Genomic DNA, 67,644 nt, shown 5'->3' with positions numbered 1-67,644 from the left:
ATTTTATTAATCAACAATTAATCAAAATCAATCAATTAATTGATTGATTGGTTCATTTAACCGTCGGTTTGATTCATTGGTTTTTTAGTTTTTATAATAATATTATAAAAATATATATAATAAAAAATTATAAATATATATAATATTATATTTTAAATAATATATAATATATTATAAATATATATTTATATATAATGCATATCTATTAATTTATAATATATATAATACATATGTATAATACATAAATATATAAAAAATATATAGAAATATATGTATATTAATCGATTTGATTAATCATCGATTTTTTATATTGATTAGCCAAAACCGAATCGGTACCTTCGATATTTTTTTGTTCACCCCTAGCCGTGAACCACCCATGCGTCACGGACCAATCGCCCAAATAACGTTGTGATTGGATTGGATCAATGTATATCATCTAATTGGAATATTGTATGAGGTCTACTAATAGCGGATCTGGGTGTCCACGGGTTTGGATCCGGTTTTATAGCTTCTCTTGAGAAGAGCAATACCAAGTAGGCAGGTTGGACACACTTGACTAGAAGTGATAACCAGTCAAGTATTATGGGACGATATAATCCATTGTTTAATTGGTCCAGTCAAGTATTATGGGACTATATGATCCATTGTTTAATTGGTCCTACCGTAGAAAATGAATCGGGTCACTCCCCGATAGATTTGCATATCGGGTCAGGTCCAGTTTAGGTGTTCAACCCCAATTCTAGGGGTGAACAAACGATTTATTTGGTTAAAAATCAAACTGAATAAATTAAAATTTTAAATAGAAAATTGAATCAAAATCGAAATATTGAAAAAATAAAATCGAAATTTTTTATTTGTTTTTGATTATTTTGATTAAAACCGAATTTTAACACTATATATATTAAAAAGTATATATTATACAACACATATAATAAATTATATATTGAAATATATAATATAATATATATTATATGTTAATATATATATATAATAAAGTTCAGTTAATTCGGCTTTTTTGATTAACCCAATTCCCAAACTTGACAACTGAAATTTTATAAAACAAAAAAGAAAAACCAAAAAAAACAAAACAAAATTTTTCCATTTTAAACGAATAATGCTCGTTCCTACCCAATCCAACCCGATCATGACATTGGATTTGGACTATGGGTGGTGGTGATCATTTCATATCCTGAAAAGCAAAAACCCTGCAAACACTTTACAGGGAGATTTTGCTTTTAAGAGATATGGGCTGGACCATTTCTAACCCGCCTTGGACTGTAAATTTCCAAGCAGCCTGGGTTTTGTGTTCATAGCAATTCAGGCCCAGAAATTTGGAGGATGGGCTTCGGCCCAACATTTCTGGCCCGACCTGATTTGAAAACATGTGCCAAAACCTGGCCCAGACCTAGACTTGTCTTTGAGGTCCAGTGTCTGGACCCAGGCTACTGCCCTTATATTGCAAAGGGATCTTTTCCTCATAGAGCGCGCCTCATACTGATTTCACAGCCCCATCCCACCTTGTATTGGGTACATTTTTCTATAAATAATAAATATAAATACGGGAAATGTGCCTAATGTGCGGCCAAAACATGCTGTGAAATCAATATAAGGCATGCTATATGAGGAACAGATCCGGACTCCTTATAATAGGTGTTAAACCTAACCCATGGCTACCTCTAACTACGGGTGCAATTCAGACCAGGTTGATTCAGGTTGAGGTGCGGGGCATTGGTGGCACTTCAATCTAGTCCGAGCCTCAATCCAATGAACCCAGCCCAACCTTAGAAATTAGAATATGTAACTCGGAAACAGGCCAAATGTCCTGTATAATTGGGTCGAGTCAGGAAGGTCACAAAAATCTTATTATTATTTAATTTCATAAAATTATTTATTCATGACCCGTCAAAATTAAAAATATATAAAAATTTAGGGGTTTATTTTACTAAATCTCTTGACAGTAAAATATATTCCTTGTGCAAGGTGTGTGATGAAGAGGGTGCATTTTACTAAGGAATATATTTATTTTACTAAAAGTGATGAAGAGGATATATTTCAAAGTTATTTATTCATAAGAGTAGTTTATTTTACTAAATCTCTTCACAGTAAACTAAAGGGAAAATTGCAAATTAGTATCATATACTTTGAGTCTAGTCTTACTTTGGTCCATAGACTTCAAAACGTGCCAATCCAGTACCTAAACTTAAAATGTGTCAACTTAATACCTACCATTAATAAATTGTTAAGTGACATATGAAAAGACACAAATGTACTTCGGGTGTAATGGTGAACATTGTTTTATTTTAAAGGGTAATTTTGACATCTTTAAAATTTTAAGTCATACATGATGTAATGTGATACTAAATTGACATATTTTAAAGGGTAACTAACAATTGGTTAACAGTAGATACTAAATTGACATATTTTAAAGTTTGGGGACCAAAATAAGACTAGACCTAAAGTACAGGATACTAATATGCAATTTTCCTTAAAGTAAACTATAATCAAGAGACAATAATAATTTATAAAAATTAAGAATAAAATTTAGTAAAACAAAAAGAGAGTAGAAGACATCTTAAAATATTTCATTACATGCAAATAGATACAATTTCAAACCTACCACAACTAAAATTAAATATACCATAGACATATATCAACTTTATAATTTATGGTTGGAAGAAGGGCGAGGGCTATTGCTCGGTTATAGAGAGTAGAGAATTCCTAGGATAATTGAAAATGCCAAACTTCTTTATCCCTAGCTCCTGGAGCTAGGAATTTTTATTTGGGAGAAGAGAAGGTGGGAGGGGATACTATAAACATTTTTTTAAGTGGCATTCCATTAGGATGAAGATACCTCTTATTCACTCCAGAATTGCTATTCATAAATTATTCCCACGTTTATACCCACAGAGTACCATCGCTATGCGATACGCAACTGTAATGTCTCGTGGGATAGGGATGTGGGGAACAACTTGTGCGCAGCAAATCCGAGCCCCCTCTTATTACCACAACATATATAAAAGTTATTTTCAAAACTTTGCATAAGTTCATCCATGCCATGCCCAGGGTCTCATTTTTCATGTTCTTTTGTTCCCAAACTCTTTATAGGACTGCATGTATGACATCCTTCCAATAATTCTTACGTTATTCTTCTATCATGCATCCTCTATAATATTGGAGTAGCATGTCCGTTAAAGGAAGGAATATTGGAATTGAAATTTTTTTGAATCAGAATGATCTATTTTCAGTCTGTTTGGTTCAGACAAAAGCGGGAATGAGAATTAGAATCAGAAGGAAGGAGATTCTATTCTCAAGGAAAGGGCAGGAAATGGCCATTCCCTCAAAAGGGGGAATGCCATCCCAATAGGAATAAGAGTGAGATTCCAATTCTGTCTAACTAAACAGCTAGAATCAGAATAGCCCACATTCCGATTCCGGATTCCAAACCCATATTCCTGCAAACCAAATGGAGCCTAATTGAACACATTCTTGCATTGGCATCAATAGAATGAAGACTAGAACATGCCTACGATTTGAAAGACCAGAGGTAAGTGGATGACCCAAACTATAGTCCTAAAAAAAGCTCAGCTTTTACTCAATCTCTCTCCAAGTCAGTCTTACAATGTGCAATAATAATGTTAGCACATCTCCTTAATGATGCTCCTCATAGTCAACTTATAGAATTTTCAAATTCAAGGCATTACATGTATGGAAACTCATTCTAGGTTGACCTCAACAAGTCTTTAAATGTGATATAGTGAAAACTTGAGGATTCCTATCAGGCTACCACTCCAAGTTAGATCCAATTCTAATGCGGATCCTTCTCCACCCAGATCCAACCTACTTTCATGTTCAAATATCCTTTTATGAATAGTTATGAATGCTTCCTAGTTGTCTAAGGCTCAGTCATAGCCAATGACAAAGGATTTTAATTTTATGGTGCATTGGGGTATATCGGTCAATACGTATCATATTATGGCATCTCTGATGTGCTCCTATACTTGATGTTTCGGGGTCCCACCCATTTCAGGGGGTTGATGGGCCTTAAACCAACCCCGTGAACCAAATTTTAAGAAAGAAAAACTAATAAAAATAAAACCGACCCCCTGACCATTTGTAACTATTTTGTCTTTCATTTTCTTTCAAATTTTCAAAATATGTTTGAAAGCACTTTTAAGAAAGTAATTTTATGAAAGCATTTTTACAAAAACACTTTTATAAATAAGAATGTACTTTTATGAAAGCATTTTTACAAAAGAACTTTCTAAAAGTGCTTTTGTAAAAGTACTTCCGTAAAAGTGCTTTTATAAAAGTATTTGCATAAAAGTGCTTTCCTAAAAGTACTTTCATAAGTGCTTTTGTAAAAGTACTTTCGTAAAAGTTTTCATAAAAGTACTTTCATAAAAGTGTTTTCGTAAAAGTGCTTTCATAAAATTATTTTCGTAAAAGTATTTTCATAAAAGTACTTTTGTAAAAGTGCTTTCATAAAAGTGCTTTCATAAAAGTACTTTTATAAAAGTGATTTTATAAAAGCACTATCATAAGCATGCATTCACAAAAGTGCTTTCATAAAAGTACTTTCATGAAAGTGCTTTCGTAAAAGTGCTTTTGTAAAAGTTATCAAAACACTTAAAGTGCTTTCTGTAAAAGTACTTTCACAAAAGTACTTTTATAAAAGTGTTTTTGTATAAATGCTTTCATAAAAGTATGTTCTTAAAAGTGTTTTCGTAAAAGTGCTTTCATAAAAATACTTTTATAAAATTCAATTAGGGATAATTTTATAAGTGGTATTTTAAAATTCAAAAAGAGATAATTTTGGAAGAACAAAATTGAATAAATGCTTATTGTATAAGCACTTAAAAAACCAGAAATTTGGGCTTAAAAAATAAACCCTTATTTTTAAAATAAGCACTTATTTGTGGCTTATTTCCCAAATACCAATAAGTTCTTAATGGCCCAAGTAAGCACTTATTTTAAATAAGAACTTATTTTTAATGACTCCCAAACATGGCCTAAATGTACTTGTCCGGGTAACACTTCCCAGGTAAATGCATTTACTTAGGTAAATAACTTGCTACCAAACGAAAGTGGTAACTAATTAGGTGGTGTTTATCAAAATTTGTGAGTTTTTTTATTAATAAAAGCCTTTTTGGTATCATTAGGGATGTAAATGAATCAAACTCGAATCGAATCAGGCAATATCCAAAGTAGAAATAAACAAATTAATTATTTTAGGTAATTAATAAATATATAAGATAAATATTTTATTTATATAAAGTATATGAATTATTTATATAATTTAAATATTATAAATATATATAACCTATATAAAATGTGTAATCATTTTATGTATTATGCATAAAAATTAAATAATTGGTTGAATTTGGATATTTATCAAATTGAATCAAGTTATATACAAATTCGATTCAGCTACTTAAATAATATGAATAGGATATCCAAATTCAACCGATTATGACATTCAAACTATTCAAACTTGATTCAATTACATCAAATCTTAAATTTGCAATCGCATTTTAGAATGCCATTAACACCCCTAGGTATCATGCCTTTGTGGCATCATAGATTTTTCTTTTTTTTTTTTTTTTGAAAACTATACAACTGTGAGTATAGAAAAAATAATATAAAATATTAAAACTATGTTCATTTATACTGCAAATTTCATTTACACCGATATAAATGCATTGGAGTATAAAACTAATAACTTCTAATTTACTTTTGCTTCAGTGTTGATGATCTTGTCTTATTTCTTTGTAAAAAGTAATGTGGGAAGTAAAATTGTGTAGGTCCCAACTTATATATAATAGAGAAGGTGGGAGGACAATTATTTGTTTGGAAGTGAGGCATGAAACAAGATGAAGCTGTCTCCAGTTATATGATTCAGATCAATGTTTTCAAAATTGGACCGGACAATCAGCTAGAAAAAATGGGAACCGATCATTTAATCAATTTTGTTTTATCTCAAAATCATTATTCGGCCAAAAACCGTTGATTTGGTCAGCAAATCATTGACTCAAGTGGTTGAATCGTCAAACCGTTCGACCTAAAAACAGTTTTTGGTTGTTTATTGGGTTTTTTTATTTTTATTATTATTATTTTTTTTTTGTCAAAGAGGTCATCCATTTGGATCAGACGGTCAAACACCATTCAACCTGGAAACTGGACCCAGAACAGTTCCCTGTCCGGTCCGGTTTTAAAAGCATTCAGATGGTCCAATGATATGGTGGAAAACTATTACACAAGATGCCAAAGCTCTGAAAAGAAGAGACCATTTGCCCCAAAACACAGGTTATTTGATTGGGTTGTGAAATCAATAATAACACTCCACACCACACCTTTATAAAATAAAGGGAGAATGACTGCTCATCCCAAGTCAGAATTCTTAGTACCACAGTACAGGTGGGATGAATCCTGGCCGTAGATTGATGCCAAATTCATGGGTATGATGTGATTTATGAGGGGCTACTAATAGACTATGGGGGCAGTAATTCTAGAATTCTACAATGGGCTGCAATGTATTTACAGCCTTGCATAGTTATTGCATTGAGTTAGAGATCAGCTTCAGTCAATGCAAGGCCCAAACAGTCTTTACAGCCTTCCATAGAAACATCTCCACACTTCTGTACTTTATTTCATAAGGAGATATTCCCAATGCAAGACTATAATGCGTGTTCGAACAAGCTTTGCACTAACGGAATCCAAATCTAAATTGCATAAACATATCTGATTACTTACATGTGCACAATCAATCTAGCGTTCATATCCATTTATTTTTGTTGACATTTGACAAGCTTCATCAACAAATTTGTTTCAACAAAAAAAATGAGTTGAGCGCATAATAACACATGCATAATTCTAATTTTTTCATTCTTCCCCGCACTAACATAAAAAGTTTTATTAGTTTTATTTGTGAAGTTTTCCTCTAGTCTTCGTATCAGGAGCCTCGCCATGATCGAGCAGCAGCGTTCACAACCCCCTCCGAAGTATCCACGGCCACCGCAACAACCAAATCGGCAGTAGTCCCCTCCGAACCCGCCACTGCCCGGGTACCCACTACCTGGGTAGTCTCCATATCCTCCACGTCCCGGATATGGATATCCACCGTACCTGCCTCTCCGGTATCCACCAAACCCTCCACCTCTCGGGTATCCACCGTAGTCCCCGCCCGGGTATCCACCAAACTCTCCACGTCCTGGGTATCCACCATACCCACCAGCCGGGTATCCACTAAATCCTCCACCGTATTCTCCATATTTGGCATCACTGATTCCATAAGTCTTTGCTGCCTTCTCTGCAAGTGGAAAAAAGATCATGTCATGCAATGTCAAAGTGTTAAACATACTCATACACAGATCAATGGGTTTAGATCCATCACTCCATTTATGTCCCATATTTGATGGATTATTGTAAAATCTTGGGCTGACAAATGTGGTATTAAGGGTTTATTCGTATCTATTCCTGTCAAGGAGCCACTGCTTGGCATGATGGCAAAATATTAGGGTGACAAGTGCAAAAATGTCAGTTGGAATTTAAAAATGGTCATTTTGTGCAAAAATAAATAAGTAAATAAAAATGTCTAAGGCCCTTCCAAGATTTTTACATATTCAAGACCAACTACTGGAAAGTCCCTACTTCTTCAAACTATATATAGCCCTTTATCCTGGATCTGTTTGCTTAAATAGATTGGGTTTGAATGTGATTCAGTTGCATCCACATCTGCATCTGATTTGTATCACGTTGGATTTTGGATCAGATTTGGATTTAATCTACAATCATCTTGTATTTAAAATGATAAAAATTAAAAAAATTAGAAATATTTTTAATTAATATGTGTATAATAAATATATATAAATATAATGTATTAAATTTATCAATTATAAATTTTATATTATTATATATAATATATAATTATATTATACATATATATAAAATAATATTTTTATCAGATTCAGATTTTAACCAAATAACCCCATTCAATCCAATTATTAATTGGATGCAATTTCTAAAATCCAGATCAGATTCGGAGTCTATTGACAGACCTATTTGCCATTGCCAATATTTATGATTTTGTTCTTTGAAACAAATATACAATTGCCATACTACAAAAAACAATGTATGTGTGTTTGGTTCAGAGGTTTCTAGAATTTTTTCACTAAAATGGCCCTCTCTTTGAAATATGACATGATTTTATTCTAAGGACAGAAAATGTAATTTAAATACATTTAATGCATTCAATTCCCTTTCATTAAATATCATTTTTAAAGTATTAACTATTAAATCCCATAAGATTCTCTCTTATTGAATGATATATTTAAAGCATTTTTGTTTTTTCTCATCACTAAATTCAACTAATTAAATCCATACATAATAATTCTAATGGTATAAAAACTTATATTTTTTAAATCATCTCAAAAACAAAATAGTATTTTCATCTAGGTGGTGGTAAGAAATTAAAACATTTTGATCAAATGGGTCAACCCATGATGCCACAATTAAACAATAAAATTCAAAAAATAAATAAAATATAAAAGATAATGAAATTAAATAAGTTTTGGAGTATAGTTATTATTATATATTCATCACATTAAACAAGAAAATGTATGATAAATAAGAAATGTTTTATTAATTATGAAAATTGAGTATAAAATTTAAAACCAATTAGAAATGAAACCATTATCCCACTCTCTCTCATTAAGTTTCATACTAAGGTATTGATTCTCATTCTCTCATTAAACCCTATATTTAATTTATATTTGTTTCTAATCATTAAATTCTATTAATTAAATCCACAACATTAATTACTTTATAAAAATAAATATTTTGAGAAATAATATAAAAAACCAGTTCTTCTCTCCTCAGTTCAACTATTTAGGTGAAATGGGTTAGTCAATGATGCCATAATTAAATAATAAAAATTAAAAAATAGATAAAATGTAAAAATACAGAAAAATAAAAAAAATCACATATCTCTAATGTTATATATTTATTATGCTAATGAAAAATAAGTATGATGAATAAGAAGTATATTTATTAGTGGAAGAAAAGATAAAATTTAAAATTGACCAAGAAGCAAAACAATTTTCCCGCTCAAGAGGTCAATGGTTCAACCATCTATAGCAATTGGACCAATCAATCCATGATTTCATAATAAAATAGTAATAGTTTTAAAACAAAAAAAAAATTATAAACTTTGGACAATGATCCAATATCATATATTTGTTGTAATACATAAAACTTATTTTTATTAATGATAAAAACAGAATACAAAATTTAAAATCGACTACAAATGAAATGGTTTTTTTGTTTGGGTGGTGGGTAGTTGGTTTATAAACATGTAAGTCAAATAGGCCAATCCGTGATATTATAATTAAATAATTAATTAATTAAAACTTATAAACAACAACAACAACTAATTAAAATTTCTTATCCACTATGATAAACAACAACGACAACAATTTTAAATATGTAAGCCAAATAGGCCAACCCGTGACGTACCAGATTTTGGTTCTATGATCACCTTATCAGACCTCTTAGCTGCCACCGTCGACGAGATGAGAAGAAAAACCAGTAAAAGACTCAAAGGCAGGCAAATCTTTGAACCCATTTTCTTTGCGTAAGAAGCTAGTGGAACCAGTTGAAAAGGAGGGAAAAGAAGAAACCAGCTAAAGATGAAGAGACTAATACTGGTGCCATCTTATCCCTATTTACAGGGGCGGAGCCGGGGACTCAGGGGAGCCATGGCCCCACCTATGGTTCAGAATTTTTTACTTAGAAATAAAACTTTTCATGTAAATTAACCCCCTCCCAAACTCTCCACCCCAATGGTTGGTCCCCCTATGGACCCATCCATACTTATTCCCCCATCCCCCATTTCACTTCAGGTTTTGGCCCTATTCATAAAAAATTCTGACTCCACCCCTGCCTATTTATGAACAAATTCAATGCTGTCATTAACTGCAGTAATTAACTTGTCTTGTGTGATGTGATGGTCATCTGGTCTTGTATTGCATCACCAACAGGCTACACTGGCCCTACATCTGCTGCATGCACTTGATGTTAGAGTAAAACGGGGATGTACTGGCTTACTTCATTGCTTCCTTAAAAGATAGTAAAGCTGTGTTTGGTTGCTGTATAAATTTATTTGCATTAGTACAAATGCATGGGAGAGTAAATGTAAGAAATGTAAATTTTAGTATAATTTTGCTTTTAATTTTACTTTATTCTGTTTCATGTCTTAATTCACTTTATTTGTGCTGCAATTAAACAAAATAAGCTAAATTTTAAAACAAAAATATATCAAAATTTATACTCAAATCATTTGCACTACCATTTTTGCATCAATACAAATTCATTTGCATTGGAATCAAACACAGCCAATGAATAACATAAAGACTACAGTTTTCTCTTCTATAGTCTTCTGTTGTCAGCTGCCCCCATGGAAACTTGAAGACATGAGAAGAACCATTAATGGTATCCCCTGTGGAGAGAGAGGACAATAATGGTGACTACGAGACAAATCCGGCAGGGTGTAATCGTCTGTTGTCTCTGAATTAGATATAATATATCATTTATTGACGACTCCGGATCTGCTACTGGCACCCTACCCACAAAACGTTAAGTCTCCACGTGTAATTCACGGGAGATGTCTTTTGATGTCCGACTGTAGTGTCTTGTGGGTACAGTAGAATGGAGATGGGATTCAGACATTCAGTCCTCACAAAGGGTGCACTCAAGCCGATTTCTTGCAACCGTGCATGGTGTGAGCATCAAAGCCGAACTGGTGGAGTGACACTTAGCCCCTAAATTTTCATTTGCAACAAAAGTTGCAGCCTGAACTTTTGAGATACCAGCACTTTGCCCCTGCAACATAAACGGGCTTGACAGTAAAGATGAAATTACTAAAATGTTTATTCCATGTTTGATGGATTAAGAAAAGAAAATATCAAATCAGGCATGTTAAAAAATGGTATCTCTTTTTTTTTTTGGCAATTTTTAGTGTTTTTTGTATTTTTCCTGTTTTCCTTTTCTATATTTTCCTCTATTACCTTGTTGTATTTTATGTTTTCTGTTATTTTATTGTATTTTTTCTTTTGTTGCACTTTCTATTTTTTTATAATTACTACTTTTCCAATACTTTCCATTTTTTCATTGTATTTTATCAATTTTTTTATAAAATGATCTCAAAAAATAATATAAGGGCAATTTAGGGTTTTACAAATATTAAACATGTATATGACAGTCACATGGGAATCTTTTATGAAGTCAACTAATGAAGTGCTAATAGAAGGGAAAGGTGTTAGAATATAAAAATTCAATGTGAACTTTTGTCACAAATGAAAGTGGAGGGAGTTAAAGGTGATATTTGATGACACCGAATGGTCTCACGTGTCTAACCTCTAACCTCTGATTAGAGGAAAAAAGTGTCTGAATGCAATTAGGCATTGTCTCATATCTAACCGATTTCAAACACATTTCAGAGGGGATAAAATATTATTTATTTAAATAAATAATAATAACATTACTACTATTATTAACTTTATTTTTATTATTTTTTCACATTATGAAACAGTCCATTTATAGGGATAAAATAGTAAATTTCAAATTTTCAGATATTGGAGGGAAACATTAGATTTCTAATTGTTACTATCTTCAAAGTACATAGTGACACTGTGGCAGTGCGTAAGTTATCCTCAACTTTATTTCGAGCAACACCAATAGGGGTAATATGAGATATACGTGGCAAGTTAATTACAGTGACTAGGCACAAGTCATGGAATAATGGGGCATTTCGAATAACACCATCCTTACACGAGACCAAATCAGCCCCCCACAAGATTGTTCCCACAACACACATTCTTGTCATGTATTGAGAACATCTCTCGATAATAATCTCATAAATGATGATATCATCATGGGAAGATACTCTTAATACACAGTGAAGATGTGTTGTGGGATGCTATGAGGGGCTGATTTGAATTCTCCCTACACTGCTGGCGAAGGGATGAGGCAATGTCTAAAAGTCTCGTCAAGGGATTGATTGGTATCTTTGACATGTAGCTGAAATTCCTTCAGTCCATGGGAAAATAGTGAACCTAATTTCAATTACCCCCTCATTAGTAGCCACATGGCAAGATCACATGACAGGATTTCAAAGCTGTACCATCTAGAGCTAGCTTCATAAATAACCAATTAGGTCAGTTGATAAGTTCTCTAGCTGTTTTTAGGGGAGACCTGGAAATTCGAATAAGATATCGTTGCTACCAGGGGACAGGGACCACCCTCGTTGTGTAGCCCATGAAGCAACAAACCAAGTTATTGAGGGTATCAACACTAGTGATGTCAGGTTTGTTCAAGTGGGGTTAGGGTTTTGACTCTCTAATTTAAATTAAATTTAGGTATATGGCTAAACCCATCAGATCATGATACTCCTATACACATATAGAGTATTCTTGTAGTAACTACAAGAATAATATTTCTTTTCATATTATTTTTGGTTTTTTTTTTTCTTTCACCATAAATTAAGTGACACTTTGGAACCTATAAAACCAAATTCCAACTGTTATTAAAAATACAATTAAAAGGATGTGGGTGGATGGGTTTGGGTTGGTATTGGGTAGAAACCTATTGGATAGTGACAGGTTTGAAAGTTATATGTTCTTAAGTCAGGTGAGGTAATATTTGGGTGAGGACATTGGAAGGTTTAGGTTCTCAAGGAACCATTCAACCTAAAGGTTTATCATCACCATCCCATACGCCTATCATCAGTTTTTTCCCTTCATCCTGAAAGCAAAAAATCTGATCCTTTAATTTGGGCTGGGTTGCCATCAGTTTAAATTGTTCTTGGTCTTTATTTGTACAATATTATTGTTCTTTTGATAAAGAGAGGCCAAAGTCATCCTTAAACAGGTTTCAATCGAGTGAGGTTCAAGTTAGCCAACCCATGGCAAACGCAATCCTTATGGCTTACTTTGGAAGAACATCAAATCCAAATATGTGGAATGCAAAACCTTGTATTATTTTCTATGTATTTATGCTCTTTCCAAATTGAGCCTATAAATATATTACTTGTAGGCGAGTCAGATGCATTTTGTATCCAGTATCTCATTCAGTCAGTATGGTTTTATAAGTTTGACCAATTGAACCAATAAAAATTTATCTTATTATTATTGAAAATCAGCTAAAATTATATCAATTTGGATCGATTTTTGATTTGATTAATCAATTAAATTTAAAAATTAAACTTAAATTTAAAAATAAATACACAGTATTATTAAAAATAAATAAATTTACAATATAAAATATTAAGAATTTTCTCAATTTCTCATACTAAATAAATTATAAAATAGATTAACATATATTGACCAAACCAAAACTTAACCTAAACCGATCGAAAATTAATAGATAAACCAAAACCAATCGAAAATATTATAATGAATCAACAATCTTTGTTTTTAATACTTATTTAATACTTAGTAATCTTATGATTAGATATGTTTTTTATGCAATACATATTTTTTTTGTTGCATAATATATATTTATTTAGTTGACACAAGTTTGGCAACATAAGCTAAACCCTTTAGTTGAAAAAAAAAATCTCCATTCACATTGGAAAAGCAGTGCTCTAAGAAATAGTGTTCATAAAAAAGTGTTGACATTGAAAAATGAAAAAAATAGTGCTTTAATTCACATTTTGAAAATCAAATAAATATGGCTTAGAACAACATGAAACTAGATAATAGGTGTAAAAACGTTTCTTAAAGAATCGATACCAAACAGACAGAAACGCTTGCAAACAGCAAAACACAGTTTTGCTTCCAATCCACACACTACAGCATCGATGCCAAACATATATTAAACCAGCATTAGCATTGTTAAATTGCATGCACTAAAACAGTACTTTCTATAATATTACTTTTTCTAGCTATATATATAGCGTTTATTATTCACCAAAGATGAGGAAATACAGCTCTAAGTTATAAGTTACAACTAAGGCTGTTTGCCTTGAACCTCTGAATCAGGAGCTTGGCCAAGGTAGGAGCAGCAGCGTTTGCAACCTCCATGGTAACCACGGCCACCGCAACAACCGAATCGGCAATGCCCTCCTTCATAACCACCACCATGGCCTGGGTCTGGATAACCACCACCAGGGCGCCCTCCATGGCCAGGTGGGTAGCCTCTATATCCTCCCTGACCCGGATAGCCTCGATAGCCACCACCACCACCAGGGTGTCCTCCATATCCTCCATGCCCAGGGTAAGGGTATCCTCCACCTGGGTATCCACCGTTCTTGTCCATTGCCTTCTCTGTGTATGCGTAAGAGGATAATATTATGTAAGATCAAAGTGCACAAAAATATATAATAGATGTTTACCAGAGTTATTTATCCACTGGTGAACATCCATCAGTCATCAATGCCGGCCGTTCAAGTAATATCCCATTAACCAGATGGTCTGCTAAGATGGATTGTACAAGTTAATTGATATGGTCTTTTGCTTCCTTGATGATCGAAATAAAATGAAGAGATTAAGAGAGAAAGAAAATCAAAAAAAGAAAAGGAAAGAAAGAAACTCACGTGTTTTCTCTTCATTGGAAGTCTCAACCAAGTCCCTAGTTACTGCCTCCACAGAGAAGAGAAGAACAAGTGCAAGACCAAAAAGCAGGATAACCTTAAAACCCATTTTCCTTGACGGAAAACCACTGCAACACACTCGCAGAAGTAGAAGAAGGATGAGATTACTGGTTTCATCTCATGCCAATTTATAAATAAACCCAAAGCAGCAGAGAGACAGAGAGCATTAATAGCGGGTGTATGTGTAAACTGACGGTGTAACTGGGTCTGAATATTGTGCATCTTTATCCTTTTCACCTATTTAATTATGTTCAAAAAATAAAACCCATGTCGGTAGAGCTTACGAATTAATAAATGATATCAGATGCTCTGATTATATTGTAGGAATTTGATTAATTTAAACATAGTTATAACTTCTATCTCTAAGTCTTTTATGAGCTTGTGGTCATATCATGGTTTTCAAACCGGATCGGATTGGATGGTTGGACCGAAAAAATTAGAAATCGGTCAGATCATTGGTTTTGTTTTTTCTCAAAATTGAATTTTTTTTTTAACTGTTGATTTATTTAGAAAACTGTTTTACTTGGCTGATTAATCTTTCGAACTGTTTCAATGGTTTTGATCATTTTTAATTTTTTTATCAAAACAGGATCTGACCCGATAACTAGACTCCTAACCAATTCAGTATCTGGATCGGTTTTAAAAACCATGGATCATATTCAAATTAAGTGAAATTCAATTTAAGTCTGTTTGGTTCACAAGAATAGTGGTTTGGAATCATAATCGAATCACGTTTTGATTTTTGCTATAATGGTATTTTACCATTTGGGGGGAATGGTAGTCCTCCCCTTCTCTTGAAAATGAGCCATTCCAGATGATTCCAATTTCCCTTCTGATTCGCATTTGAATCAAATAGGTGGAGGGAATGGACCCTTCCGATGCTAATTCTAATTCCGAAGAATACCCATTTCAGATAGGTGGAGGGAATGGACCGTTCTGATTCTTATTCAAATTCTGAATAATTAGTTTCCATTTCAATTCTGATTATCTGATTCTAACTGCAAATCAAACGGACCCTTAAAAGCTCTTTCCATGTTACACACACGACATATTATGCATGTGCAAGTATGAAAATTGATACACATGTAACCGGGCATACACTTGTCTTAGACGGGATGAAATTAAGTGCAGGTAGGAGAAAATATGTTGGAACGAAGCGCATGCAGGAGTTTCAAACTGCCAAATGTGAGATTTACGAGACATCTATACAGGTGGCAAAGTTAAGGGTTAACAGCTGGCTTCTTCAGTCTGGTTAATTTGGACAACCAATTCAGCCCCTATATGCTACATCGACAGCTAGCTATAGCCTGTAGTGATGCAATTGAGACTGCCATATATGATAGCTCGGTTGCACGTAAAATGAAGGAACACGAAGGATATTTTCGGAAGACGATCGATTTTAAACAGGAAAAGAGATTATATTCCTACTCTTCGTGGCGTTTAATTTATTACGTGACTGTTTCAAGACAGTATATAGAGGACCAGCGTCTTGAAAATCAGATCAGGGGGTTGGATATGGTTGAACTTAGACCAGACTAGCATAACGAGTAGTAAAAAGTTCACGGAATCAGATGGTCCAACCCCAAAAGTTCAATGTATTCGCCCATGGGATAATTGATCATGGTCCAAGGATGGCCACAACCCAGAAAAAGTAGTGTGATGCTTCTGCTATTGGACGCTGTTCAGCGTGAGAAAAGAGCCAGCGAATCGGACCAGAAGCAAATTTACTTTATTTTTTGTTCCTACATTGCAATTTTTATTCCTACAAATAAGCAAATTTACTTATTTGTTGAGGTGCAATTTCATTTATATCGATGTGAAAGTGTAGGATTGCAAATTCTGGTTTATTTTTCTTTCAGTTTTTACCTTAATTTGTTTGTTTGTAACAGTATTTTCAAAATCGGATCAGATCAGACCGAAAAAATTGTGAATTAGTCATCTGATCATTTTCGTTTCACTCTAAAACTGTCTTTTGGTCAAAATTCGTTGATTTGATCAGCAAATCGCTAATCCGGGTGGTTAAACTATTGAACTGTTGACTCAGACAATGGTTTTTTATTTTTTATTTTTTGTCAAAATGGCCGTCTATTCAAACCAGATAGTCGGACTGTTTGACCCAAGAACCAGAGCCCAGAACGATTTTCTATCGGATCCAATTTTAAAAACCTTAATTTATAATGTAGATGAAGTAAAATAAAACCTGAAGCAAAGAAAGATAAATCCAAAATGAAATTATACTAGAATTTGCGTTCTTCTCATATATACTCGTGCATTTGTACTAATGTGAATGTAATTACACTAGCACTGGGCCAATAAAAAGAAAGGGTAGCAGCACCAAAAATCTTAATTAGAACAAGATTCGCATCCTGGCATTGGGTCTACCATCCACGCCAATGGTTTCTCTCTCCACACTAATGTGCTTCACAACTCTTTCAAAAATTTGACATTTTTTTAAATAAAAACCATGAAACAAATACATTTAGTGCCTCTTGGAAAGTGAAACATGGAGTATCTGTTCAATTTTTGTCAAAATCTTGTTCATTTTTTGAACTCCTGAGTTCCGCTACCTCCTCAAAAACGTTATCAATTTCCTCATCATCAACTATTCCATTAATTAGTACATATATCCAATATAAGGCACTTTATAGGGGTGCAAGTAGGGAAAATTATTTCTAACCCAGCCCAGCTTACAAATTTTTTGTTTTGGGCTTAGGTTTTGTATTCAGGCCCAGGCCCAGCATGGGTCTGCAAATTTCAGGTTAAGCCAGAGACAACATTCGGCCCAGCCCATGATCACCCTTATGTGCAAGTCAATACTCAAGTGGAAGATTTTACACTGCATTGGCCAATCACCCTTATGTTTGGTTTGAAGGAAAAAGTAGAGAAAAGAAGGAAAAAGTAAGGTAACTTTTACAAATCTTGTATGGGTTTCCTTACCTTTTCCTTCAAACCAAACATGGCCTAATTGAAAGGGGGACTATTAAACTTACCCCAAACTGGCTCAGTTTCCTTCTTAGTTCAAAAACTTGAATTTACTAATTTAGTCATTGCCCCCGGGGCATATGGAGCATCTTCTAACACAAATCAATGCATCACGGGCACCTTCTAGTATGAGTTCGGATCTCCACCATACAGCTGTAGTGTCATGTGGGTAGCCGTGGATAGAATTCTTGTGGGCAGGAGATTTAAATTGTTCTAGTATATATATACATAGATAAATATGTTTTCACATAAACCGCCGGCATCTGAATAGGATTGAAGCAACTAAACACGTCCAGACCTTTTCAATATTCTTTTTTGTTTCTCCTAACCGACCCTATCAATATTCAGGATTAAAATACAGACCTAGGCTCCATATATAATGGAATTGGATAAATTTATGAATGTCAGGCTGACCGAGACCATTGGCTGACTAGGAATGGCAACGGATGGATTCGGGGCAAGGATCATACTCTATGTCCAACCCCAACTTTGAAACAAATCCCTATCTCTGACCCTCATTCCTGTTAGGGATAAAAGTTATCCTTCATCTCTGATCCCTAATGGAGATGGATTCCTTGTGGGGACTCAAATCCCTAAAATTTTTAATTAAAAGTATTTCTGAAAAAAACATATTTATTTAAAATAAAGAAAAATGATAAAATATAAATACAATTTTAAATATATTTTGATATATAATATAAATAATATCATATTTATAATATAGTATATCATCGTGACCATCCATGCCTTATCCCTACCATATGGGGTTGATTACATGAATCTTGTTTTGCTAATCTCTCTAGTGTCTATTTCTACCCATGTCCTTTTTGTTCTACCCCTATCTCTTTTAGCCCCTTTCTACTTGTAACAACTTACTTCTTCTAACTAGAGTTATAAGTGGTCTTTTATGCATGTAACTAAATCATCTTTGTCTGTTTTTTCTCATTTTATCACTTATTGGAGCTATTTCTAAGTTTGTACGAATAACTTCATTTATAATCCTATCCCTTCTAGTTTTTCCACTCATCCATCTTAGCATTTGCATTTCTATCGCTCATTTTCTAATGGGTAAATTTTTTAAACTCTCCTTATGGTTTAGCTAATTGACTAAGTGTACCCTTACTGTTTAAAAATTGACTAACACTACCCTCACTATTTCTAACAATTGACTAATACTTCCCTTACTATTAGCGCTCGTTACTAGGAAGATTGAAAAGATGATTTTACCCTTTATTCTTTTTCAAATTTTCAAAATAAAACAAAGAAAAGGGGAAAGAATAACATCCCTTAGAGACTTTAGAGACTTGGTCATGGGAGATGAAGTTGAGTCTGAGGAAGATGACGAGATCCATTCTCTGAGGATGATGACAAAGGGGGTGAATTTGAATTTGATGTGGTTGTGGAAACCCGCAAACTGAGCTCTCCAATAGAAAAACCAACAAAAGCAGCTTCACAACATCTACAACGTTTACAGATCCACTAGAGGCAGCATGGTGGAGAACAATGCTCTTATCCGGGCCACAGTAATGATTTATATCAACCTTGGACAGAGCAAGGATTAGCTTGAAGAAATCAATACTACCATAAGTTGCAGCAACCATCGAAGGAGTCCTATGCTCAAGGACTATCTACTTCGAGCCCTTATGGCGGACATACCAAAGACCAATCTCATTGATAGAAGAGGCATCACTCTCCAACGAACACTTGAAGCCTTCAACATCATTGTTAGTCGCGAGCTCAAGTAAACTCTAGAAAGAATCTTCGGTTTCTACAGGTGATTCATGCTTTTCATGGGGGTTTTTCTTTCTTCATAGGATGAAGGAGAAGACAACAAGAACGAGGTGGACTTTAACCGCTCTGATCCACCACACATACTTTGATTGCTTGGAAATCCAACGATTTCTAGATTCTGAAGACACAGACAAGCTAAGCCACGATTAAGCACTACATTAACTTCACAGATCTCTCTTTTGTTCCAATAAAAACAGTGCTCACATTGTCACTACCATTTGAATGTGATCAACTCACTGTAGGAACAGAACTCCCACTACTATGGATAATACCATTGATTGGAAGAGCGAAAGCAGATTGCTGAAAATGGATTTAAAATCTGTGACTTCCGAATCTTCAAATCTGAGCAAAAAAACTCCAAAAGCAAGAACCTTTATGGGGTTCGATTGGAAGTTAATGAAAATCCCCCTCTGCAAAACCCTTGTTTGCATTTGGAAAAAATTGGATGACTCCGATTGGATTCTTCTTCAAACTTTACCAATCACAACCTTTTCCTCTTGATGTTGCAGATGCTCATCAAACCAAGAGTGCCATTGTTAACCCTAGAAGGAGAAGAGTTGGGTTTTGGACGAAGCGGTCCTCATGGAAGATGACTGGGCTTGGCAGCTTAACACGGCTTACTTTCTGCGACTAAACACTAAAAGTGTTATGAGCTTATGAATACCACCGCCCTACAACAAGGTTTCTGACGGCGAGAGGAAAGAAGCTGCCAGTGGCGGTCTAACCAAAGTGGCAAACAATAGAGAAAGAGGGAGGGAGAGGACTGAATCCATTAGGAAAAATAAGGGGAGAGAGAAAGAGGGGGAGGGAGGTGGAGGGTAAAATTGGATTTTAAAAAAATATATATCATGTGCAAATGAGTTTTGATGGAATACTAGCAGATCTTAACAGTAAGGGTAGAATTAGTCAATTGTCAAAAATAGTAGGGATAGTGTTAGTCAATTTCCAAACAGTAAGGGTACACTTAGTCAATTAACTAAACCATAAGGGTAGTTTAAGAAATTTACCATTTTCTAAACATGTTTCATGACTATCTAACATTGCTCCGTACAATATAACTGGCCTTGCAACTACTTTATAAAATTCTCCTTTTAATTTTAGTAGTATTCTATTTTTCCAAACTTGCTCTAATTCTTTGGGTAACATCCTCCTCAACCTCTCCCTTATTATGAATTATTGAAACAAGGTAACAAAAATTGTCACATTGAGTTATCTCTTGGTTTCAAATATTAATTATATCCTGATTTACACTCCTATTATTACTAAATTTATATGCCATATACTCTTTTAATCCTACTTATTTTAAAACCTCTTGTTTATAGACCATTTATCCATAAGCTTAATTTGACATTATAATATTATATATTAATTAATTGCCATTCCTACCCCTATCAAGACAATCTCCACCCTCGACCCCATTATAGGGGGTGGGTCGGGGAGGCCAAATACCTGGCGAGGATGAGAAAATTTGTCATCCTTATGGCATACCCACATTTATCTCATCCTTATGCAACCACAGCTCAAAAAAAAAAAAAAAAGCCAGCTACTGCACCCCACCTGAAATATTTGAAATTTTTAGTCAATGCTAGGCCAGGTGAATGAACTCATTGAGTGAAACAAGAATTGCATGGCCTATTTGAACTTATCTGATGTACGGGCCGGGTTGAACTGACAACATTGATTATCATCACCCATAGGCTTAAAACATAGATGTTTTCAGTTGTCCAAATAAATTTCCGGCCAATGAAAGATATATACTATAATGAGAGGTTCCTATCAGTCTTCTACGTTTTTTTGTTCTTTTATTCAAAGCATTAATTGAAAGGAAAAAAGTTGAGAAGCCATAGAACTAAGATTTTATAATTTATTGCAAGAGACAACATTCTCCATGTCATTTGCACATACAGACGAATATATGAAGTGTGGGAACCATGTTGTATGTCAACCCAAGACCATGAGTTTACACTACTTATTCACAGTGGCCCTTATCATGCATGAGCAGAGAGGATTGACACAATGACACACTAATACCCCCATCTATACATGCTATATTTCTTGCCTTTTATTCATTCGTATTAATTTCTTCATGCTAGTAATATATATTATATACACTGCGGCCTCAGTTGATCATCAGTTCAGTTGTGAGGTTTGTTCTTTTCAGTCACTGTGTCCGCAGCTTCTCCGGCGTAGGAGCAGCATCGTTGGCAACCTCCTCCTCCTCCATAGTAACCACCGCCACTACAACAACCGTATTGACAATAGCCCCCTCCGTAGCCACCACCTGGATACCCGCCGTAGCCACCGCCTGGATTCCGTCCATATCCTCCACCAGGGTACCCACCATAACCACCACCCGGGTACCCACCATAACCTCCATATTTGGCGTTCTTAAACTCTCCTATCTGCGTTGCCTTCTCTGCATGTGTGAGAGGGGAGGAGATAATAGTAAGAATAAGAAACTTTACAATTTTACACTCTGATTATTCAACAGATTTTGAGCTGAGAACACAATTTCTACTACAGCAATCAATCAATTAAAGTACTGTTTCATCAATTAATCCGTCTTACCTCTTACCTGGGTCACAAGGTAATTAATTTTTCCGATTTTTAACCTGTACCTGTGTGTTTATACAACATGAAGTTTCTGGGTGCAAGTAAATAACAGTACAGTTGGTATCAGTGTGTGAGAAAGAGAGAGAGAGAGAGAGAGAGAGAGAGAGAGAGAGAGAGAGCTCCCTTTATCGAAGTGGATGGTGACTCGGTAGGCATATAAACTGGGTAATCCCAAATGAGATACGGAGTCCCACTATCTGCTCTCACCACCTTTTTGAAGAATTATTAATATTACTAGGAAAAGAGAATTGAATTACAGCCCCTATGGAAGCAAAGGCGAGTATACATAATCGATAAAAATACAAAAAAGTTGGAAAGAGAGAGATTAATTACGTGATTTCTCCTCCATCTTGGTATCAGTTAAGTCCCTAGCTGCCATCACTGAAGAGAGGAGAAGAACAAATGCAACAGCCAAGGGTAAGAAGGCCTTCAAACCCATGATTCTATTGGGAAATCACTCAAAACAAACTTAGTGAAGCAAGGATGAGAACTGAGAAGTGAGCGCACTAGGGGTGTCTTATATCCCTATATATAGATAAACAACTTGAAAGAGTGAGAACGAACGATTAACCACAAATTGTGTCTCGCAAATGACCCACTATGTAGTTGGTTGTTGGGTCGATCTCTAGGCCTTTCTTTGACTTGATGTAATCTTATCTTTCCATTTACTGTTGCAGCTACATTTCAAATTTTCAATTAAAGCCATGTCGGTTCCAAGCTTCTCGATATCAGACACGTTGCAAATTGTGGCCCACTAGGTTAGGAGTTTGGACAAAGGTCAGGGCTACCCCAATGAGCATATATATTCATGATCAGTAGGTATGAACTGGAACCTGCCTACTAAGGATGTATATACTATTTCAGTATTTTGGCCTTATTTGTGTCTAAATATGGCTGAAAATTCCTGACCCGGCCGGCATGCTTAATTGTCAATTGTCAACCCGCTCCAGATTGGTGACTTTTATCGGGCTGACCTGATCCAAGCTGATTATGAGAATGGGATTATGCAGGTTGGGATAGGGTTACTTATTCTAAGGATGGACTAATTAGACTCTTTGGGGTTGTGGGGCAGGTTGGATGAAAGTTAAGATTGAGGTACTCTCGTACCTTGGGTTGGGTTTGGTTTGACATGAAGGTTTAGTTTGAAAAGAGTATAAATACATACAAATTAATACAAAGTATAAGGTTTTGAGTTTTACATATTTGTATTTATATTCTTTTCAAACTGAGTCGAATGCCAATTTACATTTTTAGGGGCCTTTAATGTTTTGTTTCAGTTTTCAAAATAAAGAAAACATATACAATCAAGAACATGTTTTTTTTATATTTTTGTTTTAAAAAAATAATCTATTTTCAAATCAGATGGTTTGGATTTGTTTTTGAAACCGGTAATAAAAAAAAAAACAATTCACATTACAGAACACCTCTTAATGTACTGATATCCATGGCCTACGTGGAACCCTAGTATATTGGATCAATTATCATGCACCACGTTAGCCTAATACATGGGAGCCATGATTGACACAGTATTATGAGAAGAACCAAAGGCAACACAAACTCTAGTTATACGTAGAAATCAATGTTTTGGACCAGACACTAGATTGAATAGGGACTGGTTCAGTTCAGTTTGTTTCTACTCTAGTGTAACCCTATATATATCAAAACCAGTTTTAGAAAGCATATAATTTTTCTTCGAAAAGAAGAAGACCTTTGGAGGTAGTGAACTAAGCTAGAAGGTCCTTGAGATCCACTTCAGCCCTAAGACGTTGGTTTCTAACTAGAAAAAAGAAACACTTTAACTTCTAAGGGATTAGGCCTTGCCAAATACTTGCCATAAATGTATTGAACCAAATGAAACAAGCAAAGGCTAAGGCAATAAAGCTTTTCAATTATAAGTAAACTTCTCCAAACACACAAATGCATATGATGATAATGAGGCCTTGAAATAGCAAAGCATTAAGAAAGTAAAATGCATTCAACACTTGAAAATTACTAAATTCAGAACTTTATACAGTTTTATCCAATTGAGCAATCCAATTTGATGGTTCTCTCTGGATTTTGACATGGTTTAATTCCCTGGCCAAACCAAGTTCCTTCTCTCTTTCTAGACCCTGTTTACTACTCTGAAATTTTCTCTCGTCTATATATATCTCAAGGATCTTACCTTATTACTAAGGCTTACACTAATTCTTAGAAAAAATAATGCTTTTTCTCTTTTTAGGTTACATTTGATTAGACTTAAAATATACTACAAAATGGTAATTGTAAGATTCACTAAAGCTGTGTTTGGTTTGAAGGAAAAAGTAGGGAAATATATACAAGCTTAAGTGAAGCTGTTAGAGAATAAAAGCCTATTCAGGGGCCTCACTTGATAGTTTAAGCTTTTAGGTTGAACAGTTATTTGAGATGGTATTAGAGAATGTTTGAATAAGTGGTCTAGTGCTCAATTCTTGTCATGCCCATTATGATTAATTAAATTAATTAAATTTCAACACAAGGTAGGGTAGGCCTATGCCTGTCTATGCTTTAAGCTTATTAAGTGAGGTCTTTGAATAGGGTTTTATTCTCTAATTAATAACAATGGGAGTGGCAAAGATTAAACACCAGACCAATTGATCGAACATGAAAGGAGTAAAATGGCTTGCCCCTTTGATGAAGATGAATCATTTTACCTACAGTACTCTTGCATGAGATTGTAGGTTTCAGTTGAGTTGAGTTCTACAAGGTAATGGTGTCTTTAAATCATTTAGGGCTGTAACATACCACCTCGTTTCCATATCTAACATCTTGGCAGTTTCACTTTAGGCTACTCTCACTCTAGGGGTAGGTATCTCTCTCCATGACAGCTCTCACTCTGGTGATAGGTAGCCCTTTCCACAACAACTTACACTCTTGTAGCAAGTAGCCTTTCCCGTTGGCATCTTCCACTTTGCTCTAAGAAGCCTTTTCCATGTCAGTTTCCATTCTTTTCTAGCTAGATAACCCTTCTCCAAGGTAGTCCTTTTCCATGATTTAAAGTTAAGACATGGTGGTAGGCTCTAATACACCATTTGTTACATGCTTGACCAATATGCCAAAAGCCTTATGACTAATGAAACATGTAAAACCAATTACAACTATAACATGCAATACCATTAGGACCTTAACATATTGAGGATCCAAACATAACCTTGGTATTTTTCTTACTTCTAATATCATATCAAACTTGAATCAACTGACCTGTAACCTTACCATTTTTCTATCTTTCTCAATGGAGCTACCCAACCTAATAAATACATTTACTAAAAGGAGTGTATAATTTGGCTTCATGGCCGAAATTGATGTAAACCTCTCTATTGATCAAGCTGATGTAGCATTACTTTTCTTGTTTCTGTGATGGAAGGATTGATAAAAGAAAGTAATACCCCTCCATTGGTTAAAGAATTGAAAATGCTTATGTTAACAAAAATATCCATCACACTCTACCCATTTACATTTTAATTAAAGCCGTAATACCGATAGCATGTTTAGTCCTTAGTCCATTCACAATTAAGTGAAGAAGCAAGCCACTTTCGCTAGAGAAAAAGACATTGCATCCATAACATAGAGAAAAGAAGTAGGCTGATTCCTCATTTTGAAATGTCAAGAAATCCTAAAATGTTAGGACCCAAAATCATGTTTTATAAAAATTGTATTGAAATAAACTCAAAATACTGATTATAAGAGAGTTCAGAAAATATCGGTTCACTCCAAACCAGAGATTGCTCCTTACACCCTAGTTCAGAAAATATATTGGTTTTGTTGTGAAATAAATAAATTCATGTCTGCTGCAACTGCGATCACAACACTCCCTTGCAACCCCTGGTCAATAAAACTCAAACATGCTAGTATTTGTAAACCATCCGAAATAGGGGGGCAACTTGGTCACGCTCAAGTTGAGCATTTGTTAAATTTTAGGGCAAATTGCTTAAACCTCCCCTAAAGTTTTGTAATTGCAATCACCTTCTCTGAATTTTCTGATACAGTTGCAAGTAGACCCTTTTTGTTAGAATTCTCTACCAAGAGCTATGAAGATGGGTGGTTCTATTGAAGCTGGTTTGTACGGAAAAAAAGCAATACAAACTTTATAAGCAACAAGAAAAAAAAAGGAGAATTTGAAGTTACAGCTCTACCTTTGAGTGATTAATAAGAAGGGGAAAATTGGAAAATAAATCAATTTCAAAAAAAGACTGGAAGGGTTTGGGGTAGTTATTTATTCATATGAATAGAAGAATTGGAAAACAAAATTTTTCCAAAAGTAACTGCATAGGCATTTTGGACATTTTCATGCCTCTTTTTAGAAAATTCTAAAAGAGGGGGTCTACTTGCAATTATGTATTTATGTAAAAAAGTTCAAAGAGGTTTCAGCAACAATCAGAAACTTTAGAAGAGATTTCAAAAATTTACCCTAAAATTTAAAGGAGCACAGCATGAACAATCAAGCCCAAAGCATTGTAAATTCTTCAAATTGTGTACCCCATTTGCACCCTTAATTCAACGGGTTCAACCAAACCCAACTAATATTTACCTTTTACAAAATTTGCACATCTCCCAAGGGTGAATTACACCACAAATTTGAAAAAAAAAAAAGTTGAAAACCAAGTAAAATAACCAAAAAAAATTACAAAACCAAATCGCCCTTTTCTTTGCCTTTGTTTATATTATAAATTTATAGTATATCTTTTAATTTTCATTTTGTTTTATCAATATCAAGATGCATGACTCATTCACATCTGTTTAGATTTTTATTAAAATTACAAAAGAGCTAAGACGGACTGTTGGGCTTTATGGCCCAAAACTTTTCAAGCCGGTATAAATTATAAAATTTTAGCTACATCATTAATATATCCTTAGGAGGAATTAACTCTATCTGAACTAACCTACGAACACTAAAATCCTATTGATTCATCTCCACTATCACCACTGTGCCAAACCTTTAAATGTGATTAGAAGTGCAGATGCTACCTTTTTGGACACTTTTACCCTTTATTAAACGTAAAAATCTCTATTCCAAAGTCCCTCATAATTAAAATTATTTTAAAATAATAAAATTATTAATTAATATATAATATATTAAATAATAACTGAATAATTAATAACAAAAAATTATAAATATGTAAAGTAGTATTCCAAAAAAGAATACATATTAAATAATTGTAAAAAATAAAAAGGAGTGTACCAATTATTAAAATTATTTAAAATAATAAAAGTTAAAATTATTAATAAATGTATTATATTACACAATAATTGAAGAATAATAAATTAATTAAACAATTAATAATAAAATAATTATAAAAATATGTAAAATACATTACTTTAAAAACTAATGCATATAAAATTATATAATAAGAATAATAGAGGCAATTAACATTTAATTAAAATAATGAAAATGTTAAAATCATTGATAAAGTTATACTTTATTAACTAATAACTAATAATTAAAAATTAGTTAAATACTCAATAATAAATAAAATTTTTATATTCATTTCTCAAATGTTGACAAGTTTTAGAATAATCAAACAAATGTATTCATAAGGATAAAATTGTAAATTAGACATTTCTCAATGGTGATAAAATTCAAATTACCAAAACAACTTCACCACCCATAGAGAATCAAATTTTCATTACTCAAAGCTCAAAATTAGATTTTCAGTTTTCAAAGATCAAAGCTTAGATTTACCAAACACCACCTTAGGTTACGCGGACTAATCAAAACAGATAACCATATCCTTGTTTGCTCAATTGCCCATGTTAGGCTGTTAGCATTCTGCCTTGCAAATCACCTCTTCTAAAGCCATGTTTGGGAGTGCTTATGTTAAAAATAAATGTTTATCGAAAAAGTGTAAAAGCAAGTGCTTAGTCAAATAAGCACTTATTTGCATTTGGCACCCAACTTTTTCAAGTGCTTATTTTAAAAAATAAGCACTTATTTCATATTGGGCGTTTGATAGTTTTTTTCTCCAATAAGCACTTAAATAAGCATTTGTAACTATTTTGTCCTTCATTTTCTTTCAAATTTTCAAAATATATCCTTATGAAAGTATTTTTATTAAATTACTTATAATAACACTTATGAAAGTACTTTTACAAAAGCATTTTTATGAAAAGTACTTTTACACAAAAGCACTTTTCTGAAAGTGCTTTTACAAAATCATTTTAATAAAGCACTTTTACGAATGTACTTTTATAAAATTCAACTAGGGACAATTTTACAAATGGTATTTTAAAATTCAACTACGGATAGTTCTAGAAGAAAAAAATTAAAGAAGCACTTATTGTATAAGAACTTAAAAAATGCTGGAAATTTGGGCTTAAAAAATAAGTCCTTATTTTTAAAATAAGCACTTATTTTGGGCTTATTTCCCAAACACCAGTAAGTGTTTAATGGTGTGGTCCTAGCTCAAATAAGCACTTATTTTTAAGCACTCATATACATGGCTTAAGATAAAATCTTTATCCTTTTCTTACAATGATAATAGAGCTAGAAAGGTTTGGGGTATCTTTTCATTGAAGTTCTTAAAATGCTATTCTTCTATGTACCAACCGATCTTCATTTAGATAATCAAAAAATTAAAGTTCTTTTTCACTGATATCTATCTATCTATCTATCTATCTATCTATATATAATAAAATAAAATTTTAACATTAAAAAAATCAAACATCATTTATATATTTCAATAACTAAATATCTTAAATAAATAAATATTAAAAATAGCTAAATAATTATATAACAAAATATTTAATATTATGAAATAAAATTAAAAAAAAAATTCAAATAATGAAAATTTTTAAATATTTAAATATTTAAATAACGAATTATTTAACATGACTAAATTTTAAATAGTTAAAATAATGAAAGTATGTAATAAATTTAAAAAAATTAAAAGTATAAAAAATAATTATAGTGTATATTTATTGTATCAATTATATATTTATATATTACTAAAACTAATATTTATTGTATTTTTAGTAATTATTTATTTTTGATAAATATGTTTTCAATAATTATTTATAAATCTATTTTTGTTTTGTTCTTTAACAAAAAATTATCAATAATTATTGGACATTAAATAACTATTATTTAAATTTTGAAATTTAATTTATTGTATTTTTGTCATAAATTTATGTATAGTGGTTATGTATTTTTTATAATTTATTGATTAAACTATTATTTGAGATTACACTATTTATTGACTAATTTAATATATTTTCAGTATTTATTGTATTTTTATTAGATATCTATTGTATTTTCATTATAAATTTATTTTTAATAATTGTGTACTTTTGTTATATATTTTCAATAATTATTGGAGATTAAACTATTGTTATTTATTTAAGATTAGACTATTAATTTAGCCAAAATAAAGAGTGTTCAAGTATTGGTTTAGTTCGGTTAAAGGTTGTTTTGCCAACTAAATTGACCTAGTCAGGTCGGGATTTTGTCACTCGAAACCGACTGTCCATTAGTGAAAAGTGACAACCCGCCAACTCAGGTTGTATCAGTTTGGGTCTATTTTCAGTTTGGTTTGTTTGTTCAAAAGATTTAAGCTTAAAAAATAAATTTAAATTTAATAAATTACAATGGCATTATTAAAAAATAAACTTAAAAACTAAATTTATGATATAAAATGTTTTAGACTAAGAAATATGGAGATTTTTCCACTTTCACGTATTAAAAAAATTATATTTAAAATGTAATATTTTAAATATATATATGGTCGAATTGGTTTACAAATGGCCAAACCAAAACTAACATAACTTGTTCAGATTGGAAAATTTTTGAACCAAAGCCAATAAAAAATATTAGAAAACTAACCAACTTGGGTTGAGTTCGACCAAATTGGTTATTAAAAAGTTAAAATATAAAACAATTATATACTTTTATGTATTTCTATTGTTTAGTTTTCGCTTAATAAAGCTCATGCATCGCACATGTCCCTGCTAGTACTTTATAATGTAAACGTTTGCCTTGATTTCTCCAAATGTGCTCAAACTAGTGTTGTAAAGCAATCTTTAAATCCCACATTGAGTGTGCCAATAATTGTTAAATGGTATGTTTTTATTTAGTGACTAACCTAGTGGTCTACTAATGTTGCCTCATCTTGGGGTGTGAGATTTAATCCTAAATGGGCCTTGACCTGCCATGCATACTTGGGCCATGTTTGGGAGTGATTAGAAATAAGTGCTTATTTGTGCCATTAAGCACGTATTGGCATTTGGGAAATAAGCTTGAAATAAGTTCTCATTTTAAAAATAAGGGCTTATTTTTTAAGGCCAAATGTCCAACTTTTTTTAAGTGCTAATACAATAAGCATTTATTCAACTTTTTCTTCCAAAATTATCCCTAGTTGAATTTTAAAATACCACTTATAAAGTGATCCCTAGTTGAATTTTATAAAAGTACTTTTTTGAAAGCACGCTTACAAAAGCACTTTTATAAAAGTACGTTTACGAAAACACTTTTATAAATGTACTTTTACGAAAGCACTTTTATAAAAGTACTTTTATGAGCGTCCTCTTATAAAAGTAATTTAATAAAAGTACTTTCAAAGGGTATGTTTTGAAATTTTGAAAGAAAATGAAGGATAAAATAATCATAAATGCTTATTTATGAAAGCACTTTCGAAGGGTATATTTACGAAAAAACTTTTTATAAAAATGCTTTCATAGAAGTGCTTTCATAAAAGTGCTTTCATAAGGGTATTTTCTTAAAAGTGCTTTCATACAAGTACTTTCATAAAAGTGCTTTCATAAAAGTGTTTTTGTAAAAGTACTTTCATAAAATTGTTTTTATAAAAGTAATTTAATAAAAGTACTTTCAAAGGGTATATTTTAAAATTTTGAAAGAAAATGAAGGACAAAACTATCACAAATGTTTATTTAAATGCTTATTAGAGAAAAGACTACCAAACGCTCAATTGCATGTAAAATGACCGTGGAAGATAACAAATTTTCCCAAAAAAAAAAGAGTGGCACTTTTATTTCAATGGAATTCCTTCGATTCTTCATTTTGCTATTGAGTTTCATTTTCTGAGAAAATCATTTTCAATCATAAGAAGCTTCCAACTAGGGTGTTCATAACAAGACCCAAACCAACCAACCCAGTCCGATCCAACATAAACCGAACTGACTTAGATATATATTATATGTATAATATATTTCATATATATATATATATATATCAGATTTATCAGAAATATACATATTATATATAAAATTTCAGCTTTAATCCATCAAATCATTTTTAATTTCCAGACATCTAGCCTTCACTTTCTTAGGCTTGAATCCTTTACCGTTCACACCGAGAGAATCATTCACAAAACTGACCCAAACCGACTCAAACTGACCAGGTCGATTTTACTTAGTATTGGATTGGTTTCAGTTTCATTTCTAGGTAAACCGACCAGGTCGGGTCGGCTGGAAAAACGCCAATAAACCAGCCCAACCCAACCCGTGAACAGCCTTACTTCCAACTAAAATAAAGAAAGTGGCTTTTCAGGGAGGAAAAACTAAAATAGAGAAAGTAAATGAGATCCTTGATGGGCCAGTTCAGCCCATTATGACCTGTTTTTAGTTGGTCAACCAAAATAGATCTGACTTGGCAGAAAGCTTGCGGATTGCGTTTGTAACCTTTGGCTTGGGCCAAGATGATTAGATCTGGGTAATGGGCCAAAGTGAGCGTTAGTCTGATCCAACCTGATCTAATTTAGTTTTAAATACCATGCTCTCGTATCATGCCTTTCTAGCATCATAGTTTTTTTTCCATTATAAGTGATAAAACCCGGCCCATAAACCGGTTTTGTGTCAACCATATCTGATTGTAGCGGAAACCTGAGATCGAATCCCACCTCCATCAGGGTTGGGGTAGGGGTGTTAATGGACCGGTTTTGCATTGGACCCCATCCAAACTAAAATCAAATTGGATGAATTGGACAGACCAACAAGACATATTAAATTGGACCAATTCAGACTTAATGATCCAAAGTATTTCTTATATTGGATTGGACCTGGTCCATCCATACTGAATTTATATTGGATTATGTTGAATTCAGCCAATATCTAATCAATTGATAGAAGATAAAAATATAAGTGTCACTGGATCAGGTTTGGTTTGAATTACTCTAAATTTAAATTAATTTAAACAAATTGAGCAGTCCAGACATTAAATTGGACCAGTTCAAAATGATCTAAAATATTCATTAGATTGGATCAGAATGGTTCAAAATTATCTAAAATATTCATTAGATTGGATCAGACCTGATCCATTTGTAATGTAGTCGCATTAGACTGGATCGGTGGAACCAAATCCAATCCAATTGACACCCCTAATTGGGGGCTTATGGGTATGAAAGGAGGAAGGAAAGGCTATCTCCGTTAATCCATTAATTATGTAGTCCCATCCCATGAAATCAGAAATAAAATAAAACAAATCGGCCAAAATTTATCCACTACAACAGGATCTGTATCAATAACCCTACAGGAGTGATTTAACCATTGATTGGTGGTTGTTGGAACTTATCAATTACAAGGTGGACCAATAGGTAGTCGAGTAGATTCCACTCTCACAATCAAAAAAAGTGGACCCCCCACGTGAGGTGCCCTACTAAATAGAATAAAATATTAGCATGATCAGATCAATCATGAATATTTTGACCTGTACACAATATTTGGATATTTATTAAAAGGAGACTGATTGGGGCACATCTGACATCCCATTACCAAAACTTTTTATTCATTTGGCCAGTTTAATCTCTGGTGTACGGGGTATTAGTGATGGGTTTTTCATGAATTCATGTTGTATGTGTTTGATTTCATTTACATTTATTGAATAAATGTTTATATTTTATTTGCTGGTAAAATCGAGAAATGCAATAATTGTAATTGTTTATGACAATTGGTCGTTAACTTCAATCTAATAGTAAGTAAATGTCTAATTGTTTGTAGAAACTTTAAAAAAACAATTTCTATAAATAGCTGATATACACATAAACCAACGTTCATTTTTTATATTTCAATGTATACAAAATAACAAGAGAAAGAAAATGTTGAGATGGTGCCTATGTGGCACCACCAATAAAAGTTCACTGAATAAATATAAACAGTACCAAACATCACCATTAAGGCTGCCTTTAGTTTGGTTGAAATTATAAAATAAGAGAGACATGAAAAGTTTAGGGAAAGTCGCTAAGGAATTTGTTGGCTCAACTCAACTTTTTGTTTCTCTTTTCTTATCAGACCAAACATAGCCCATGGTTATTGACCAGATTCATAAATGCAAGAGAGATATTTTTAATTTTATATATGGTTGTTGGATTTACATGTGCTAGAACCAAAAAGGGTCATCTGTATTCACATGACATTCTCTGCCTAATTCAATTAGAGCTCAATAATAGAAAACATTTATTAATAAGTTGTTTACTTCTAAACTAATGATGATAAAAAAAATATTGAAACACTACGCCTAGCTTAAACAACAAAATTTGACAGAACCAACTGCTCAGTGACTGACTTAATTGATGATGCCATCTATGACAAACCAATGTTTGGTGCAGATTCAGGTAACCTAGCTAAAGAGTTTAAACTACACCCCATGTTCGATCCAGGCACTAACAGCCTTTACATACATACATTAACCTTCAAATGTCAATACCCTTGCTTACAGAGAAAATATTAAGGCTGCGTTTGGAAATGATGCAAATATGTAGAGTGTAAAATGGTTCATATAAATTGCAAAGTTATGTTAGTTTTGCACTGATAAATTTATCTTCTTACGAAATAGGCTTTTAGTTGTAACGGATGCAAATATGAATTTTAATAAAGCATATGCTTTTTTTTTATCAAAAGCTCACTTAATGCAAATTTACTTCTTTTTTATTGATTTACTTGTACATCTTATTATCAATGTAAATATGCATTGATCTGTCATTTGTCAATGCATAAATGTAATGTTCCCAAACATAAGCAAAAATGAACCAGAATGCAAATTTACCCTGAACCAGAATTTACACTCCATTTGCATCGCTTCCAAACACAGCCTAATGAGGAAATTCATCTTGCTCTGTCTCTAAAGAAAACGAATGTACTAAATTTTTTGCTTGGGCTTTTGAACATGAAGCCAAGGCATGTATCGGCCATATATAGTGATGATTTATTGAAAGCCCAACTCATTTTAAGAAGACAAGATACCTTTGGTTATGTATCATTTTCAATATAGTGGGTTGTGGGTGTCATTACATAATTAGCTATTGTTAATTTTCTTTCAAAGAATTTCTTAACTTCTTGTAGCAAAAATAGAAAAAGGATCCGTTTTCTTGGAAATAAATTCCTACAAATCCATTTGTTAAAATATTAATATTGATGTTATTCGATTCGAGGTGTTCCGAACAGAGGACACAATTAGATAATCTTTCCAATTGGACGAAGCTGATGGGGGTGTAAATCGATCGAATTCGAATTGGATCAAACAATTTCCGAATTTGAATCCGATTAGAAAATTTGATATCCGAATTCGATTCGATATCCGACGGATATTGAAAGTTAATATCCGAATTCGAATCCGATTAAATATTTGAATATTCGATTCAATTCGAATTTGATTAATTAATTATTTTATATAATTAATAAATATATAAAATAAAATATATAAGAATTAAATAATCGATCGAATTTGGATATTTACCGAATCGAATCAGGTCATATCCGAATTCGAATTCGACCGATTAGATATTCAAATTATTCAAATTCAATTTGATTATGTCGAATATTAAATTCGAAATCGGATTTTCGAATACCGTTGACACCCCTAGAAAATGAGGTGGAAGGATGAAACTGCACACTAGGATCTGCAACTAGGAGATAGGTCAGAGGCCCGAGGAGTTACCCCCAGGTAGGTACTCTGATGGTCAAGTCAGCTCAGTAGAGAAATAGGTGGTCAGGCCAAGCAGGTTGGAATAATGCTGATTCGAGCCGAAGAGATGGTGTAGAGATATTCACAGAGTTTCTTCCTCAAAAAGCTAGAAATCGAAAGTCCCTTACCTCAAGCGAGGAATACGTATTTATAGTTGGGTATCCATGTCCTAGATTGATAGGGCTTTGGGGGTTGTTAGGATGAGGTCATTCGCTCAGGTTTTCAGGAAATTTCCTTTTCCCCAGTAGAATCTATTTTCTTGTCCGTGTGGGACACTCCTTAATCATGCTCTTTCGTTATATACACATGATGTCAACGTGACTAGAGAGAGAGGATGGGGGCGGAGGTTGCCACATAACATCATTAGCCAGCTCAACCATCACCCGAACATATATCTTGTTGAGTTGAATAAAAGGAAAATTATTTACATTTCCACCATTTGCAATGATTGTCAATGGAAAATGTCACAAACGAAGCTCATGAAAACTCAATCTAGACAACCATGTTACAGTTTGAAGAGAAAAATGATTCATTTTCCAAGAGAGGAAAAGGGGCATATTAGAATTTTGATTTTTCAAAGGAATTCAGTTTCTTGGTTGCCAAACGCAATGAAAAATGACATTTTTATGTAAACAAATTTCTGAATTGTTCTTTTTCAATCCATCCAAACAGATAGTTCTTAAGACAAAAATATAGTAATCATAGCTTATGGCATTCTTCTTTGGTTGATTGGCTTGTAGCTCAGAGGGGTATCTATTGTGCATCTCCTTCAATTGATGTGTGCAGTGGTACCAACAATTTTAGACCTCTAGTTGCATACATGACTCCACCTAAACTGCAAAGTCATAAATTCTCCCCTTATTGGTCCCCTCCTCTTTTATATAAAGAAATTTGAGACATTAAAAGGGTACATGTGGATGAATCTAAACCTTATTTTCTCTAGGCTAATGGACCCATTTATACATTCTTCATTGCATTGGAGGTAAGCAATGGTCCTTTAACTTTTAAGTGGCATTTCAAGCCTTTTTAGTCCCTGTTTAGGAGAGATGAAGCATGGTGGCTTCTGGGCTTATTTTGAGGTGGGCTCCATAGAGTTCAAAGCTATTGTGGGCTCCACACTAACTTTAAGTGGCTTGGGGGCCTGTCCGATTCAGCCTCATTGAATAACTTTTACAGAGCGCTTCAAAGCAACTAAACTAGCTTAGCTGAATCTTCTCCTAAACAAGCCCTTATATGTTAGCAATAAGAAGAAGAACAATCATGAAAAAAATACAACTTGATTAAATCTTTTTAAAATAATCCTTATATAATCTGATAGTTATCATAAAGTTCATTATTATTAACATTTTCTAGTTAAACATAAAAAGACAAAATATCCATTTATAAATGGTTTCATATAGACATATACAACATTATAGTTAAGTCTCTTCTCCATAGAAATACTGTGGGCTAAGTGAATATTAGCATCACCATCTATCTCTTAGCTATTACTTAATATCCACCCTAGTATTTTTAGGTATTTGTCTCCATCATCAATATAATTATTCTAAAATTCTACATGCAATTTTTTTAATTGTTTCTCTAAGCTAATTTTGGAATGCTGAGTTTAGAACAAAGATTAGAAGCCAAGCAACTTACATTTTAAGAGAAGGGCTTACTGGGCATAAATAAATAACAAAGAAATGGCATAACACATTTCTTTTTGAAGAAAATTCTTTTGGCACATCACTTTGTGTTGGATTAAGTGCATCAAGTGGAGATGGGTGTAAAGAAAGGAAAAAAAAAAAAAAAGAAGTGGAGATGGGTCATTGATCCTAAGAAAAACGAGCATAAACAATCGAAATGCCAAAGACTTTAGGAACAGTGCCATATCAGGTCATTCACACTCTGGGAAGGCTGAAGCTTTGATTTAGCTGCTTTGGAAAAGCCACAAGAAGAAGCTTCGGTGCAAAGCCAGAAGCCGCTGCATGAATTGCCCTCCCAAACGGGCACATGGAGATGACCCACTTGATGGAGAATCCCCTGTATTCGGAATTCCTTTTCATTCCCTGGCCCCATGCAACCTTATATCCCATCACTTATTCTGGCTTTCACCAATTGATGTTAACCATTCAAAGCTTCAACTTTTTTACTTTAAAAGTTGCCCAGAAAAAGGACTTTGATTTGGGCATGTGGCAAGGGCTTCTGGAGTGCAACTTGACTCATCTCACGGATAGGCAGGGCCAAGAGGGGAACACATGGGCCCTCTTTGGCCCCCATCCGTGTTGCCTCGTGAATAATTTTGGGTCTCCTGCATTTCTTCTTAAAACCACTTGACTATCTAAATGCGTGTCCACACCTTTATTGAACTCTATAAGTTGTGGTATCACAATCTTGGGTTTGGGCTTCACACCTATTTTTTTCTTTCTGACCCTTGACTCCTTTTCCCGCTGCAAGTATTCGGGAATTTGTTCTTCATAAAAGGCTTAATAATAGCTAGTTAATGGGTTGAGCTATTTTCATTGTAGAATATCAGTGGGCCGAACTTGGGCTGTTATAGGCCCAACATGTGGGTCTCTCAGCCAAAATCTAAGCTGAAGTTGATCAGACGGTTGTCATTGTTAGTTACACTACATACTAAGGCTAAGTTTGGGAGCACTTATTTGAAAAATAAGTATTTATGAGCGTTTGGTGAAAGCACACTTATTTTAAACAGGGATAGTATAGGTAATTTAAGAATGATGTGGCGAGCCATTATAGACCAAAAAGGAAATAAGCAGTTAAAAATAAGCCTAAAATTTAACTTGAACTTCTCAATTAGTGTTTATTCTTTGGGCTTGTTTCCCAAACAAAAATAACTACTATTGTGATCCCAACACAAAATAAGTAAGCAACAGTTCTACCATCAATTGAAGCTCGTAAATCCACCCCACTGCCCATTGGAACTAGTTGGGCCTTCAGCAAGTAAACAAGGGTAGCACCTGCCGCTGGGCTTTGACCAGCCTGGGCCCATCTCGTTGAGGGCCCACCCGCAAAAGGCGCAAAGTGATGTAAAGTTCCACGAGATATAAAAATAAAAGTGCAACTGGGGAGAATTGTCCATCCGATCGAGTTGGTTTGGGGCCCACACCCACCACCAAAGAAAAGGTAGGGAATCCAGGTCCTCGTCCTTCGTCCTCCCCATTACCGTGCTCCCGTTCTGACAGGAACGAGTGCGTGAGGACTGAAGAACAGCAAGCGAAAAACGAAAAACGGATATACAAAAACGTCAGTCCGTCTTCTCTGCAACTCGGCTTCTTGTCTCCGTCCTGCTCTAACATCACTGCAATGGGCAATGCCACTCGGACGAAAATGGCGTTATTCACCATAGATTCCTAATTTTCCATGGTAAATGAACAAGATTAAATAATAAAAATCATTTTTTTGGCAGAAGATAAATTCAAAAAACACCAACCGTCCATCATCAATCTATTCTTTCTCTTGCTTTAGTTTGAATCTCTTTTTTTTATCGATAAGTGTTCCCAATTAAATCTGGATCAAGTTCCGTTAATAAGAGCGCGTTTTGTTCTATCTTGTTTAGAGCCTGATCGGTTTTCCTCCATGCAAGCAATGGTTTGATTTTAGTTGTTGATTGATTTTTAATTTGTTTTGCAATAAGTTCTTGATGGGTTTCCAAGAAACCTGGTCCTTGAACTGGGTTTTGTTTTGATTTCTTTTTCCTTTTTTTGGAAAATTTAAGGTTAGGGTTCTGGCAGTAGGAAATTGGTGGAGCTTTGGTGGGTCAGAGCTACATTTTAATTTTTAAGTGGAATTTGAATCCTTAGAAGGTGGAATGGGATCGAGTAGTAGTAAAGATGCCGCGGCAGCGTCGTTGCCGTCGTCGTCTAAGGCTGTTCGTCGGACGAGATCGAAGGGAGCTAGGGTTTTCCAGCCTTCCTGTCTGGGCCGATCGTTTGGATCTTATGACAATGACAGTGGCGAAGAGGTGAGTGGTTTCTTCCTTTTTTTATTAAATTTGTTTTCGTTTTGGGATCTTTCTGTTCGAATTATGGATCTTGTTTCTATAGCATACGCTTTACTGAAAATCCTGTTCTTTTATGGGATTTCCTTTGAAAATTCCTACTGCTTTGGAGGTGTTTGATGAAACATGCAGCAGTGTTTGGTTATCATTTCATTTCATACTTTACATCTTAGATACGTGATGCTTCAGTTCAGAGCTGGAGTACGAACTTGAAATAACCTTGCATGTATTTTCCAAGAGTTATACTCAGTAAGGATTATATATTTATATCGGTACAATTAGTCGATGCTAGTGGTAATGGGTAATTTAAAATCTTTTTTCCCCTTTTTCTTATGCTGGTTTAGTAATTGGTTTGGATTGTGCATTTAAATGGGTCTTCGAGAAACTGAAATAATATTAGCTCACACTTTCAGAGCTCTGATCATCGGAACAAGGTAAATAGGAGTTTGAACAATGATACCTATACAGACCAAACTGGAATAGACTCTGATCAAGTGGAACGTGAATGCTATGGGAAGGTGAAGGTCCAACAACAAGCATCTAATGACGTGCCTTCAATCTCTTCTGACAATGAACTCGATGAATGGGGTCAAGAGAGTGTTGCTGATACCATCTCCAGATCTGGTAGCAGCTCTAACCGAGTTGCCTCTGGTCGATCCTTGAACCTTTCAAATCGCATTCGATCCCGCTTTAGTTTCATTCCTGGTAATATAAGCTTTAGGTTAAGCAGAGCATCTAGCTTGGGGTCATCAAGTGCTTATCCTCTTTTCTCCACAAGCCTCACAATTTCCAACAGTGAAGAAAGGTTTCATGTACATACTGGTCCTGCCAATATTTCAGTTAGCAGCAATGAAACTCATGAAGGGAGTGACTTGCTTCCTGAATGCACCATTAATAGACTACCTGCAACACAACATGAATTTACTTCTTCTGGTGTGCAATTAGACTCTTCAGCCTCTGGTTCTGTTCATTTGCAGGACGATGAAATCATTTCCACAGTGGATGTTGTTCAGAACAATGAGAACACAAGAAATGGAATTGATGTAAATGGGCATTCTCAGAGGATTCATACAGAGGTAGAGAGCATTGAAACAAGGCATCCAGATAGACGAATTGGAGGTCGGGAACCAGTTGAAAGAAGTGTCCGGTTTAGCCGAACAATGAGTGTTGGCAGGCTCCGTGACAGGGTTCTTCGCAGGTCCTCAATCTCTGATGGATTGTTTGGTCGTCTACATGAAGACAGTGAGGTTCGAGATTCTAGCCAGGGGAGTGGGAGACATGCCTGGGATGGTGTAACAGGGACATCAGCCTCTGACAGGAATGCTGAAACACCAACAACTTCATCTAATTATCCTTTATCCAGTATGCCAAGCTCCGTTGAAAGCATTCAAAATGACGAGGTAGAGCCCTCAAGAACAAGAGACACAAGATATCATGACATTTTGGAGCGTAGAACTGATTTTCTTGAGAGGAGAAGAAGAATAAGATCACAGGTTTGTAAACTTTTTTGCACCCAGCAGACATATGGCAACAGTTCTTATTAAGACATTGTTAGTGCATTCGGTTCCCACCATTTGACTGGCCTGGCTAGGGCCTTCTTTAGCAAAATCTCGATTCTTATCGGATTATCCTGGCTGTTAATTCCTTTTAATAGGCAGAAAAAAACTGAATTTATAGATTTGCTATGAAATTCATCTGGTTAGATGAGTTTTTTGGTTGAGAAGATCCCCCTAAAACCCGTCAACTGGTCCATTTTATGCTCTGAGAAAGGCCTGCATTAAAACACTGTTGTTGCACTGTTCGTATGATTTTAACTGAAATCCTTTTCAGTTTCCTCTTATGCATTTTTTCTTGTTGGTCTAGCATACCTAAGAGAATTCTCCTTTTCCTGAAGTACAGGTTCGTGCACTGCAGCGGCTTGGTAGCCGCTTTGAAAATTTATCTGGACATGAGAGGTCATGTATTTTGGCAGGTCAGCATCGAACAGGGCATTGTTCCTGCCGAACAAATGGCCGTTCCACCAATCCAGATGATGATAACAGTGCCAGAGCTAGCATATCAAGGATTGTTATGTTAGCAGAAGCATTGTTTGAGGTAGTACTGTTGTTCTTTGTTTTCAAGGTCTTTCTTCTCTCATTTTTGTTAATGGATGTAAGTTCAGGCTTCTATAACTATTTTAACTATTTTAATTAGGTTCTGGATGAAATTCACCAGCAATCTGTGGTTTTATCTTCCCGGCCTTCTGTTTCTTCGATTGGCTCTGTTCCTGCACCAAAGGAAGTTGTAGAATCAATACCTGTTAAAATATACATGAAGTCACAAAAACATATGAATGAAGAGGCTGCACAGTAAGTATTTGCATGTATTGTTATTTGTTATGCATTTAATTTACTGTAGCATGTTTACAGACTAAAGAGTATATATTATTTGATGCATTATTTACAGTTTTACACAAGGGAGGGGGTGTCATGACTTATTGGAAAGATCATTCATTTCCTTTCTTCAAATTTGCTAAAATACCATGCTGTGCTACTAGGGAGTAACATGATAAGTTCTTCTGTATATGTGTCATCTTCAATTAAAAACTTAAAGTTAACAATAGATAAGTTCTTCTGTTAGGAGCAATTGACTTAGCATATTGTAATTGTTAAATGCATAAACAACTCAACTGTTTTAAATGTAACAGTTGTTGTGCAAAAGTTATTTGGAGGAACTTTTAAATGCATAAACAACTCAACTGTTTTAATCAACTCAGTTATTTCAATCATCATTGTCAAGTCATGAAGATGAAAGTAGGTGACAAGGGAGTTCTTAGGTGATGGATTTTTTTTTTAATAACTGAATCTTAGGCTAATTTCCTAGTTTTCATGGTAAATAGAAATCATTATTTACTAATAATTAATAGTAAACTTACTTATCAAAAAAATAATTAACAGTAATCTTCATCAAATAAGTACAAACTTCATATCAAAGCATAGAAAATCAACATATTCATGAGAAAAGTATAGTCTTCATCAAGAAGATTGCCCTAGGAAAAGAAAGTAAAAAACTCTGAAAATAAGAAGGGGCAGGGCACTTAAGGGGTTGAAGCTCAGCTTTTCTATATAACAATGGGTTGAAGTAGTAAAGAAAAATAATTTAAAGGCTCATAACATAACAATGAATATAGCACTGAACAGAAAAGAATTGTGGAATAAGATTCGTGTAGATGATCTCATATTGGTTTGGACAAGGCTTAGTTGGGTCGAGAGAAGCTTATCTTTTAAGTAGTCTTTTGTTTATTTAATTTGTTATATCTCATGGGACCTATCTTTGCTTAATTTTCACTTATGTTGTTACAAGATTGCTTTCATCTGTAAACATGTTGTGGACATATTCTTGTGTCAGCAGGTACTTCATTACATTTTTTCCCTCTTTGCAATAACATGATACTTATTTTTTCACTTCTCTTTTTTTCTTGCTCTTCTTTTTGTATATTGTTTGATTTACAGATGTTATATATGCCTTGTGGAGTATGAGGAAGGGGATAGCATGCGGATATTGCCTTGCCATCATGAATTTCACCAGACATGTGTAGACAAGTGGCTTAAGGAGATTCACAGGTACAACATGGACCAGAAGTTATATTTTGATATTTTTCGTTTGAGGAAATTTGATTTAATATCTAGAATATTAATAGATATTTGCATTACTGTTTATTATTATTATTATTATTATTTTTCAGAAAGGATTGCAAGCTGGTTCTTTTGTCAATTCTAGAGGTTTATGGCAAAGTGAACTATCTCTCTCTCCTTTTTCACTAGTAACTGGGGTTCTTAATAAGTTTTTCAAAGGCAAAAAGAGTTGGAAATGATTGGCTATTTCAAAATGAATTAGCAAGGTGGAAAACTGGCAACCATTTTTCACCTACAATGCACAGAAGATGTCATGATTTCTTTTGGGGGTACCTTAAAAAAAATCCTTTTTTGCTTTGAAGTAACAATTCAGGTTGAACAGGAAAAATGTTCTAGTCTTAATTAGGAAAGAGTAGGGGTGGAGTCAGAGGAATCTGGTTTCGTTATCAGAGTTTTAAATTCTAAGCAAGAGGTTGGAGTGGAACCTGAGTTTGACAAGATTATTCCAAATGAAAACAGAAATTTTTCTGCAGTGTTGGAAAGGAATTTGTGAGAATTTCACTATGTTGGAGAGAAGGGAGGTATTTTTAATAAAAACAAGTGTACTGATGATGATTTCATACAGAGTGGGAAATATGTTTTTGTCTCTTCTGAAAAGCATCCTTACAATTCAGAAAGTGTCATTGATATGTTGGTGGGAAAACTGGGTCAAATTTTGGGTAGAAATAACAGTAGAGCGAGCAGATCTGTTGACCTTGAAGAGCCCAGGAGATAAAAAAAAAAAATACTACCTGCTCTGGAAAACCGAAGAGATCAAAAAATTATCATTTAGGTCACAAAGTCTTCTTTTGCCTGAAAGATGGTCTTTGTGGGGTAGCCAGGTAGGCCCTTGTAAATAGGTTGAAGAAGGTTTATAAGAGGAAGGGTGCAAAGAGCAACAAGTGATATGGCATGGCTGCTGATAGATGCTTGTAATCTGATTGGAAGTTGCAACAAGTGGACAAGAGTCAATGGGACTATGGGTGTAAGGTTAGAATGTTCCTGTTGTTGAATTCAAGGATGATGGTGTTGGTGAATCAGGGAAAGCTACTAAAGATAATGATGAAGAATTAAAGAAGCAAGAGGTAGTGGTTGAGGTGATTCCTAACAAAGTTAGGTTGAAAAGAAGATTTAGTTAGAATTATTACCAAAAAAAGTTAGAAAATGTTGAGTAGGAAGTTCAAGTTAGTAAAACATCGGGACTCTTGATGGGAGGGGAGGGGTTTGCAAAGAAGAGCTGTTTTGGAGTTGGTGGCATGGTTTGCTATTCAGTCATGGGTCTGGTGAGAGTTCGGTTGGTTGAACAGTGTTTGATGGTTGTTTTTTGGTTTCAGTTGGTGAGATGTTAAGAATTATTAAGAATGGGGAGTTTGGAGGTTTTTTATTTGTTTGTTTTTTCCAGGTGATTTCTTGTCACCTTTCTTGTACCTTCTTTTTTTATTTTTATTTGAATACTCTTTACATGTTATGCTTTAATTTAAGATAATAGGTTTTTTAAAACTTTTTTTTTTATTTTAAGTTTATATTTTTTATTAATATTATGTTTAACATTTTTTTATTTTTCCCATTTTTGGCATTTCCTTAATTTTTGACATTTTTTAACTTTTCTTTTTTTTTTTTGTATTTTTTTTCGCCTTGCTTCAAAAAGGCGCGCGCCTCACCTTGCGCCTTGCACCTCGGGCGCAAATTGGCCCCTATGCCTTTTTTTCTTCTTGCACTTTTAAAACATTGTTTTTATCACATTCTCTTGAGGAGGTAATCTAAGAGATGAAACTAAAGGCTTGTCTAGTGAACATGCTGCTACTAAACTCCAAAATTTTATTGGTAAAAAAATCTCCAGTTTCTTACAATGTCATCTGTTAGAGCTAGCCAAACAAGGGTAGATTAGTCATTTTATTTCTGTTAAGTTATGTGCTTATGTGGCAGTTTTAATAGAGACTTCCTATCCCATACTTAAGTGGGGGTAGTTTAGTCTTTGTACAACTAATTAGAGGTCTTCTTCTCAGACTGATCAGACTGATCAGAACTTAAAGAACTAGGTTATTTGTAGCCTTGGTTCTTGGAAAAAGGCCCAAGAACAGGCTATGTTTACAGTGACCGAATGGTGTAAGGGTTACTGTAGTGGTTGTAGTTGATGTCTTTGGGTTGGTTATCCTTTCTAGTTGGTGTTTCTAGTTGTTGGTTATCCTTTTTTTTGGTGTTGTTGGTTCTTCTTCTTCAAGCCACTGAGATAACATGGTATCAAAGTAGGACATTGCTCTTTAAATCTCTGCTCGTGACTGCTGCTCCTTTCTATTCGTAACTTCTTTTTCTTCTCTCCGGACTACAAATGGAGAACACAGACTCGACCTAGGTCTAAGAACACTTCGGCCTCTCTTTCTCTGCTCAGAACCTGATTGCCTTTCAAGAGAATAACTCCAAAAATAAGTGGATGGTTGACTGAAGCTCTCCATCAAGGTTGGTTATCCTTTTTTTTTTGTGTTGTTGATGTTTCTGGTTGGAAAACCCTCAAAATCTGCTCGGAATGATCAGAACTTAAAGAACTAGGTTATTTGTAGCCTTGGTTCTTGGCAAAAGGCCCAAGAACAGACTGTGTTTACAGTGACCAAATGGAGCAAGGGTTACTGTAGTGGTTGTAGTTGATGTCTTTGGACTGGTAGTGACCTTTAAAAAAAAAGGGTCAGACAGACCTGTACCATGTGGGACAGAGATGGTTGTGTGATGATGCTTTTGATGCTCACCCTTTATTGAGCAGCTTCAAGAGGGCTTGTATGTGGTTAGTAAATTGCTGAATTACTATAGTGGTGATTTATGGCTCTGTGTAATCAGTAGTGGTGTGAGCAAGAACAAAAGTTTTTTTTTTGGGGGGGGGGGGTTGGAAGGAATGGCCGAATTGCCTACATCAATTTTCTGCCTTGTTGGTGTTGTCAGAATGTTGCTTTACCTTTTGTTCTTAATTTGAATGATAGTTTGTGCACAATGATGACTGATTGTGACTTGTTGTGAACCTATCACCTGAGTTTAGAGATTGTTGTAGTGTTGCCTTGGCTGTTGTAGTATTTGGTTGGTGACTAATAGTTCAGCATTAGAGATAACAGTGGGGGAGACATAATGGCAGCAACGGGAGATGGTTCTAGTGATCAGAAACCGAGTGTGGTGATCCCCTCCGATTATTTGGGTGTGCAGAAGACCTCCATTAAACTTAATGGTGAGAATTTTGTGCCATGGGCCAAGTCAGTGGAAGTTTTCCTCAAGGCAAAGAGGAAAGTGAAACATGTGAAGGAAGATAAACCATCAACTGACTCTCTAGGGTTTGATGACTGGGAACAGGAAGATGCCCAAATCATGACATGGTTATGGAATAGTATGAAACCCAAAATAAGTACCAACTTTATGTTCTTAGATACAACTAAGGACATAAGGGAACATGCCAAGAAGCTTTATTCTGGGCAGGATAATACTATAAGGGTATATCAGCTCTATCAGGAGTATTTCAATCTGTAGCAAGGGAATAAAACCCTAGAAGAGTATTATGCTAGTATGAAGAACCTCATAAATGAACTCAATGCCTATCATCCCCTCACTCTAGATGTTAAGGTTCAACAACAACAGAGGAAACAACTAGATGTCACTAGGTTCTTAGTGGGGTTTAAATCAGAATATGAATCAGTTAGGGCCCAAATATTGGGAGGCTCTACTCTTCCTACACTTGAGGAAGTTTTTGCATGACTTCGTAGGATTTCTTTGGGATCTACAAAGAATCCAATAGTCTGACAGATTAGCATTTGTGATAGTCAGAGGAGGTGGATGTGGTACTAGAGAGGGAGGACATGCTTTCCGAGGAGGTCGTGGTGATTCCATATTTGGTCGTGGTGGTGGTCGTGAGTCGGGGGGAGGCCGTGGTAAAGGAAAAAGTAACTCTACAAGGAAATGTACCCATTGTGGCAGGGACAGACATTCGGTGAATTTTTGTTATGATCTCCATGGCCCTCCTTCTACATGGGCTAATCATGCAATAGCTAGTGGGGTTGATGTCAGTGATAACCAACAGGCAGATCTAACACCTTCCACATCTACATCTGTTTCCAGGAAGGAGATGGTGAGTGTACCGCGCGATGAGTATGAGAGGTTCCTCCAAGCTACTTCACAGCATACTACAGCCACCCTTACCCACTCAAGTATAGCTTGTCTGGCATCCAAACCCTCTCCCTGGATTATTGACTTTGGAGCCTCGGATCATATGACCGGGACTCTAGATGTGTTCTTTTCCCTCTCTAAAACTTCCACATCTCAAACGGTTACCCTTGCCAACGATTCCTCTTCTCCCATCTGTGGTGTTGGTAATGTTGAGACGTCTTCTCTTTCTTTATCATCTGTTCTATATGTCCCTAAGTTTCCATTCAATCTTATGTTTGTTAGTAAATTAACCAAGACTCTTAATTGCTCTATTACATTTTTCCCTTCCTTTTGTTTTTTCAAGATCTCAAAACGGGAAAGAAGATTGGTGGGGGGGCATGAGGCTGGTGGATTGTATTACCTTGATGGTGGTGGATCGTCAGTTGCACTTTAGACTTCATTCACTCCTCTACAGTGGCATTGTCGACTGGACATCCATCTCTCAAGGCACTCAAGATATTGGTTCCATCTTTGAGTCATTTATTGTCTTTACAATGTGAGTTGTGTCAGTAAGGGAAACATCATCGGGTTCCCTTCAGTCTTAGAGTTGATAATCGTATGTTGAGTCATTTTGCTTTGGTTCATTCAGATGTTTGGGGTCCGATTAAAATAAAGTCTTATAATGATTACAAATATTTGTCACTTTTATTGATGATTGTTCAATGATGACATGGATTTATTTAATGAAAGAAATGAGTGAATTATTTTCCATTTTTCAAAAATTCCATGTTGAAATATGTACACAATTTAGTGTTCCAATCAAAGTTCTTCGTTCAGATAACGGTCGTGAATACTTACTTCCTTTCAACAGTATTTAGAACAGCACGACATCATTCATCAAACTTCATGTGTATCCACTCAACAAAATGGGGTGGCTGAACGAAAGAACCGTCATCTCCTTGAAACTACTCGGTCTATTCTTCGTCATATGAGTGTTCCTAAACGATTTTGGAGTGATATTGTACTTACTGTGTATTTCCTTATTAATCGAGTGCCCTCCTTCATTCTTCATAGTCGGTCTCCCTTTTCTATTTTGTTCCCCACCTTGTCTCCCTTTCCATTAACAGCCTGCATCTTTGGTTGTGTGTGCTTTGTTCACAATCCGAGTCCTGGGATAGACAAGCTGGATGCACGCTCTATTAAGTGTCTTTCTTGGCTACTCTCGGACTCAAAAAGGGTATAAGTGTTACAATCCCATTACTCGGAAGTGCTATGTCTGTCCCGATGTCACCTTTTTTGAGTTTGTCCCCTTCTTCTCGGGACCTAAAGCATCGGTGTCTCCACCTTGCTTCCTCTTCCTCTTCCAGTTCGTGATCCCGTTTCGGTTGTTCTAGTTGGGGTTGACCCTTCACCTCCTCCAGTGCAGATCCCTACTAAACGACCACCGATCCGGTACGTGTATACTCGTTGACAGACACCGGTTCCTCCTCCAGCTTCTACCTTGTCTGCAGATCTTGTTGTTGCTCTTGTCCCAGAGCCTTCAGGACTTGATCTTCCCATTGCCTTACAGAAAGGTAAACGTAGTTGTACCCTCCATCCCATTTCCAATTTTGTTTCAATCTCTCGCATTTACGCTTCACATCGCCAATTTGTTTCACTGTTGTCATCTATTTCTATACATAGAATGTCCAAGAGGCTCCTAGCTCACCTAGGTGGCGGCAAGCAATGGAGGAGGAACTCTCTGCCCTTCAGCATACTCAAACGTGGGAGCTCATTGCTCTTCCTCCCGGTAAGCATGTTGTGGGTTGTAAATGGGTGTATACTGTTAAATACTTACCGGATGGTAGTGTGGGGTGGACTATATGGAGACCTCTCCAATGGCTAAGATTGGCTCTGTCCGTGTCTTAAGTTCCCTGGCAATTATGTATGATTGGCCCTTGTTTCAACTTGACATTAAAAATGTCTTCCTTCATGGTGACCTTATGGAGGAGGTATATATGGAGCAACCACCTGGGTTTGTTGCTCAGGGAGAGGATCGTAAGGTGTGTAGATTGAAAAAGGCAATTTATGGGTTGAAATAATCGCCTCATGCTTGGTTTGGGAAGTTTAGTGAAGTGGTGAAGAATTTTGGAATGAAACAATGTCAGGTTGACCACTCGATGTTCAGCTATGATTTAGAAGCCGAAAAGATTTTATTAGTGGTCTATGTGGATGATATTGTCATAACTGGTAGTGACAAATTGGGGATCGATAAACTAAAGGTCTTTCTGCAAAACCATTTTCAAACAAAAGACCTTGGGACATTGAAGTATTTCTTGCGTATAGAAGTTGCTAGATCAAAACAAGGTGTAAACCTGTGCCAAAGAAAATATGTTATTGATCTGTTGGATGAATCAAGACTGTTAGGTGCAAAACCGACTAAAACTCCCATGGAGCCAAATGCTAAGTTGAGCAGTGATACAGGGAAAATATTTGATGATCTTGGAAGGTATAGACAGTTAGTGGGGAAGCTGAACTATTTGACTATCACGAGACCAGACATCTCCTTTGCAGTCAGTGAGTTGGGTCAATTTATGCAGAACCCTCGGATACCTCACTGGGATGCAGTTCTTAGAATTGTAAGGTACCTAAAGGGAGTTCCAGGTCGTGGGTTATTGTACAAACCAGGAGGAAGACATGAAGTAATTGGGTATATAGATGCAGATTGGGCAGGCTCTGTGTCTGATAGAAGATCTACTACAAGTTACTGCACATTTCTTGGAGGAAATCTTGTGACATGGAAGAGTAAGAAGCAGACGGTTGTGACAAGGAGCAGTGTTGAAACCGAATACAGAGCCATGGCACACACTACATGTGAATTAGTATGGCTGAGGAACCTCCTACAAAAAATCGGGTTCTCCATGGATAGACCTATGAAATTGTACTGTGACAATCAACTTGCACTCCACATCTCATCTAACCCTGTTTTTCATGAGAGAACAAAGCACATAAAGATTGATTGCCACTTTGTAAGGGAGAAGGTCCTTACTGGAGAGATAAGCATAGAACATGTGGGCTCAGGTGATCAATGGACGGATTTGTTTACAAAAGGCTTAAGCTCAGGGAGAGTGAATTATATATGTAACAAGTTGGGATTATATGACATACATTCTCCAGCTTGAAGGGGAGTGTTAGAGCTAGCCGAATAAGGGTAGATTAGTCATTTTATTTCTGTTAAGTTATGTACTTATGTGGCAGTTTTAATAGAGACTTCTTGTCCCATACTTAAGTGGGGGCAGTTTAGTCTTTGTACAGCTAATTAGAGGCTAATTCATATTAGGGTCGACTGATAGGGCTTAGGCTATCAGATTCGATTGTTCCTTTTCTTCCTCTGGTTCGAACTGCTGAAGGCACTGAGATAACATCATCCATAGAAAATTGTCCAAACAAACTCATAGATGGAGGAGGTCTTTTGCTCGTGCTACCAGATGGAGATAGAAATTCGAGGTTGAAGCAAAGTCTTTTGCATTGGAGGAGATCAAAACGAGAAGGGGTTCAATCTTGAAGATTAATGAACTTTTGAAGGCAACAATCTTGCCGAAAGGCAATGGTCCCTAGTGGTTCAAGGGTTTCCTGGAGGGAGTGTTACACTTACTAAGGCAAGTGAACTAGAAGGTCTCAATCAAAGTTGATAGCACTGTTTACTAGGCAAAGTTATTGGAAAATCGAAAAGGAGCTTACGTGACACTTTTTGGGTTCTTTGGGCCTGGTAAAAAACCGTTGGTCTACATCCCAAAAGGAACAAACAGGAAAGGATGGGGGTTGATGATAGAAGCTCTATAGCAGTTCTTGGAGTTATCAGGGGACTTGAAACATTTCAGTGAATGCTGAAAGTTAAAAAGAAGAGAAGTTGGAAAAGAGTTAAAATGAGAAGAGAGCAGAGCGAAGCATTTTGGATTTCATGCAGAGGAAAGGAAAAAGACCGTTTTTGTACTCTCTTTGGTTGCAGGTGGGTTTCCCCTCAAGATGTGGCAGGGTTCTTCAACAAGGATTTTTTGAGTCAACCAAAGAAAAGAGGGAAGGTTATGTGGAAAGCTACAAAGGCAGCTATTTGTTGGGTTATTTGGGAAGAAAGGAACAACAGAATATTTTTGGACAGGAGTAGAACAATGAAGGAGGTAATTGACACCATCAAAATTAAAGTAGCTCACTAGGTAAGATCTATGCATATCTTTCAAGATTTCTCAATTATAGACATTATAAGATCTTGGACAGAAGTAGCACAATCCTCAAGAGTGAAAGAGAAAATAAGGATAGAATGGAAACCTCCAGATGGTAACAGGTTTAAACTGAATTTTGATGGAAGCTCATTTGGAAATCCGGGACTGTCAGATATTGGGGGAGTAATCAGAAATTCTGAAAGGAGAATATTAGCTTTGTTCTCTGGACCAATTGGCATGGGCAATTCTCTAAAAGCTGAGTTAATGGCATTGCTACAAGGAATGAAGATAGCTAAGCAACTAGGAATGAGGCATATTGAGGTTGAAGGGGACTCCAAGGTGATCATTTCTTGGGCTAAAAACAATAGAAGTATTTCGTGGACCTTCAAACAAGTGATAAGGGAAGTGGAAAAGGTTGCAAGGGAGGTAGAGGCTGAATTCAAATGGGTTAGAAGGAGTGCAAATGGGCTAGCTGATTATCTTGCTAAACAAGGGGCTTTAAGGCAACAATTGTTTTTGGTTGCAATGTAAAGTGGGACAGAAATTTGTAATAGTGTGGGAGCTTTACTCCCATACACAAAGCTGTAAAACCTTATTTTAACCTAATTTCAAATAAAATTCTCTTTTGCTGATAAAAAAAAGAGGAAAGGAAAAAGGCCGTTGGAGGAGAAAGCTAATTTGATTGGTGATCAAATTGATTCAGTCTGATCATCCTCTATGGAACCAAATCTTTTGTTGGAGGAAAAAGAAGATTGGGAAAAGAATTTCGTAATCACAATTGAAACACCAAACCCTAATTGGGAAAAGACTCTAGAAAAAGTCCTTGAGGTGATGAAAATAACCTCACCTCCAATTGTAAGGTCATTTGATGAAGATAAAGCAATTCTAGATGTTCGGGGGAAGAAACCAGATACCTTAAGCTTTGAAACTGTTGAAGATTGGGTGTTAATTCATAACTGGTGTCCCTTGTCAAACAAGTGGTTGCCGAAAGGAGGACCTATTATTGTCTGGCTTCGTGGTTTGTCCTTTCACCTGTGGAAGGAAGCAACGTTCCACAGAGTTGCTTCAGTCTTAGAGATGTTTAATATTAATGATTTGAAAGTGACAAAGCTTCGTATTGTCGGAGTTAAGCTGGAGTTGGTTCCAAGCTCACAGACAGGCTTTGGTATAGGGGATGGTTAGCGTCAGGAGATGAAGCGACACTCAGGCATGAGAGGAGGGAGGAAGACGATGATGACGACGTGGATGGTTGGGTAAGATGTCGCGAAGGCAAAAATATTGAGTGGTGCCATGTGGCAAAGAGAAGGTCAAAGGCACTCTACAAGGGATTTCTTAAGAAGGAAACTCAACAGTTTCTTCAGGGAAAAGCAAATCAGCTATTTTACTTGTTAGAGCAGCCGTGGATCTCAAAGCCGAAAGATCGAACATATAGGAAATCATATGTAGAAGCCCTGTCAGCAGGAGAAACCGTGCCCAACAAGTTAAGTGGACAGGCAGTAATGTTTAAATTTTTGGGCAATGTGGGGTGGGCGGAGGATCGAGTCAGGTTAGTTTAGCCAAATAATAATGTGGTTCTAGAGGCACGTGACCCTTTTATGAGTCAGGTGCCTTGCTCCTTTGGGGGCAGTATTTGTGGTGTGTCACCATCCCCCTTGGCTGGAACCTCCCCCCCTCCCCCCCTCCCCCCAACAGAAGGTTGCAACGGCAAAGTAGAGCTCCTCCCCATCTTGGGAAGCTTATATGGGAAATCCTAGAGGTCGAAAAACTAACATGATGGCTCGACGGCTGCTGTCTGAAGGAAACTCGATTACTCCGGATAGACCAAACCCAAAATATAACAGGGCTCTTAGGGAGGACTTTGACGAAGACCATGTGAATAGGAAAATTTGGAACCTAACTGCGGTGAGGAAGTCAACCAACCCTCTAGCATTGGAAGTCTTGATTCGACCAAAGCTCAAAAAAGGTTAAATGAGGATGATTTAAGTACGGAGGTTCTGTTTGAAGAACACTCCTCGTCTTATACTGCTCAAATGAAGGATTGTGGTTCTGCTGAGGCAGCTACTAACTCTGATGTGTCCATGACTGCGATTGAGGGAGACAAGTTTAATGACCAAACTAAGAGTCAAAGGACGAGTGAGAAGTGAGAACACAGGGGAGTTCGGATGTTACCATGAGGAAAGCACAGAAGCATAAGGGATACGCCACTTTGTAGCAGAACAGTGCTCACTTTGGGGCTTGAGTTGTGATGTTTGGGTGGTACTGAATGAAGTAGTTTTTTTTTTTTTTTTTTTATCAATAACAGAAACTTTATTAAGAATTATGAAGCTTTAGTACAAAAAAGGGGGAGATAAATAGTCTTGTCTCCCCATCAGAAGATTACAATGAAAGAAGATTAAAAATTAGCCCAAAAAATAGCCTCCCTATTCACCCCTTGCTTGGCCAACCCATCTGCAAAAGAATTAACAGCCCTTTTCACCTAGCTGTATTGTATCTCAATGCCTCTACATAGCCATAAGTATTTTTTCTTTTCATTATTGTAACTCCACAAGCCACTGTCATCTTTCTTCAACCAGCTAATCACCACCTTTGAATCACCTTCCAAAATCAGCCGACTGATATTTAGTTCCCTTGCTCTTTGAACCCCTTCCAGAGCTGCAAGGATCTCAGCCCTAATAGAGCCTCCTTCTCCAATAGGGCCAGAGAACAGAGCAATAACAATCCCTTCCTCATTCCTGAAAACTCCCCCAATCCCAGAGGAAAAATGAAGTAATATTTCTGGAGGAATAGTGACAATTTGGGACCCTTGTGTGCTCTCAAAAGTAGGATAGAAGGTGGGGATGATGGAAGATTGAGAAGACTGTGGCACCATTAGAATATCTGCTGCAGATTGGGTATTCATCTTTCCTGAGTTGGATTGTGTCTGTCGATCAGAGCTAGGGTCTGACTTTTGGAATTTTTTGTGTTCTATTTGCCTATGCCTCACTGTTCCCTCAACACCAGAGTTAAAGGTCTTTATACTAAATTTTTTATATGTTAAAAAAATAAACACCTTATACTAAATTTTTGAGCACATCATCCCCCTGAGGTCCTTTTAAAGTTTGATTATATTACTGGAATAAAGGTCACTGTGAATAAAACTCAGAAAAGAATGTAACAAACTTGCAATGGACTTCTACAAGAAAGCTAATGTAGCTCTTCAAGACAGTCAGAGTCCCAACCATGGTTGGAATCTTAAAGGTGGGTAAATAATAAATGGGAATGTTTGCTAAGGTTGACTTAATTAGTGTGATTCTAGTTTCCAAATAGATTTAAGACTTCTTTGAAGCCACCAACTCTTTTGAAAATCTGTCCATAATCAGATACCAAAAAGCAAACGACCTAAGATTACCAGGTAACCTGGAGTGTTTCACTGGCCACTCTCCCCTCGAACAACCCAAAATGGAAGATACTCTCTTAATTTCATTCACCTTATTAAAGGCTCCAAGTTCCCCTAGCTCCTTCCTCCTTCATATGCTCACAAAATAATATGATATCATCCATAAGTTGTTGCCTGTAGGTGAATAACCAGTGTCCCAATGGATGAAGACTGAAGAGAAAGGGAGAGAGAGTATCACTTTTTCTGAATCCCTCTTAGCTTTAAGGAAATCTTTGACTACCTCATTGATCAAGATTGAGAAATGAACCAATTTAGTACTAGTAAATCCTTTAATCCACTTCCTCCATCTTTCCTCAGGATAGGGATCTGCCACCAACAAAACGCTCCCAACAATGACCCACCAGACCACTGCAGCTGCATATTGGGAACATCTCCCCTGTCGTTCATGGGGAGATGTTCCGATGTATGGCTGCAATAGCTGATTGGGATGTTGTTGGGACCATGTGTTGATAGCTGATCTGAATTCCTTCCCTCAAACCCATGATTCTCCAACACCTCATCTAGGAAGGACCAATCTACCAGAGCATATTCCTTCTCCAAACCTAATTCGTAATCCCAACCTTTGTTGTCACTTCTTCTCATTTCTTCTAAACATCATTAGCAATCAAACTCTGATCAATGATCTGTCGATCCTTAACAAAAGCCCCTTCAATAGGTGAAATTAAGGTGGGGAGGACCTCTCTTAACCTCAAGGAAAGGGTCTTGACGATAAGTAAGGGCAATAAGGCTGATTGATCTAAAATCTTTAGGGTAGGTAGATAGCATCTTTATCCTTTGGAATTAAACCAATGAAAGTGAAGTTGGTATAAATGTTGATTATACCCCTCTTATGGAACTCTCTACAAATTGCTAATAGGTCCAACTTAATCACATCCCAACATTCTTGGTAAAATGCCAAGTTGAAACCATCTGGGCTAGGGGCTTTAGATTTCTCCAAAGCATACACTGTCCTCTTAGTCTCTTTGATCTTGAATGGTTTTTCTAAAAGGCCAAGTGGGGATTCTGGGTTCCCTCAAACTGAGGTTCATCTAGACCCACAATTCTCAGTCTAGGGGGAGGTAGCATACGAAGGATATATTTAAAATGGTCCACCAAGCATCTAGCAATCTCTTCCCCTTTTCCAAAAAAGCTTTCCCCCTCCTTCTTTAGTCTAGAAATGAAATATAACTTCTTTCATCAGTAGTGGTTCCTGTGGCAGTGATGGAGGTCATCCTTAGCATACGAAGGATATATTTAAAATGGTCCACCAAGCATCTAGCAATCTCTTCCCCTTTTCCAAAAAAGCTTCCCCCCTCCTTCTTTAGTCTAGAAATGAAATATTACTTCTTTTATCAGTAGTGGTTCCTGTGGCAGTGATGGAGGTCATCCATGGAAAATCTTAATGGTTTTTTGAGGATCTATAGAAAGCAACTGTCTTAGAGCACAAATGCTCTTCATGGGTCAAGGCTTGGTTTCTCATTTGGAGCTGAACAATCTGCAGGTGGAATGAGATTGTCAAGTTGTAATTGGTTGAATGAGCTCTGACACTGAAGGCCTTTTGTGCCTTAAGGCACTATTTTAGAGATGCATTATCTTTGGCTGCTAGAGCAAACATCTTTCTCAGATGGATTCCCAGATTAGCAATTGATCTAAGTGTATAGATTAAAGTGAGAGGAGGTTGGAAGTGCTGAACTATATTGTGGGGCATTGGGCTTGGGAATCTTGGCTTCTGAATCTATGTTTCTGTAATTTCTGTGAGATGGGTGTCATATTTTTTTGGTCTCTTTGATCCTTTTTTTTTTTTTTGATGCAGGTGTGTTTGTATCCTTTTTCTTTTTTATTATCTTTTAATATTTTCTATTAATACCTCCTTTGATTATGTGCTACTGATAAAAAAATATATGTAACTAGTAAACAATGCTTTTTATTGGGGTCCCGGGGAGTTTCAAGGGTTTATCTAAGGAGAATTCTAAATGAGTTGATCCAACAAGTTCATTCTACATTTTTTTTTCATGGTGATCATGGTACAGTATTTGCAAGTGAGTTGGCAATATTAATCCCCCCAGAATGGAGGTGTTTGGTTGGTGCTTCTTGGTAGCATAGTTGTCAAGGTGATGCAGCAACAACTAGGTGACAAAGCATCTTTGGAGATTACTTAAACCTCGCCTCATAGCTTTTTTGTTCAAGGCGCTATATAGTATTTTTTATTTTCTAAGATCATAATTATAAAATACATTATTACACTAAATTATTCATTACGTGGGTTTATATACTAGTGTCTTTTTTATTTTCTTTTTGTTAGGGTTACAACCAACACATGTCTGTGTAGTTGTATTCAACTCTTGAAGACTTCATAACCTGAACTGTTAAACAAGAACATAAACTTTTATCCAATCAATTCTTCTTCTTCTTCTTCTTCTTCTTCTTCTTCTCATGAATATGTTGATTTTCTATATTTAATATGAAATTTAATACCTATTTGATGAAGATTACTCATAATTACGAGTGAAAGATGATTTCTGGTTGCAATGAACCTAGGGAGATACTCTATTTAGGCTTTTTTATTTAGAGAAAAAAATCCATTGCCTAGGTGACACCTTGGCAACAAGGTGCCTCCTTTAGCTAATGTCACCTTGGTGCCTTATAAGCTTATGATTGGTAGTCTTCTGACTGCTAATGCTGGATCATCAGCTTGCTATGCAAACATTGTGAGGAACTGAGGATTGTATGGTATATTTCATTTTGTGTTGCAGTTTCACGTGTCATATCTAGTATATTTCATTTTGGGGGGAGTTGATATTGTCTATTGGAGCCTGCTAAGTGTTTGGCTCGAATTCAAATTAGCTGAATGTGATGGCTGTGTAGTGGGTTGTGGAACCAATGACAATGCCCCACGCAAGCCATAAAATACATAAGGCTCACAGTGAGAGATTGAATGATTGTGGACCCAATATATTTTGACTGGTGTGGGGCATTATCATTGGTTCCACCACAGCCCACTGAACAGTTATTGTGTTCTACTAATCTTATTTTGTTTGGCTATTGGCCTAAGAAAGCAACCTAATATTATAGAATTTGGTGACTAATTGATTGTGGGGGTTGTGAAATGAAGTGACAAAAGATTCTTTAATTTATTTCTTTAATTGTTTAAGGTGTGTGTGTATGTGCGTAGTAACCAGATTAGAAATTTTGTTAGCAACCCAGTAAGATCAATTTACACAGTAATCTTTTTTTTTTGCAACCCTTGTCAGTCATAGGACTAGTCCCCAGTCCCAAATCCCAATAGAATTTGAGTTTGGGTCTGCTAGTAACAAAACAATGTGTGGCATAACAGTTTTATGTCATCTGTCTTCACATGAGAAAGTGCACTTGTGCATGTGTTTTGAACACTCAAATGTGTTGGACTTGGAAGAAAGGTGGCAGAAAACTGACGTGTCTATTGTTTGTTACTAGCAGACCTTGACCTGAATTAAACTTACTCCCTGGTCAAGTCATCTGTCTTATAACCACTTAGAATGTGTTTCAGAAGGCATTCAGAAAATTTAAGATCTTTGTCCTCTACCAAAATCTAAATCCCATTGAAGATCATCTTGATCAATAACAATGTGAAGTGAGATAGACAAGCCTTGTATTATTGTTGTTATTGAGGTCAATCTGGAGGCAAGGACCAAGCCTTGTATTATTATTGTTATTGAGGTTTTTGTAGTTAAAAAATGGAGGAATCTAGGGAATTCCAATTTAAAGGGTTCATTTCTCCATCAAAAACCCTCCCATAAGTATACCCGGTCTCCTTTAGAGGGGACATAACAGATGAAAACGTGAAATGATTTATAGAGGGAAAAACTTTTCCTAATTAAAGAGTGTTGTCCTTCTAGATAGTTGTATCCCAATTGTTGTTATCAAACCATCAATGCTGCTAATAAGCGTGCCTACAACTTCTATTTTATCTTCAAAAAAAAAGCTTTTATTTTATTATGTTTTTAAAGATATTCGTATATCCCTTTATGCTTGCAGGGTATGTCCACTTTGTCGTGGGGATGTTTGCAGATCTGATTCGTTGCCATCATCCATGGAAAATTGAGATTAAAAAAAAAAAAAAGAGCCAAATGCTATCACCATGATATCCATAGTCCTGAAGGACCTTACGTTCCTTGAAGACCATAACTGTTGATGGGCAAAGTGCATCCCATCTCTTTTCAGAATGATGGCTTCTTTCATGGTGCTTTGGGAAGTTTAGTCTACTTCTGCCTAAGGCATCTCCTTGTTTGCTCTGGCCAGATAATAATCCAGCACAGGTAGAAATTGACGGAGCTGCTTGCTCTTTGCCGTTGCTACAAAATGGGAGCTTAGAACATCTCATTTAGGGAGGTTCATTGTCAAAATCTGTTTAATATATAGCTTTGCTTCCTCAAGTGTTCAAAGATGTTTTTGATTTGTCAATTGTCATCTATGCTGTCCTACAGTAGCACTGTAACAGTCCTAGAGGGCCCTGCTGAATCTAATTTGTAGCAAGTTTTAGAAAACAATTGCTGATATGGGCACACCTCTAAATTTTCACTTACAATTGTATTGTGGATCAAAATCTTTGAAGAAAAAAGTGATTTCCTCTAGTTGCAACTTATACCCCCTCAGTCCTCTTTTGACTTTTAGACATCCAGTACTTTTCTTTGATTATTATTATTATTGTCGAGGTCAAAGGTGAAGTTTTTTTTCTTTTAATTTTATTTTCCTTTTTTGTTACTTTCGTACAAAACCAGGCTTCCAAATTACATTTATGGTTTTCTATTTTCATTTTATTATTCATTAAATTTATCATTTATTTAGATTTCCAACATCATTCTGAAAAGCTATTTTCAATCAGAATAACATGAGAAAAATATAAAGAATTTATTTTTTTTGTCCTCAGTTGATAATATATCAAGTAAATTTAGAAACAAGGAATATTAGTCCAAAGAGTTCTCTGCACTGCTTAGTTGGCCTGGGGATTTTTAGTTTTTTGGGAATCATACCCTTGTGCTAATTTTCCCCAAGTTTTAACGGTAGAACCAAGCTGATGATTTGTGTTACTGGGCATACGATAAATAAACCAAAGAATGCACATAGTGCTTGCTGGCTGAATCAGGCAATTTCTATTACACCCCATTATTAAAAATGAGAATGATCAATGTCTCTCTTCGTCGAACACCCTGATTTTTATTTTCAATTTTACCCTTATTTCACATTTCCAATTATTTTTATGAGAATACCTTGTGAAAAAAGCACATTTATATGTTAAAAAGAGCAGCAGAATAGGCAGATAGAAAAACTAGAATTTTTTGGGCACTTGTTGCAAATGGAATGCAAAGTGTTTTGCTTAAAAGTTTTCAAAATACACTGATGCCAAGAGGTTGCGTCCCGTGTTTGTGTGTTCTAAGGAGTTTATTCAAGGCTAAAATCAGTTTTGTTTCTCTCATCAAAATCGTTATTCTCTCTTATCATGTTCGTTCCTGATTGTTGGAAAGCACACAACTATTGTTGATCGGGTAGGACAAATCAGACGCCATTAACTTTAGGTTCCACCTTTCCAGCATTCCAACATCTTGCTAGAGAGTTGCATAGCAACTTAGCAAGTACAGTACTTCTACCGAATGTATTTTTAATTTTTAATTATTTGATTTATTTCTCTAAAAAATAAAAGATGTTGTAGAACCCATCAATTAAACATAGTCATACATGTTCGAACTTCAATTAGATGACCTGCAGGTTAAGTGGTTCCTAAAACATGATCCATGTATTCGGTTGATTGTTCCGAAGACATTTTGCCATTAATTGACAAAATTAACTTGAGGTATCCAAGAGTTATAAAAATCCATGATTTTCTTGGCCCAAGTAGATCATAATTGACCGTTTACCTTACCTTCGTAAATTGATGCATTTAGATGACTCCTTTCATTAATATTTTTATCCATGCCATCTCCTACTCAAATATCAATTCTCCAAGTTTTGGAAGAGTCCACTTCAGTTAACCAATTGTCACCCAACAATTTCCATCCATTGAAATTTCATAAAATTACAAGTTTTGAAACATAGTTCAATCTCCAGTGTGGCCCATATTTTATAAGTTTAATATAGAAGGACGTGTTTTATCGATGTGTTTCTGCTCCATGGGGCAAAACAATGGAGAGTAGCCCATTGTGGTTGTATATTAGGGGACTATAGTATCCCGTTTTGTGAAACATGGTATGAAATGCTAATTTAGCGTTCAAATGTATATTATATTGTTGCTTTAATTGGTTACATGATTTTATCATTGCTCTTAAATGGCTATTTTGCTTTCATGTTGAGATGTTAAAAAGATATCTTCGGCCTGTGTTTTAAATTGTTTTTTCTTTTATTATATCAATGAGGCCATTTCCTTTAATGGCTATTTCTATCTAACAAGTCACGTAGCATATCTTTAATCTATTTTTCATTATAATTAATACGAGTCAATCAGTGTTTATTTCGTTTATTTAATTTAGTCGCTTTTATGGTTATTGGTTCATTGCTAATCTATTGGACCACTTAAATTGCACAGCTCCTTCAAAGAAATTTTTTTAGTTTCTGCTAATCTCTGTGGAAAGGTAATGTCATTATACCATGGTTTTCAAAATCAAACCGGATCGGATGGTTGGACCGGAAAAATCGGGAACCGGTCAGGTGACCAGTTTCGCTTTTCCCCAAAATCAGATTTTCCATAAAAACCGTTTAAATGGTTTTGACCAGTTTTCATTTTTTTTTTTTGTCAAAACAAGCTAACCGTTCGGGTCGAACGATCAGACTATTCGACCCAATAACCAAACCCCTAACCAGTCTCCAAGTCGGTTTTAAAAACCATGCATTATATTGTATTGAAAAGGCAAAAGCCCCTATACAAGGTGCTACACACCACTATACTATGTGATCAATCCACGACGGTCTACAAAAAAGAAACTAAATAAAAAATATAATGGATTTGCCTTTAAAAAGCCTATTAATCGTCAACCAATAATTAATTGAACTGGTGAATTATCCTTTCCTCTTTTTACCCTAAGGCTGCGTTTAGAAACGATACAAATAGAGTGTAAATCCCGGTTCAGGGTAAATTTGCGCTCTATTTCACTTTTGCCTGTGTTTAGCAACATTACATTTATGCGTTGACAATGACAGGCCAATGCATATTTACATTTATAATAAGATGTAAAGGTACATCAATAAAAAAGAAGTAAATTTGCATTCAAGTGGGCTTTTGATTAAAAAAAAAAAAGCATATGCTTTATTGGAATTCATGTTTGCATCCATTACAGTTAAAAGTTTGTTTGGCAAGAAGATAAATTTGTTAGTGCAAAACTAACCCAATTTTGCAATTATAAGACTTGTTTTACACTCAGCACATTTCAACGTTTTCTAGTTCATTACATAACCATATTGCAGTTGTTACATCCGTTCACATTTGTGTCCCACAAGGGGGTGCCCCGTAACGTCCCACAGCACATCTCTGTCTTGAGAACATTTCTTCTCAATATGTCATCATCAATTCTAATACTATCATCAAAAGATATTCCCAATACACGACAAAGATATACTGTAGAACGTTGTGAGGTGCAGATGTAAACGCATCCGTAATAGTCTTAGTAGTCGCTAGGACTTGGGAACACCGATTACATTACTATGCATATAACAATAAATTATGGACTATGGATATCCAGGGAGGGAAGTGAGGGAATGCCATAAACGGTCAAAGGCTCACAATCAGTTTTAACAAGCAAAACAGTATAGAATGCGAGAGAATCTGAAACTGTCATCTTGCCTTCTATTGCTTTCACAAGTCCTTGGAAAGAATCAGGTTAGATGCATGTGTAGGGATGCGTGTTTGAATGGGATGTGTCCCATATATATATATTTCTAACTCACAACTCTTACTTATAACTCTTTGAAAAGTTTTTGGAGTCCGGTCACAAGGTTTGAATAGTAGGTATGAATCATAGTTCAAATATTTCTTGATCTATTCCATGTGTCTATATAGATTTTGTTCATGGATTAACGAAAATGTGCAAAAGCTCTATTTGCCTCTGCCATTCTATGAGTCTCTTCCTTTTTGCGTATGGCATCGCCACTCCCTTTGGCAGCATCCACTAATTCGGAACTTAATTTGAAAGCCATATTTCGACCCGGACGTTTTCGGGATGCCCCTAATAACCAACGAATGGCAAGTGCTTTTCCTTGTGTAAATCCTATTTCAAATATATATATATATATATATATATGCCTCCAACCTAGAGTTGATGTGTCTCATGATTTAGTTAATTTTGGGACAACAGCTGAAAATAATGAAAGAATGATAGGATCCATCTAATGGACGCCAAGAAGGGTGCGGAATGGGGGGCGAATTTCAAAAAAAAATTCACTACCTTCTTCCAACTGGGGAATCATATTCCCTAAATTTAGAATACATTATTCAATGATCCTACTTGAACTATAAACAAATCAGATCTGAACCAAAAAGAAACAGAAATGATTATACCTGATCCAGAGAAATAATATCTCCCAAAATTGGTCTTCACGCCCAAAGAACAAACCAATATCCGCTCCTGCTGAAGATGACACAGCTGTGGATGGAACGAAACCAACAGGGTACGTCTTACACACTAAATTCTTCACAAGAACCCTCTGAAAACCTTGAACACCGAATCCTTTAGTCTTTCTTGCAAGACTGTTGTCAAGAACTGTTTTCTTGGCTTCCTGTTGCTGCAAAGATCCTATCTTCCAACAGGGAGTAGCGGCGGGTGAAGGAGGAGAAGTCCAGGTACGAAGATGGCAGAAATGTTTCTTCACTCTAGAGTCTGTGAGAGATCAAATCTCAGATTGCATGATGTGTTTCTTGCTTACTCAAAACCTGTAGTTCAAAATCTGATATTTCTGTTAGGGTTTCCTCCTCTTTCTTCTTAATTAAGAAACCTCCCAATATTTTGGGAGTTATCCCAATTCAAATCAGTATTTGGATAGAAGTTAATTTTAATCATATCTGCAGATTAAGTTAGTTAACTCCTGATCTTATCAAGAGGTTACCAGATTCAAATCTAATTTGAATTTAGTCTCTTAGAGTGAATAAGGTTAAAGGCCCAATCCTTTTACTAACATTAATCTCAGATTCGCCCCATGAACTGGTGATCATATCAACCCAGTTCAAAATGGGCTTTTGGCCCATTAAGTGTTCAGTGTTTAATCAGTTTCCAACATGTTGCCCAGTTGGACTTCTTTATATGGCGCGGGACCCAAACATTGATCTACACACCAGCCACATGGGTTTAAACCAGCCTTTATTATAAGACCCAACCGAATTCACTGAAAGACTCAATGACCCCTTGAACTCATCACATGGACCCTATGGGCCCAACACTTACATTAAGTGGTCTCTGAGCCAAACCATCTTATAAAACCAAGGGACTTTGGGCAGATGCAAGATTAGCCCATCAGGTATTATCCTAAATGGTCTTACACTTAACATCTCAGCCCTTAATGATCAAGTACTGTCCGACAAGAGAAGACATCTCTCTCGATTACAAGGAACAGTGCCGCACTCTCTATTCACATAGATCCCGGGAATTAAAATATTTTGCAAATCTTTTAAAATCGTACATATAAATATATATATATATATATATATATATATTAAAATCAATTGCCGGCAGTTTGGTTTCCATCAGAGATAATGCATTCCCGATCATTACCATTGTCCGACAAAGGGGTTGATCCAGTCACTATGACCACTCACTCAAATGAATTCTCAGACTGCCCCAACATGTCCAGGTTTCGACCCCCACTAAGAATCTCACTAATTGACACATCAAAGACAGCCCGATCCGACACCTAGTGATGTGTCATAATCAAGTCTAGGGGTCATGTATAACTTTTCAGTTTTGCCCATTTGTCTCCAAGGTCTATGAACATACTGGAAATCTAGTCTGATTCAATGGTTCAAGCAATCTCATAATGCATTTGCCTTGGATCTTACCCTGATGGCCGAAACAAACCATTCCAACACTTGATAGCATATCAGTATCAACCTTGGCAAGATAAATCTCCCCAAACTTATCCAATGGCTGTGAACATTTAAAACTAACACAAGTTTCTATAAATATCCAGTTTTAGGGTGTTACACAAAATTACATCAAACAACATGAATCAAACATGCACTTTAATTTATTTTTACTAAATAACAAAAGTACATCAAATCCGATTGAAACTAAGGGCATACAAGCCTATCTAACAAATGACTGAATTGAATGACTTGACTGTATGTTTAAGCTACATTTGACTTGATAGAAGATAAATTCTATCAAGGAATTTCTCAAAACTTTGGAGTGACTACCAATGTGAATTTGTCTTTCTTGTTGAGTACCAAATCAAAGTAAAACCATGTGATTTAAAAACAAATAGGTTCTTAAAATAAAAATAATAATAACAAAACGCATGTTTTTTATTATATGTGCTTTTATCTCCAAAACTAAAACAAAAAAAAACAAAAAAAAAAGTTATTGAATTTAACTTAAATAGAATATTCTTATCTAATAATCTCATCATCTTTCATAAATCCTACATTATCTGTACTTCAAAACTTGTGTTTGTCATAAAAATTATCATTTTGATGGTTTTGCAAAATTTGAATCACTTTTTTGAAACGAAAACAAAATATTTTTTATTTTCAAAACAAAAATTGCAGTTCAAGAACATGTTTTTTTTTTCTGATGTGGCAATTTCAAGAACATTGGCGTTATGGAACACCCCATTAGTGAATAATGGGTAACATATTTGTTCCATTTTGAGCAAAAAGGGTTTTCCAACCTGAATAATTCAACATAAAACTGGAATATTTGGTTGATTCATTTATTTAATCATTATAATTAAGATAATAAAAATGATTTCCAGGCAATATATGTATTCCATTTTGAGCAAAAAAACCATACAGGACACGTTAATTATGGCCCTTAAAACCACTATATAAAAGCAGTAAAGCCCCTGGGACAATGTCACTATTTGTAGAGAGAACAATTGAGGAAAACTGTCTTGCATCAGCCATCAGGACCCAACAAAGTATTTGAGTTCCACGCTTGAACAAATCTGCCCAGATGTATTTCTCAAATAAATTTCAAGAGCTAACAACAATTCTCATTGTACCATTGTAATATCAAAAATCTAAAAAGTTAAATGACATTTATCTCAATCTCTACCTCAGAAAACCATGAAGCACTAGAACATGAGCAATAAGTGGCAGATCGAAAGTGTTGTTTTTCTTGCCACTGAACTTGAGAATATAACCTAGCCAGAAGAACAAATAATCAGAATGACCATCTAAACACTGAAAGCATTTTATGTTGTCCAAAGTCCAAACAAATAGAAACAAAATAGAGCAACATAATTGCACTTAAACTATTTACAGTACAATGATAAATTTATAACTAGGAAAATGTTACGTGCCTAAGGAGAATTCACCCCTAAAAGCTAGTTGTTAGAGGAGGGAACCCAAGCACATATATACCCCACAACAGCATCCCATTCTACCGATGTGGGATACCTCACATTATCACCCCTTACTACCAACATGGGACAAATGGATCATAACATTCCACCATGCTCCGCAGTCCCGGCGCTCACGCAGGCTGGCTTTGCACTAGTTCACCTAGTCCCGACTGAACACTGCAATACTGACATCACCACCTACGCCACACGATTGCAACTGGGAGGCATAGTGTAGGCTCTGATACCATTTGTTATGTGCCTTAGGAGAACTCACCCCTAAAAGCTAACTGTTAGGGAACCCAAGCACATATATACCCCACAACAGTGAGACCAGATCTGCTCCTCACACCTGGCGCCTCACACACATCCTATCATACATTGGGAACATCTCCCATACATATTTCTTATTATTCACGGGAGATGTTTTCAATGCACGGTGGATGTGTATGTGAGGCGCCCATTTGTGAGGAACAGATCCCGTCACCGCAACAGCATCCCATTCTACCGATGTGGGATACCTCACATTAGCATCCCTTACTACCAACATGGCACAAATAGATCGTAACAGAAAACAAGTTGTGCATTAATTTCTTATCTTCATTAATATTTAATTCTAGTTCCATTTACTGGTGCAATTCATCAATACAAGGTAAAGTAAGCCACTTCATGAACGTTCATTTTTAGTTTTTAACGTAAGAAAATAACTAATGATGTCAAATAAATTGGTACTGTGCACTGATCACTCTGAGTTCACACAAACATCAATCAAGGTAGTGATAAAATCATGAAATGACAAAGCTAGTATATTCCTATCAAATTTAAGTGAATCAAGGTAATCATAATTCAAGATTTTAAAGCGAGTTGAAGTCATTTTCTTTTTTATCTTTGTCAATCAACAAGTTCAAATGAATTAACCACTTTGTTACCAAGAAATTGTAAACCTCCAAATCTTTCCAATAATTAACTTTTTTTTCCCTATGTAGTTAAAATCTTGAAGATAAGTCCATTACAAACTGACAACATATTCTTTGTATCACTAAAAACATCATGAAGATAAATCCTCCAATTGGAGTATGTAGTGGAACATCTAAGTTTTATGATGAAACTATTTATAGTGAATTCCAAGTGCTGCCCAGAGTTTCTCTTTTTATGTTTTCTCTCACCTATTTCTTCTTCTAAGTGTCTATCACTTTACTATTTACTATAACAGATAGAGTTCTTTTTCTTCCTAGTCTCTTGCTCATTCTTTAATGAACAGCAAGCTGCCTACCTGTTTCTCCATCCCTATTTTCATAGTTAATTACCCAAAGCCCACCCTTCACCCCATAGAGCCCACCGCCAGATCCAAAATTTGTAGGACCCTCTACCTTGTCTTACATCACATATAGATGCATGGATAATCAGAAATTCAACTGTTAGGTGGAAGCACAAAAAGAGGAAAAAAACTGCAGAAATCATCAAATATGATAGAGTGTTGCATGATATACTTTTCCTTTATTTGACATCCAAAAAAGAACAAACGTGTGTAATACCATTGTGAATTTCAATTGCCAAGATGAGTGTACAATCATTATCCATCCACCTGGTGGAGAGACTACAAACAAAGGATGCCTGCCTAAAAACTAGAAAAACAGGTAAAACCTTCAATAAGAACTATGCCATCTAAATATATTTATTAAAACCAAAGAATATTTGATTCTTGGATCCCTATTTTTATTATTGTTTCCTTGATTTTGATGCTAAATGATAGATGAAGTTAGTAACTGTTGGACCAAAACCCTGTAGAAAA

At 35.4% G+C, this 67,644-nt stretch overlaps 5 protein-coding genes across 14 annotated transcripts in view; 1 reads left to right on the top strand and 4 right to left on the bottom strand.

The window, feature by feature from the left end:
- Positions 1-6,611: 6,611 nt before the first annotated feature.
- On the bottom strand, positions 6,612-9,758 carry LOC148864564 (uncharacterized). Of its 2 annotated transcripts, none has more exons than XM_088980275.1 (2): positions 9,511-9,758; positions 6,612-7,306 (listed from the first exon to the last, which is right to left on the bottom strand). In XM_088980275.1, the coding sequence occupies exons 1-2, from the start codon at positions 9,617-9,619 to the stop codon at positions 6,783-6,785; spliced, it is 633 nt and encodes a 210-aa protein (XP_088836401.1). In that variant the 5' UTR covers positions 9,620-9,758; the 3' UTR covers positions 6,612-6,782. The 2 variants fall into 2 exon arrangements, with proteins under 2 accessions (XP_088836401.1, XP_088836402.1); XM_088980276.1 differs by having other exon boundaries at positions 9,533-9,709.
- A 4,154-nt stretch (positions 9,759-13,912) lies between these two features.
- LOC148864563 (uncharacterized) lies at positions 13,913-14,827 on the bottom strand. The gene is made up of 2 exons (XM_088976239.1): positions 14,588-14,827; positions 13,913-14,318 (listed from the first exon to the last, which is right to left on the bottom strand). The coding sequence occupies exons 1-2, from the start codon at positions 14,691-14,693 to the stop codon at positions 14,002-14,004; spliced, it is 423 nt and encodes a 140-aa protein (XP_088832365.1). The 5' UTR covers positions 14,694-14,827; the 3' UTR covers positions 13,913-14,001.
- Positions 14,828-21,263: 6,436 nt separating this feature from the next.
- Positions 21,264-22,667, bottom strand: LOC148864562 (glycine-rich protein-like). The gene is made up of 2 exons (XM_088976238.1): positions 22,364-22,667; positions 21,264-21,833 (listed from the first exon to the last, which is right to left on the bottom strand). Exons 1-2 carry the CDS (start codon positions 22,467-22,469, stop codon positions 21,553-21,555), a joined length of 387 nt encoding a protein of 128 aa, XP_088832364.1. The 5' UTR covers positions 22,470-22,667; the 3' UTR covers positions 21,264-21,552.
- Positions 22,668-38,015: 15,348 nt separating this feature from the next.
- On the top strand, positions 38,016-58,959 carry LOC148864561 (uncharacterized). Of its 7 annotated transcripts, none has more exons than XM_088975527.1 (7): positions 38,016-38,321; positions 38,674-38,919; positions 39,369-40,448; positions 40,855-41,049; positions 41,149-41,303; positions 42,447-42,557; positions 58,353-58,959. In XM_088975527.1, the coding sequence occupies exons 2-7, from the start codon at positions 38,767-38,769 to the stop codon at positions 58,417-58,419; spliced, it is 1,761 nt and encodes a 586-aa protein (XP_088831653.1). In that variant the 5' UTR covers positions 38,016-38,321; positions 38,674-38,766; the 3' UTR covers positions 58,420-58,959. The 7 variants fall into 7 exon arrangements, with proteins under 7 accessions (XP_088831653.1, XP_088831657.1, XP_088831654.1 ...); XM_088975531.1 differs by having other exon boundaries at positions 38,101-38,321; positions 39,933-40,448; XM_088975528.1 differs by having other exon boundaries at positions 38,104-38,321; positions 38,679-38,919.
- Positions 58,960-65,208: 6,249 nt separating this feature from the next.
- The window catches only part of LOC148864560 (uncharacterized), a 22,578-nt gene continuing 20,142 nt past the window's right edge, over positions 65,209-67,644 (bottom strand). For 2 of the 3 annotated variants that reach the window (XR_016109342.1, XR_016109343.1), the window contains 2 exons: positions 65,567-65,654; positions 65,209-65,456 (listed from right to left, as the gene is read on the bottom strand). The gene's annotated coding sequence lies outside the window, so the exon portion shown is untranslated. Of the gene's footprint in view, positions 65,655-67,644 lie in introns of all 3 variants that reach the window. The other variant, XM_088975524.1, reaches the window with a different exon arrangement.

The sequence above is a fragment of the Nelumbo lutea genome, chromosome 3 (genome assembly GCF_056320005.1).
Source record: "Nelumbo lutea isolate HS-2025 chromosome 3, American lotus-T2T, whole genome shotgun sequence".
In the NCBI taxonomy this organism is placed as follows: Eukaryota; Viridiplantae; Streptophyta; class Magnoliopsida; order Proteales; family Nelumbonaceae; genus Nelumbo; species Nelumbo lutea.
This window is presented reverse-complemented; position numbering and strand designations above follow the sequence as displayed.

Excerpts from the sequence above, each read along its gene's own strand:
- LOC148864563 (XM_088976239.1), bottom strand. The coding sequence starts at position 14,693 with ATGGGTTTTAAGGTTATCCTGCTTTTTGGTCTTGCACTTGTTCTTCTC. Across the intron at positions 14,319-14,587 it reads TTCCAATGAAGAGAAAACAC|AGAAGGCAATGGACAAGAAC; the intron begins GTGAGTTTCTTT and ends ACGCATACACAG.
- LOC148864562 (XM_088976238.1), bottom strand. The coding sequence starts at position 22,469 with ATGGGTTTGAAGGCCTTCTTACCCTTGGCTGTTGCATTTGTTCTTCTC. Across the intron at positions 21,834-22,363 it reads CAAGATGGAGGAGAAATCAC|AGAAGGCAACGCAGATAGGA; the intron begins GTAATTAATCTC and ends TCACACATGCAG.
- LOC148864564 (XM_088980275.1), bottom strand. The coding sequence starts at position 9,619 with ATGGGTTCAAAGATTTGCCTGCCTTTGAGTCTTTTACTGGTTTTTCTT. Across the intron at positions 7,307-9,510 it reads GATCATAGAACCAAAATCTG|AGAAGGCAGCAAAGACTTAT; the intron begins GTACGTCACGGG and ends TTCCACTTGCAG.
- LOC148864561 (XM_088975527.1), top strand. The coding sequence starts at position 38,767 with ATGGGATCGAGTAGTAGTAAAGATGCCGCGGCAGCGTCGTTGCCGTCG. Across the intron at positions 41,050-41,148 it reads TAGCAGAAGCATTGTTTGAG|GTTCTGGATGAAATTCACCA; the intron begins GTAGTACTGTTG and ends TATTTTAATTAG. Across the intron at positions 41,304-42,446 it reads ATGAATGAAGAGGCTGCACA|ATGTTATATATGCCTTGTGG; the intron begins GTAAGTATTTGC and ends TTTGATTTACAG.